The 71,838-nt window shown below is 45.8% G+C and overlaps 1 protein-coding gene across 3 annotated transcripts; it reads left to right on the forward strand.

Moving 5' to 3' along the window:
* Window positions 1-20,283: 20,283 nt before the first annotated feature.
* Window positions 20,284-34,403, forward strand: Lmo2 (LIM domain only 2). Of its 3 annotated transcripts, XM_036186237.1 has the most exons (5): window positions 20,451-20,466; window positions 20,824-21,084; window positions 21,210-21,429; window positions 26,592-26,807; window positions 31,841-34,402. In XM_036186237.1, exons 2-5 carry the CDS (start codon window positions 21,078-21,080, stop codon window positions 32,058-32,060), a joined length of 663 nt encoding a protein of 220 aa, XP_036042130.1. In that variant the 5' UTR covers window positions 20,451-20,466; window positions 20,824-21,077; the 3' UTR covers window positions 32,061-34,402. The 3 variants fall into 3 exon arrangements, with proteins under 3 accessions (XP_036042131.1, XP_036042130.1, XP_036042129.1); XM_036186238.1 differs by lacking the exon at window positions 20,824-21,084 and having other exon boundaries at window positions 20,284-20,466; window positions 31,841-34,403; XM_036186236.1 differs by lacking the exon at window positions 20,451-20,466 and having other exon boundaries at window positions 20,711-21,084.
* Window positions 34,404-71,838: the final 37,435 nt, after the last annotated feature.

The raw sequence follows: 71,838 nt of genomic DNA on the forward strand, positions 1-71,838 counted from the left end.
AGATAGACAATCATGCCAACAGGCAGGTGAACCTTTCCACTGGATATGCAACCCTTAAAGAGCAGCAGTGTTCAGAAGGAAGGGGCCCCTCAGCCTGTGGGATGGGCTTTGCTGTCTGTCCACAAGGGCCTGTGGGTGTCCTGGCAGAGTGGGTTAGTGGCAGAGGCACCAGGTGCTAGGGTACCAGGGCCTCCTGAGAAGGAACAGGTGCAAAGCAGAGCAATTAGCCTCGAGGCGTCAGTGGGACAGACAGGCTGGATTTGATAGGGAGCCACCAGGATTACATCACCTGCTGGTGAGCAGGCTTCATTAAGTCTCTGGCGCACACGGGACAGCAAGGAAACTTGCTTCTTCTTCAAGGAGCCAGAGGACACACTAATTAAAATAGTTTTTTAAAATCAAAACATTCTGAGGGGGCCCAGAGCTGTCAAGCCTCTCCCATGGTGTTCTGGGCACTGGAGCTTCTCTCAAGAAGGGAGGGGGAGCGGGTGTTGCAGATGCTGAGACTTGGAGAAGCCTGGAGTGAGGCAGGTGTGCACTGTGTGAGCTGGCAGCTGCTAATGTCTCTGGGAACCGCTAATTTAGCCTTCTGCACCACCAGTCACAAAAGGGGGACCACTCAACTATCCCCAAAGAGGCTGATGTTTATCTCGACCTCAATCTCTGTCTCTGTGACTGCCTCTGACCCCTGCTCCCCACTCCCCGTGTTGTGTGTGTGTGTGTGTGTGTGTGTGAGAGAGAGAGAGAGAGAGAGAGAGAGAGACAGACACAGAGACTGAGAAAGACAGAGAGAGAGAGAAAGAGAGATTAGGTCACTGTCCTTACTCACATTTCCAAACACATTCCCACACTGAGTAGAAGGCAGAGGTTTTAAAGATGTAACTGTAAGTACCCTTGCTCCTGTGATGGTCTGAGGACTTGAAGGGGGTCCTTACAAAACCAAGGCAGATGGGAAAATGTTCCTACTACCACACGTGGGTCAGTGAAGTAAATACATTTGGAAGTCTACCTTTTGCCAGACAAGGTGAGTTTGGCTTTTACACAGCCTGTGTTGCCCACATGTCTCAGCTCCCCCATGGAACAAATCCTTTGTTTTGATCATTCCAAATTCTTGCTTCAGTATTTCTGCTTAGATAAACTCCACCTCCCTCAGACATCATCTGAAAAATCAAATCTTAACGAGAAGGCTTCCTGACTTTTTCTGGAAAGTGATTGAAATTCATCACTGTCCTTCCAGGCAATCAGCTTAGACTTCATGAGGCCTGTCTCCTCACCTGTAATACAGTGGGAACTCACAAGCTAGTATGAGCATTGGTGAGAGGAACCATAGAAGCATCTGGACACATGATAGCACTTACTCCTCATTCGTCATTAATGTTAATAATCCTTGTGATAATAACATCACTTAATATTACAAATTACTCCACACTAGGCAGTGCATTCGTCATGGTCCTCTAGAGGAAGAGAATCAGTAGAGGGAATACAGAATGAAAGGGGATTTATTAGTTTGGCTCACATGATGTTGTCTGGGTAGCCCAGCAATGGCTGTCTCACACTGGAGCAGCCAAGAACCTGGTAGTTGCTGGATGCATCAGCAGTGCCAATCAGGTGCTGAAGACCTGGAGGATTATTGTGAAGCATTGTTCTTCACTTCAAGATGGAAGCCCTAATTAGGTAGGTCCCCATATCAGTGAAGGAAGGCAGGACATGAACCTCCCAGCGAGAATGAAGGCAGGCAGGTAAAAGGCAAAACTATTTTCTTTTTTCTATTATCTGGGCTGCCACCAGAAGGTGCCACCCACATTTAAAGGGGCTCTTCCTGCTTCAAATAATCTGGTCAAGAAACTCCCTCATAGGTTCTGGAGAGATGACGTGGTAGTGAAGATTACAAACTACTCCTGCAGAGGACTTGAGCTCTGTTCCCAGCACCCACATCCAATGGCTTACAGCTGCCTATGACTCCAGCTCCAGGGGAATCCAATGCCTCTGGTCTCCAAAAGGCACCTGCACTGGTAGATTAAAAAACAAAACAAAACAAAAACAAACAAAAAACCACATTCACACACATATCCACATAATTAAAAACACAATACATCTTTTTAGAAATTAAAAAAGAAACTTCCAGACAGGAATGCCAGCAGCTTTTCTTTTAGTTGATTCCAGATCTAGTGAGGTTGACAACCAAGATTAGCCATTACAGGGAGTATGCGCCTTTGGACAGTGTCTATTTTGGTCATTGTCTTATATCCAGAGCTGAAGAGTGTTTGGTACATGACCAGCATTTGTTTTTGAGCTGATGGGTGAAGGGATGAAGGAAGGAAGAGCAGCCACACATCATTTGATAACAGATATATGTTCTGAGAAATGCAGTTAGGCAATTTTGTTCTCATGCAGACAGAATGTACCCACACAAACCCTGGGCAGCACTGTCTATTCTATACACCTAGGCCGTAGGTATCATCTCACTCCTAGGCTACAAACTTGTGTTTCATAGTACTAGCTGAAAACTGCAGGAGTTCCTGACACAGTGCTATCCCTGTGTCTAAGTATGGGAATGGCAAACCATGTAATAGTTGAAACAGTGTGCCTGTGTGTGTCTCCTGCTCTAAGTGGAGCTTGCAGAGTTGGAAGTTGTTCTAGGTGAGTTGTTGAGTGAGGGATGTGTGTACATTTGCTGCGTGCCCCTCTAGACTTCCTAAACCCTGTACCTTTCGGCTATGCTAAATGTATGTTAAAAATTCTCTCTTGGGGCTAGAGAGATGGATCAGCAGTTACAAGCACTTGCTGCTCTCGCAGAGGACCCTTTTCAGTTTCCAGCACCTGCCTGATAGCTCATGACCATCCTCCATAACTCCAGTTCCAAGGGATCTGATGCCCATTCTGATCTCCAAGGGTATCAGACATGTACCTGGCACATGGACATACACACAAGTAAAATGATTTACTTAATTACTTATTTATTCATTTATTATTTGTTTGTTTGTTTGTTTAATGTATGAGTGCTCTATCTGCATGGGTGCCTGCCTGCCAGAAGAGGGCATCAGATACGATTATAGATGGTTGTGAGCCACCATGTGGTTGCTGAGAACCGAACTCAGGACCTCGGAAGAGCGGCTGATGCTCTTAACTGCTGAGCCATCTCTCCAGTCCAAGCAAAACATTTATACACCTAAAGATAAAATAAAATTCTTTCCTGACAAAAAATTAGCTTTAGCTAATTATGACATCTAACTTTAAGTACTTCATATTTTAACCTTTTTGGCTTTTTTGTAATAGCACAACTTAACACACAAATTGTAGGCAATAAGAATTTTTCATCTTGCCAGGCATCATATCACATGCCTTTAATCCTGCCATGGAGAAGGCAGAGGCAGGTTGATCTCTGTGAGCTTGAGGCCAGCCTGTTCTACATTGTGAGTGAGTTCCAGGGCATCCAGGGCTATATAATAGTGAGACAGACACTCTCTTAAAAACAAAACAAGGGGCCTAGAGAGGTGGCTCAGAGGTTAAGAGCACTGTTTGCTCTTTCGAAGGTCCTGAGTTCAATTCCCAGCAACCACATGGTGGCTCACAGCCTTCTGTAATGAGCTCTGGTGCCCTCTCTGGCCTGCAGAGTTATGTGTAGACAGAACACCGTATACATAATAAATAAATAAATCTAAAAACAAAAACAAAAAAATCAAAACAAAACAAACAAGAAGATATTTTCATCTCCATATAATCTTAGGAGGTGGTTGCTGCTAAATGTGTTGGCTAACATAATGTAGCCTGGCCTGCTTCTTTCTCATGCTTTCTAGGGAGTCTTCCTTGCCTGACCTGTTTCTGTTGATCTGATACAATGTAACTGTTCACAGGCCGGTGATCTAATATATACACAGTTAGATGTGGCTGCCTGGCCAGTGTCTGGCCAAGGTAGTCACACTGGCCAGGATGGTCTGGTTGCTAGCACATCTCCAGGATCCAGAGCAGCTGTGATCTGGTGTCCATGATACTTGATTTGCAGATGAGATGAGCACTTTAGGGGTGGAAGCCATTTCTAATTCATTTTTTTTCCTTTTGCTTTTGTTTTGTGAGACAGGGTTTCTCTGTGTAGCCCTGGCTGTTCTGGAACTCACTTTTAAACCAGGCTGGCCTTGAATTCACAGAGATGCACCTGCCTCTGCCTCCCGAGTGCTGGGATTAAAGGTGTGTGCCACCACTGTACAGCCTTAACTCATTTGTAAGTCCTTAGTACCCAGTAGAGCAGCTGACAGAAATGGAATGTTTTAAGTGGCTACCCGGGACTTCAGAGTGAAGTAGAGTCTCAGGTAAATTTGTCATCTGTTGTCTGCATCACCCAAACCTGTCTTGTGTCTCTACTTCTGTTTATTACTGACTCCTTTCTCAGTGTCTAAAACCACTTGGTAGTATGGAATACTGTCTGGCTTTGTGGTCAGATTTTTTTAGACGTGAATTTGGCTTTGTCAACCACTCACTGTCCTGTCTGGGCAAGTTTTTTGTTTTTTTGTTTTTTTGTTTTTTGCCTTCTCCAGCCTCAGTTTCTCCTTCCAGCAAGTCAGGATCACACCACAAGCTTTACTGATTCATTTAGACAGCATTTACTGGGCATCTAGTCCATGCGGGGAGTGTTCCAGGCAGTGGAAACACACAGATTTCAATGCGGAAAAACAGTACTCTTGCCTGACGGAACTCACAAACCAGAACAGATGAGAGAGACCCCGAGAAAACAAGCAGCATGGGATAGGTACAACAGGTGGTCGGTCTGCGCTGTGGAGAAGACACAACGGAGTGATGGGGAGGGATGATACAGTGAGGGCTGCAAATGGCTGATCCAGGGCATGAGGGAAACCCTTTCTGATGAGGACTGGAAAAGGGGGAAAAGCAGAAGTCAGCAAGGTGACCATGTGACTTAAGCCATGAGAAGGAACCAAGAAGAGGGCACAGTGCTGGTTGAGTCGACCACATGGAAACTTGGAGAAGTGTGGCTTTTGCTCTGGCTGAGCCGAGAAAGCTTTGGAGAGCTTCAGACAGAAGTATGAGATTTTCTGACATGAGTTTAAAGGGTCTCCCTGGCAGCAGATTAGGGGGTGGAAAATGGGCAGTGTGAGTGCCACACACAAGTAAGAGGCCAGTCCCATGCACTCTCCAGGCTTAGTGTAGGGAACAAGCAGAATGACGCATGCCTGGGCTTGGCTAAGCCTAGCAGAAGGTAAGGCTCAAGTCAGGGTGCAGATCACAGCTCGTGGTCCAACCTGCCTCAGTTCCCATGCCACCTGTCATGCAGGGTGGCCCCTGTCCTTGCCCACTTACAAATCTCTAGCCTTATGTCTCTTCCCTCCACCCCTTCCCTGGGGATGCTCCCCATTGTGGCAGCTTCACCCCCACTTCTCCTACCCTGGTCCAACTGAAATGCAGCATCACCCACACTTCTTCCCCATTCAGAAGTCCCTAACGGGCTAATGGCTCCTTAAATCACAATCAGGAAGACTGGTCTTCAGAGCCTTGGGCAATGTGATGCTTTCCTACCCATTGCTACTGTTACCTTGGAGATGGACTGCCATAAAGAAACAGAACTGGACACAATGTATAACTACAGTCAGAATCATGGAGGAAAGTGCCCAGAGGATGGAAAACCAACCTTCACAAGCCCTTACTCCATACACCTTGCCCACAGTGGACACATGCTCTTACCCCATATACACTGCCCACAGTGGACACATGTCCTTACCCCATACACCCTGTCCACAGTGGACACATGTCTTTACCCCATACACCCTGTCCACAGTGGACACATGCCCTTACCCCATACACCCTGCCCACAGTGGACATGTGCCCTTACCCCATACACCCTGCCCACAGTGGACACGTGTCCTTACCCCATACACCCTGCCCACAGTGGACACGTGCCCTTACCCCATACACCCTGCCCACAGTGGACACAAGCCCTTACCCCATACACCCTGCCCACAGTGGACACGTGTCCTTACCCCATACACCCACCCTGCCCACAGCGGACATGTGCCCTTACCCCATACGCCCTGCCCACAGTGGACACGTGCCCTTACCCCATACACCCTGCCCACAGTGGACACATGTCCTTGGCCATCCCTGCCTCTCTTCTCCCATTGTGTTACCATAGGTACAACAACCATGAATCTTTTCTTAAAGCTCCAGAATGGTTTGGTTCCCCAAATTAGTTTCCTTTTATTGCTCTATTCTCCTTTAGTTCCTGCCCATGGGGGCCCCTCACCCATAACAAAACGCCCTCATTAGGCCTTCACTAGTTCTGATGAGAGACCCAGGCTCCAGGTCATGGTTTTCCTGCCTCAGGTGCCTCCGTTTTTCCATTCTGCTCTCTCCTTCCAGTGTGGCTCACTTCACAAAGCCCGACTGCCAAACTGAGGGCAGATAATAACAGACCTGCTGGCTACAGGGAGAAGAGCCAAATCCATGACAATATATTTCTACCAACCTGGAAGCCAGATCCTGCCTCCCCTAAAACAGCCATGGGTTATGAGGGATTTAAAGGCCGGCTGATTTCTCCCACAGGACAGACAGATTGGCTCCAGGAGAGACACCTACTACTGTGTGGATCTTGGAGAAGACAAAGAAAACCTGGTCCCCAACCCCAGTGGTCTAAAATAGAATGCCCGAGGCTAGCTATCCTTGACACACATGCCAAAAGCATAGACAGCCACATGAAGCAGTGGGACACAGATGTCCTCTGTTCTTGTGAATGGGCACCCACAAATGCTGTTCTGGAACATCAAAACGTGAAAATGTGATTGTAAACCTCTGAGTTATCACTACCCAGCTCTGCCTGATATGGACGACGGCTGTGTCTGGGACACTGTTTCCCTACCCAGTGCCAGGACACCTGGGAAGCCTTGGGTCCACAGTATCATTCCTGTCTGTTCAGAATATATAACCCTTCTGCTACGACACCATAGGCCAGAAGCATTCTATTATCCTGAGCAGCTATCGGGACAAACACAAGGCAATGTTTTTGAGCTTTTAGACCTGCTCTTGTCTTCCAGCTGTTTTCATCAGAATTATGGTACCCAGTTGGGAGCCCAGTATAGAACTGAATGTGCCCTCAAGTGCCCGTTCCACTCGGTGCATCTTTGTATGCCTCTGTGACCTGAGTCTAACTTAACAGTTGTGCTGGCCAGGGCTGTACCGCCACATTGCAGGTGTCCAACCATACCTGTGCACCTAGAGGAAGACCACCCAGTAATCCACACTATAGAATCAAGTATCCTGACCAGGGCACAAAGGTCTACTCCTAGGGGGCTGCTGCAAGTGTCATATGCCTGAACAGAGTTGGCACCAGAAGGACCTTCTAAGTTGGGACTCCCCCCTTTCCCCAGTCCACACTGGGCACAATGCACCTCACTCTACTCTCACCAAAACTTCCTTCCCCAGGCCTCCAAAGAAAGCCCACTGCTTAGGGCTATCCTAGACTAATAAGTGTGTACCCAGGGCTGGAACTATATCCGACTTCATGAAGTTCTGGACCTGTTGTCCTTTCCCCAAGACCCTTGCCCTACCAAGAAGCAAGCCTCTCCCATATTGTACCACAAACCATCAAAACCAGGCTCCGCCCTTCTCTATGCAGGACCAGACTGATAGGACTTTGACATAAAACCTGGCCCCTGGCCCTGAGTCCTGGTTGTGTATCTAATCCCAGCATACATGTCAGTGTTTGCGTCTTCCTTAGCTTGAAGAGCACAGCTAAGGGTACTGAGCCGCACATATTAAACAGACCTAAGAGGTTAGAGTCCCAGAGGAGCCTGGATCACCTGTGCCAGTCTGCCAGCTCCTCCTGAGGTCTCACCACTTCTCAAACTCAGACTGCACGTGGCTCACTTTGACAAGGGCTTTAACATTATTTTGACACTTTGGAATTGAATTGCGCTCTTGGAATACCCTAGTCTGAGGAAGTCGTGACCCCTTTCCTATCCATTGCTCGGTCAGAAGGGTGTCACTAAGGGCTTGCAATGTGGTCACACTTGGAAAGCAGCAGAAGCGGCAGAGAAAAATCCATGGTTCTCTCAGCCTGCACAACACAAACAGCAGTGGCACTTGATGCTTCTACCAAAGAGCCCACAGAAGCTGGCTGCTGCAGAAGACTTGAGAGCTGTCTGGGGAAGAGTACCAACCCTCAAGGGACAATAGAGCATCCTTCTGCATGTGGATAAAGTTTGCAAGCAAGGTCCATGTAGCCCATCAGATGTACTACCAAATCAAAGGCAAATTTTATATGCAGTAGATGGGACGCCCTAAGGCTTGGATGTCTTCAACAGCCTGGCATGACATTGCTTCAGGGGTCTTCCTGCCTACAGGTGGATTTCCTATACTAAGATGGCTACCTGATATCGGTACCACCTACATGTAAGTTGCACTAGCAAGAATCATGACATACAGAGCTGAAACGTTAGACAGTGAGTTGTGGAGAAATTGAGTTTGTTGCACCAAGATGCACACAGCAAAAGGACAACTCCAAACCGCTAATGTCCACTGAGGCAGAAAGCATCAGCTGCTCCAGCTCTTCCTAATTCTGACTTACCTAGGAAGTCTCGTGCAAGGTACTTGCACTTTCACTTTTTTTTTAACCTTTCTTAATTTTCATTTTATGCGCACTTGTGTTTACACACACACACACACACACACACACACACACACACACACACACACACACGTACATACCATGTGTGTGCTTGGTGCCTGCAGAGACTAGAAAACAATGCTGAGTCCCCTAGAATTAGAGTTACTCACAATTGTGAGCCACTATATGGATGCTGGAAACTAAACCTGGGTCCTCTGTAAGAGCAATAAATGCTCTAAGCTCTGAGCCAGGTCTCCAGCCCTATCCTTGCTCTTTGTGATAGACTCACTCCGGATCACCTGAAATAAATAGTTCTGGTCTCTCCTCTGATCTCAGGCTTGTTGAGCAGGTGCATTCCTATCTGTTATCCATACCCCTGGGGCCAGGCTCTCTTTCTCTTCTGCTGAGTCCTGCATGGCTTCATCCCGGAAACCTGACAGGGGTGGCAAGGGAGTGAAGGAAGGACAGACACACAGACACACATGCACAGAGCAGCTGGGATCAGGTGGGCTGTGCTCACGCTTGTAAAGAGAGCCTAGAACTTCAGAGCTCTTGTTATGTATAGCAGAGGGAGGAGGGTTAACTAACCTCAGTGGAGGTCTCTAGGCTAGCAGCTCCATGTCATAGTCTTCTGCGGAGGAAGCATGCAGTCCGTAGCTTTTGCACTCACAGCCTACATGCGCGTTGTTGGCCTTGACCAGGGGAAGACATTGCCGTCCCTCTGAGCTTCACATCCTCACACAGGCTGTGCCCATGTCATTCACGGAGGATTTCATCAGTTTTAACACATTCACTCAGGGCTTCTTCTACTCCCTATACTCTTCCAAATGTCAGGAGACCCTCTTGTCATGGGACCCCTCACCTGTAGACTCCCCTAGATGCCTATGCTTACATCAGAATAAACTTCCCACTTACAGTCACCGGCTCAGAAATGGTGTGTTTCGACCATGCATGCCTTTAAACAGGGGAGAGCACTGGAGCACAGCAGAGTCAAGAAACCTGGGTTTTGTGGTGGTATTGTATTCCCTGAAATATTGTGCACCCTAATAAACTTATCTGGGGCAGAGACAGAACAGCCACAATATTAAACACGAGGATAGGCAGTGGTAGCACACGCCTTTAATTCTAGCATTCCAGAGGCAGAAATCCATCTGTTCAAGGATACAGCCAAACATGGTGACTCACGCCTTTAATCCCAGAAAGCAAACCTTTAATCCCAGGGAGTGATGGCAGAAAGAGAAAGATTTATAAGGCGTGAAGACCAGAAACTAGGAGCATTTGGCTGGTTAAGCTTTCAGGCTTTGGAGCAGCACAGTTCAGCTGAGATCCATTCGGATATGAGGACTCAGAAGCTTCCAGTCTGAGGAAACAGGATCAGCTGAGGAACTGTCGAGGCGAGGAAGCTGTGGCTTGTTCTGCTTCTCTGATCTTCCAGAGTTCACCCCAATACCTGGACTTGGGTTTGATTTTATTAATAAGACCTTCTAAGGTTCCTGCTACAGGGTTTAAATTCCGTCTCATGTATGTCTGCAACTCTGGGCATCTGTTAATAACTTCTTTGACTCTCAGTTTTCCCAGCTACAAAACTGCATAAGTCTACCACTGATTTCAGAAGACAGTCAGGGGTTAAGTAAGACAAGCATTAAAACAAAACACAACAAAACAAAAACCCCTGGCACATAATAGGTTCTCAATAAAAATATAGCAATTGTTTGTCACAACAGGTAAATGTTTTTACAAATGTCGTCCTCTGTCTGAAGTACTCAAAGCCAAACCCAGCAAATGCCACTTCCCAGATAATATGGCCTTTTTGTTGAGTTTTATTTCCTTTTGAAAAGTAAAATTTTGGAAAGCTTCATTGTGGGATCAGGGAGATGGTTCAGTGAGGACCCAAATTTAGATACCCAGCATCCACCAGGGAAACCGTGTGGTAGCACATGCCTGTAATCCCAGAGCTGGGAAACAGAAGGCCAGCCAGTCTAGGCAACCAATAGAGCAATCGAGGAAGACACCCAGCTTCAACCTCTGGCCTCCACAGGCATCTGCAAACACTTTATGATGGTTAGTGTTGTCAACAAGACAGAATCTAGAATCACTTGGAAGGTGGGCTTCTGGGCATGCTGGTGGGGGATTATCTTGATTGCATTAATGGAAGTGGACAAGTGGATTAGTGGCTTAATCCACTGTGGGTGGGGACATTGCCTGGCTGGCTGGGATCCTGGACTATCCAAATGGATAAAGGGCATGGAGCTCCATGTGCGTGTTTGTTGCTTCTTTCTTATGTGGTATGTGTTGCAGCCAGCCGCTTCAAGCTCCTTGTCTTCCCCACCATGAAGGGCTGTATTCTAGAACTAGGAGCAAAATAAGCCCTTTCTCTCTTAAGTTGCTTTTCTAATGGTGTTTTATCACAGCAACAGGAAAAGAAATTAAGACACACACTTAAAAAACAAAAACAAAAACAAAAACAAAAACAAAGACTTGTGACCCAGAATACCAGAGTCTAGTGAGCAAGTGTCCTGTGACTGTAGTTGAGGCGCGCTTACGGTTTATGAAGGGGCTTTGTCCCAATTTCCTCTCTTGTCAGGTAGGAAGTTGTTTGACTTTTCAACCCCTGGAGGATTTCTGAGAACCAAAAGGTTGTAAGAGAGAGCACTGGCTTCCTCAGGCTGGCCGGAGCATCCAGCCCTGAGCGCCTGGGAGCTTGAAGAGGGACCTCGCCTTTAACAAGGTCGGCTGGTAGGAGGGGAAACTGGGCAGGAAGCAGCCTTTTAACAGCAAAGAAACCGTTAGAATCCATCTCTTCGCCCAAGCCCAAGCCTGGCCTGCCCCACCCAGCCCCTATCCACTATCAAGGACACTTGCCTGCTATCAGAAGCCCTGGGGGCAATTTTCCCTGCTTTATCAAGGACCTGAGGAAACATTTCTCCAACTGAAGATAAGGGATCCCCCCCAACCACCACCCACACAAACACACTCTTTTTTCTTTTCTCCTGGCTACTTAAGCCGAGTTTCTGTCATTTTCTGGAAAGAAGGCATTTTCTACCTGGATCTGCAGTGACTTGTGGAGAGGTAGGTAAGACATGCTTGACTAGTTCATTCATTCCTTCAGTAATACTCACTGGGTGTCACATACAACCAGATGTTCTTAGGTTCAATTCTGAACAGCTGGGAGGCAGCAGTCTATGGTCCTAACATGGGAGTTCACAAAGTGGGGTGGGGGTGTGTGTGTGGTGTGTGTGTGTGTGTGTGTGTGTGTGTGTGTCTGAGTTTAGAGTTTGATCCTGCAAAGTTATGTTCTGATGTAGTTGGTCCTGGAGGGGTGTGGTGCGGAAAGGACTTCCCTATGGAAGGAATATTTGAGTTGATGGAGTGTCTAAGTGTGTGTAGTAATCAGTCAGACTTCACTCTTGCTTTCCACGTAGCTGTTTTGGGGTTAAAAAGATGCCTTACATTTCCAAAGACCGGCCCTGTTTCCCATCCCAAGTCACCACGCGTGAAGGTTAGGAAGGAAATGGCTTTACTGGAATGATAGGGAGGCCAGCATAACCTGGAGGGGACTCTTTCAAAATTCAATCTACTTTGCAAAAGTTGCCAGATAAAAGATATTTCCAGATGGAGGGCCACAGAGGAAATACAAATGGAATATTTTTTGATGGTTCTTTCTTTGTGAGATCTGATTCAAGGTTCCTCCTGCAATAGCCTGAAAGTGTGGGGAGAGGAGTTGGCTCTCTTCAGCCCTGCTGCCTTTGGAAGATGCTATGGTCTACCAGGCTTTGAAAAGTATGGATGTGTAGGAGACCCCTTCTCCCATGTTCTCGGATGGAAACTTCGCCTGCTACATGGTCAGACATGTTGGGTTATGGAATGAATGGTTGTGCATAAAGACCAACGTACTGGTTCTCTGGTCTCCAAGCCAAGCAGGCTTCCACAAAGACAGCTGTCAGGAATTTGGGCATTGGCATAGTTTCAAAAAGCCTATGAGGCCAGGGGTGACCATTGAGGAGTATCTCACAGCTCATGGGTCTGGCTTCACTGTAGAACTGGGAATGTTAAAAAGGGACCATGGAGCCTGGGAAGGCTCTCTGACACTGCACAGAAAATTCTGCCTGTGGGACAGATATGCAGCCAGGGAATGGCCATTAACTTTCACCAGGCTTCTTTGTGTGTGTAGTAAAACATATATAAAATTTTATGGTAAATACACACAAAATCTACCGCCTAACCACTCCCAAGTGCGCAGTTCAGTGACATTGGACACATTCATATTACTGTGTGCAGCCAGCACCCACCATCTATCTCCAGGGCCTGTCTTTTTTAATCTCCCCCAAGTGAAATGCTGCATCTAGTAAACAATAACTCCCCACCTCAGCGCCATTCTACTCTCTGTCTTTATGAATGTGACTCCTCTAAGCACCTCTTAAGAGTGAAGTCATAGCTGATTGAGTGACAGCTTACTCCACTTAGCTTAATGTCTTCAGGGTTCATCCACATTTCATTGTGAGTCAGAGGTGCCTTTCTCTTTGAGATGGAACAGTGTGGCATTGTGTGTGCATGGCTCTACCTTCTAATTCATTCATCTATCAATGAACACACGGGTCACCTTTGTCTACTGTGACGAAGACCACTATGGATATGAGTATGCAAATAATCTGTCCAGGTCCTTGTTTTCAGAAATCATATGGAAATTTGATTTCTAAGATTTTGAGAAACTGCCATACTGTTTTTGTAATGGCTATACTGTTTCTTATTACCATCAGCAGTGTATAAGTATTCCAATTTCTTCAGAGCTTTGCCAACACTTGGTATTTGCAGCTGCTTTTATTTTTGTTTTGTTTTCAGTTTTGGTGCCAGAGATGAAAGCCAGGGTTTCACCCATCCTGAACAGCCATGACTGAGCACATATGCACTCTTGCATCTAAGCAGTATCCTCTACTCCACTCTCACGTCCCCTTTCTTGTAGTAGCCAATTCCGATAGAGATGGAGTAGTGTCTTCTGTGGGCTTGATTTTCAGGTGTCCAATGATGAGTGATGGTGAACATGTTTGTGTGTTTATTGGGTACTTGGATACTTTCTTTGGAGAAATCTGTACACAAGGTCTTTGCTCACTTTTAAATTGGATTGCTTGTCTGGTTTTTGTTTTCTTCCATGCTCTGGATCCTCAGCTCCAATCAGACAGATCATTAGTAAATACCTTATGCCATTACACTACTTTCCACTCTATTGATGATGCCCTGTGGTGTCCAAACTCACTTAGTTTGGATGTAGTCAAGTTTGCCTATTTTTAATGTTGCTACCTTTGCCCTTAGTGCGCTACCCAGGAATTCACTGCTAATTCCAATGTCATAAAGCATTTCCTCTAAGCTTTCTTCCAGGAGACTTACAGTAATCATTGGTATTTACTGAGCACTTACTTTATGCTGGGCACTGTGTTCCATCCATCACACCCAGTATCTCAGTTACTACACCTACCCCTGCCATTACCAATGCTTCTGTCTTATCAATGGGATTTGCTTAGATGACCCCGATGTGAGTTATGAAGTAGAGTCAAAGTCAGGTCTATTTATAGCAAAGCCTCTATGCTTAGTCATTCTACTTAAGCCCCAGAGCTTTGAAGCGGGGGCAAAGAAGATACTCCAGACAGTGATAAAAGTGTAGACAGTGCATAGACCATGCCTACCAGGAGGGTATTTGAGACCACCACAGGATGGATGGGAGGGGTCAGAGGCTCGGTTTGTGGGACAGAAGTGGGCAAGGATGGGGCCCCTTCATGGGCGTAGAGAGGAACTTGGTCTTGATCTGTAAAAAGGACAGAATCATACCCAGAACTTCAGCTCTAACCTCCAGTTCACTTCTTTCCTCTAGAAAAAAAAAAAATGGGACAACTGAGGCCTCAAAAGATTGGTCAAACCATAGATGGCCATGGGCTGTTGTAAATTCTGGCATAAGATGATGAAAAACTAATAGCATTTCAGACAGGCTAGGTTAGCCATGTGGAAATGAGGGGGTGATCAAAGAGAAGCAGGGAGCTGGCGGAAAGAAACCCTTCTCCTGGTACTATGGCAGGGCTCCTCCCTCGGTAACAGGTCACCACCGATGTGAACCAAACTCTCTTCTCTCTATGGTTCCTAACTCAGAGAGACGCGAGGACAGGCTGTGGGGGTAGGTATCATCAAAGTCTCCTTCCTCTGCCAGGCCCAGTATACTTGGCTTCCCCATCAGCACCTTGGTCCCAACTCTCTCATCCCTTCCTCCAATGTAAGGTACATCTGTGATGCAGGCTCTCAAACCAGGGATCCCTGAGTCTGAAGAGCTGGTGACCATGGCAGAGTCCTGTTTCTACCTCTTTGAGTTGCTTTCCTGAGCCTGAGGCTGGGCCAGGCCTTTGTGATTCTATCCCATGAGTTCTCAAAGGGTCTCCATAGCAAGAAAGGGAAGGCATGTGCCCCCAGCAAGGCTACCAACTCCCCTGCTTGGGCTAAGCTCTCACGTGGCAGGATTGGTTATCCATCTATCTCCAGCCAGAAAGAGCTCTCTGATTGACTTTCCCTCTAAAGTTCTCTGCTTAATTAATTCTAATAATAGCTGCCGCCGCCGATGAGTTCTTACTCCATGATGATCACCATGCTGAGCATTTGGCATGCATGATCTCATTTTGTTCCTACAACCCCATGATGAAGATATTATTATCCCTATTTTGCACATGATGAAATTGAAGCTCAGCCCTGTTGCATAATTTGCCTAGAACCCTGTGAAGGAACCAGGACTCAAACACAACTCCAAAGCCTGGGACTCTGCATTCTCTGCCTGGATCTTGGTGAGAGAAGGGATCCTACAGTGGCAGGTCACATGTCAGAGTGCCTTGTTTGCTGATGCCACCTGGATCTCAGTGTTTCCGGAAGTCAAAAGATTTATGACTTTCAAAAATAAAGCTCCCATACAAAAATCCAAACTCTCATGCATAGCTATGGTCCTAGAAACTTGGGAGACTGACATTTGTGGGTTGCTTGAGTACATACATGAGTTCAAGGTTAGCCTGGTTCCCAATAGTGAGATCCCATCTCAAACACGAATGAATATGAAACTACCTCTAAACTATTGGCCCCAATATTAATGATATCTATGCCTGTAGTCTTCATTTAAGTATAATACTCGAGAAAGACAAGGGGGAGTGACCCTTTTTGAGAAGCCCACACCCATATGCTTGGGTGTCTCTAACTTTTTCTCTTCACCCTCATGCTTAAACACATCTTTTACTAACACAAAACCCTGTGTAAGAAACACACACACACACACACACACACACACACACACACACACACAAAGAGAGTGGGCAGGTAGAGAGGGAGGAAGAAGGGACATTAACAGCCAAGGAGAGAGTAATGTAAGAGCCCTCAGCTGGAGCCAACTTGCTTTGTTGCAGGGAATAAAAAGGCTGATGTGATTCAAGCAGAAAGCCTGAGGGGGGAGAGGTCATGGGTATAGTACATGTCAGGTGGCAAGGCCTTCTAGGCCCACCTCAGGAACCTGGTCTTCACATGTGGTGAACCTGGGTCCCATGCACTGTGGTATGTTGCTGAGACTGCCTCTACAGCTTACAAAGAAGAGTTCCTAGAAACAGAGCACAGTGGCAGCTCTGTGAGTCTCTTTACCCAGCTCTGGCTCACCTTGAACTTGGAGCAGCCAAGGAACTCAAGGGGTCAGTCACTGTAGGAGAAGGAGTCAAGTTGACTCTCACTTACCCAGCCTGTTAAAGGGTTTGAATCATCGGCAGACATTCAATCCTGCCTTGAAGCCTGAGTCTTCTTTATGCATTCTCCTGAAAGATGACTGTCAATGATCCGAAGTTCTACAGAAACATACTCTGCCCCAGTTTCCTCCCCAAGCCCCTCATCTGTTTCATTTCTCTGAGTCCTGTAAAGATGTAGGGGACAGTGCTCTGAAAGTCCCAGTGTACAGATGTGGAAGCAGAAGAACAGAGAGCCTGGGCCACAAGCCAAAGGTCAGCAAAGGCAGAGCTGCTGTGGGCGAAGCATGGGTAAGCTCACACCCTGCAAACTGCAGCTGCTGCAAGGAGGAGATCGACTTCTCCGCATTTCTCAGATCCCTTCATAGGGCTAGCTATGAGCTGTACTCGGTTAAGGTCTGTGTGGAACTGACATTTCAGGACACTCCCTTCTGTGTACAATTTGGCCTCCCCCCTCATCTCTTCCTCCCTCACCTCTACCATACACCACGTATACACATTTGATCTTGTGAAGGACAGAGGTCAACATCAGTGTTTTTTTCTATCAGTGCCCACTCCTTTTTTTTTTTTTGAGACAGGGTCTCTCACTGAACTTAGAAATCAATGATGGGTTACTTTGGCTGGTTACGAGCTACAGAGACCCCCTGTTTCTGCAGCCCTGAGGTTGTAGAAGCTGCTGAGCTTTTTCAATGGTGCTTGGGATAAGAACTCAGGCTCTCAGGCTTGTGTGGCAAGCACTTTACTGACTGATCCTAACCCCTAGCCACTGGCCTCTTAGTTCTCAAAGGTGACTCTGTAAGTGACTGGGGGGGCAGGAAGTCACTGAAAAATTAGAATGTGGCTGGAGCATACAACAGAGCAGGGAAACAGTGACATTGTCAGCAGCTCTCCCACACCTGATGTGCACAGTCCTAGGTTATTATCTGAAATATGGGGAGCCCTAGCCTGAAGTTTTGCAAATGCTGGAGTCTCACTTCAGCTCCTCCCAAGGCACCCCAGTCTCAGCTGTTTTTGGCAGATGTCTTGATTGGCTGGAAGATTGATGCTTCTTGATGTGGTGATGATTGCGCTGAAGGATGGGGTAATAGCAACCGCTATCATTGCTGAGCATTTTCTAGGCATCATCATCATGCAAAGCATTTTTGCACATATTACCCCACCGAAAATCCCTATAAGATGAACAGGCAACCCACCAGTGACACTGACCCTGCTCTATCCCCTATTGGACTTTTTTAATGGAACTTCCATGTGACAGATATAGAAACTGAAGTTCAGAGAGGTAAGGTAACTTCCCCCAAATCACACATCAGAGTTCTGTCTATGTAACTCCTGTGTCCATTCTCCTGAGACTCAATTGATAGGGATTTAAAAGAAAAAAAAAATGATTTGAGACTCTTTCTTACAAAACCTGACTTGTTTATCTCTAAGGTTACCAACATAACTAACTGGCCCTGAAAGGTTCCCAAATGAGTCAGCAAATGCCGATGAGATTCATTTTAGCTTCTCCCACAGTACCCCACGGTCCCCGTGTTCCCCGAATCTCATCCTTCTCTGGAGGATGTCTTGATTGGCTGGAAGTCAGATGCCTGTGGCAACTGAATGTTTTAAGAATTTTGCCTGTGAGCTGAAACCATATCAAAAGAGATCTTTATTTTTGTGACTGTCACAGCTAACAAGATGAATGTCGTAATTCAGCTTCTAATGGTTGAAAGGGAAAAAAAAGTAAATTGTCATGGTTGGTATTTTCCTAGTAGAAGTTCACTTGAGCAAAGAAATGTAATCATAGTCACTTGACACTCTTCTTCCCTGGAAAAATAATTGTAAATGTACTAAGAAGGAAAAAAAAAAAAGAAAAAGGAAAATCCCAGTGAGAAAAAAAATAATTCATCTGGGGTCACATTTATCATGCAGACTGATTCAGACTTCTGACATTCTTATCTCAGAAGGAAAACTTGGAAAATTTTCTGAACTTCAGGATATTTATTATTTTTGAGGGTGGAATTACAGTTTAGCCCTGTTGGGTAGGGATCAAGAGAGAACATCTTTAGCTCTCAAGAACCATTTTACACATTCAATCGCCTCTAAGTGGCTGAATCTCTCCTGATCACGGCAGTTTTGGGTTGCGACAGGAAGATAGGATAAGGTCATGATTGCTTTAAAATCAGTCATAATAAAAACACATTTTGAGACTTGATTCTAAATGTTATACTTAAATTTGGGTGACTTAATTGCCCATAGAATAGGAATGAAGTCTCACCAGTAGGCAGTAATTTCTTACAGCCACTGTGTGTGAAATTGAAATCTTAAGATATCATATCATATATGCACCTTCTCGAAGAAGGCTCTCCCCAGAGAGTTGTGAAAGATAAGAAATTGACCCAAAGTCGAGTGCACATCTCTCTTTTTTCCCTTTAACACACTCAGGTCAAAACAAAGGCATCTTACTAAAAAGAATCTTTATGCACTGGAGTTGGCCATTCCAAAGTTACCTCTTGGAGCCCAAGGCAATATTTATTTTAATAACTGACTTTCCCCATGAAAAATTGGAGCAAGGAAAGTGGTAACGTGTGTGTGTGTGTGTGTGTGTGTGTGTGTGTGTGTGTGTGTGTTACACCAAACCCTCCAGTAAGTAAGTTCCATCATTCCCATTTTACTAACAAGGGTGCTGAGAATGTAAACTCATGCTCTTCAGCCCGGTTCACAGGGTGGTAAAAGGCAGATTACAATATAGGCTAAATCCTCAGCCACTCTCTCCAGTCTGTGTCTGGAGGGCAGTTTTCCTAGTCACATGAGCTGATAGAGTCTAAATCAACCCCCAGCAATCTGGTTCCAGAGCCTTGGTGTTAAATCATCACTAGTAAGTAGATAAACTGCAAATCACAACCCATGTATTGTTATTGTTTCTCATTCTTCTTTTGGTTTTATTTGTGAGACAATGTCTCATGTAACCCAGACTGACCTTTAACTAGCTTTGTAGGGGAGGATGACTTAGAATTCCTAATCCCCCTGCCTCCACCTGGGATTCCTGGCCTACACCATCACGACCAGTGTTTATTTTCACTTCAGATAGAAATGAAAGTAGAAGAACAGGTTACATATTTATCATACTGTTTAGGCAAGCCTAAACATTGTAAAGATTTTTAATGGAAAAAAAAAAAAAAACAAGGACCTGAATAGGAAACTGTCTTTTTATACACTGAAGGTGGGTTCTGGACCAGCACGAGGGCATGTACACCACAAACTTCAGGACATGGAGACAAGTAATGACAGGAATCTGTAGATGGTGAGTCAGGTTACTAGTGAGAAGTCAATGCGGATTTGGCTCTGTACAGGGGCATTAAGCATCCAGGGTGAGTCGATCTAGGCTGCAAAAAGAATCTTTAAAATGGGGATGAATTACCTATGGCCTTGATGGAACAATGGATTCTGAAAGCACTTGGGAGTTTTCCTCTTTACAAGACTCAGGACTGGCATCATCATAAGCTAACGAGCCTTGAACGATCATTTCTGAACCCAGTTTCAAGGAAGTCAAGGCCCAAGGGAACCCAAGTTTTTCTCCCTGGAAAAGGAGCTAGCTAGAGACCTCTTCTTCCTTTCTGTATTTCTTTCTCCTTCTAGAACTTGCCTTCAAGCTTGAAGGAGAAACCTGAGAACCCAGATCAAGCCTGCCTTTTTCTTTGCTTTCTATAGCGTAAGATAATAGTTAAGTAATAACTGTAAGATCCTAGATTATTGGCAAGGTACTTCCTCTGGTCCGAGTATTGCGGGCACTTTACAGAGAGCGCAAGCCGAACCGCTGGATCTGCTCTTTGAAAGATGCTGAGGGAGGGATTTCTGTGGCCAGCAGATGGAGAGGAGACCCGGACAGTGTGGTCCCTCCCAGCCACTCTCCCCGCGGGATTAGCTGCCCCTAGCACTGCTCAGGCGCACCCGACGCGTGAGGTGCCTGATCACACAGCTCGCATCCCCTCTCTAGAGCTCAGTCGCAGCCACAAGCTCGCCGCCGGCAGAGCCGCGCTGTCCCGGGCATCCCAGAGCACCCGTGGATCTGGGACCTCGAACCCAAGACGAGCGCGCTCGGGCCAGCCACTAGGAACGCTTGCATTTCCGCAGGTGCTTATTTCACATTCTTGTCTTTTCTTTCCCGCTCGAGCGGCCGGGTTCAGCCTGAAACCAAAAGGGAAAGGCAGAAGAAGGGGACCCTGAAAAGGACGAGTTAGTGGCAGCACAGCTTCTTGCCCCTGGAGAGGTGCTCAGGGGAGATTCTCCGACGCGGGCCCCTTTAAGAAGCCAAGTCGGTGCTGCTGCTGCTGCTGCTGCTGCTGCTGCTGCTGCTGCTGCTGCTGCTGCTATTTGGATTGCTAATCCCCAGGAGCCCCGTTAAAAAAAAAAAATGGAAAAAAAGGGGAGGGGGCGGGCAGCTGTCTCTTTAAATGTGATTTCCTTCTATTGTATTTGAATCGTGATCAGGAAAAAGGAAATGAAACCAGAGACAGAGGGAAGCTGAGCGAAAATAGACCTTTGCGAGAGAGGAGGGAGCCCGGGGAGAGTCGCGCGGTCCGCTCCCCGCCCCCAGGCCGCCGCCCCCTCTCTGCCCTCGGCGCCCGGACCCCGGCGAAGGTGCGAGGGGTTCGGGGCGACCGGGCGGAGCCTGCGACTGCGCGCGATCGGGACCGGGCGGCGGCGGCGGCGGCGGCGGCGGTGGTGACGGCAGCGGGACCGGGATGGAAGGTTAAGTCCTGAGCAGCGGCAGCTGCCGCAGCCGCTGGAGGGAGGCCGGGCTGCTCCCCGGCCCCGTGCCTCGGCCGCCGCGCCGGGCAGCCGGCTGATCCGCTCTCTCTCTTTGGCGTTTGAAGGGAGCGCGGTGACTGTCCTTGAGCGTGGAGGGGCGAGCTCGCCGGCGGAGCGACCCAGCAAGAGGAGGCGCAGGAGCGGCGGCGCCCGAGCACCCGAGGGGGTCCGAGTCCAGGCAGCCGGCCAGACACGCGCCACAAAGGGAGCGCCCCCGCCACCCGGCACGCCGCCTCCCTCCCCAATGTCCTCGGCCATCGAAAGGAAGAGCCTGGACCCGTCTGAGTAAGTGGGACGCTTCTGTGCCCGCGCCCTCCCCACACCGGGTCCTAGGCTAGGAGCGAGGGGCTGGCTTCAGGTACGCGCCCGCAGCGTGCCCTTGGTCCCTCGGTGTCGCAGGGACTCCCCGTGCCTCTCGGGTGACTCTGGAGACACCGAGAGGGACTGGGCGGCGGAAGCAGTAACAGGGGTCGGTCCGGCGACCCTGCGGGCCGCTCTGGGCTATCTGGAAAGCTCCCCAAACCTTCACCCGGGCCAGAAAGTTTGCCCAGCAGCAGGCACCTGGAGCTCCGAGGCGCAGGTGCAGTGCAGGGAGAGTGGATGGAGGGATTCTGCCTCCCCCCTCTTCACTCCTTTGGGTTCCCTTTCTCTTTGTCCATTTGTCCCTCTGGAAGAGGGAGACACTCCAACAGACCGTTTCGAGGGTCCCAGACGGCCTCCTACTCAGCCCCGAGTAGAGCGGCTGCTGGCATAGATGGGGTCCGTCTGTCCACCTGGGAACTGGTTTAGGCCTCTGGAGACTTTTAAAATAGCTAATTCAGAGTTCCTCCGGGTGCATATTCGCCCCTCCCCGGAGTCTTCTTGTGTGGGCATGAGAACCTCGAAAGTTAATGCACCATTTTTTTTTTTGTTGGTTTTATTTTATTTTAATTTTTTTAATTTTTGGTGTGTGTGTGTGTGTGTGTGTGTGTGTGTGTGTGTGTGTGTGTGTGTGTGTGTGTGTTGTTTTGTCTAGGTATATTTTCTGGGGAGCAGAATTCCATTGAACTCTCAGAAGGGCTTGGGGTCAGCAAACCGGAGCTGTAATGAGCTTGTACTGTCTGTTCTCTGAGCTTTGCGCTGGTTTGCAAAGAACATCCCCCATTCTCAGCCCATTTTCTAGCCTTAACAAGGGGAGCCAGGAATGCTTAAGGTATCATTTTTCTCGTCCACGCAAATGCCCTTTTAAGAGTCATTAGCTGCCTGGTTTTGAGTTTTTATTCCTTTGAAGTCTACATCTAATCCTTTGAAGGGATTTGTTAACACAAGACCAAAGGAGCTGGTTAATGACTTGTCCATTTGTGCTTTTAAGGAGCATTTGTTTTGGTGGCTTTTTTTTCCCTTTTCCTGCCTTAAAAGAATTGTGCTTTCCTGCTGAAGTTCCCCTACTCACCTCCCCCCTTCAATTTCAGCCTTCTGTGGTGTTTATTTACCTGGGTTTTACCCTCAGTCAGCAGCATAAAAACCCAGCATGTTCTCATAAAACCCAGGAAGTCCCACGATCCAGCGAGAATATAAACATTACTCTTCAGTCTTGAAGGTTAAGACACCAGCTCAGAAAGGACTTAGGTTTGTTGACATAAAGACCAGCTTCCTAAAAATCTCAGGAGAAAAATAACAACCCTTTAAAAAACAAGTCGGTGTCTACAGTTTGTTCCCTTTAAAAAATAAACTTAGCATTACATCTGAGCTCTGAGTTTGCAGAGATCGGACAAGACATAATGCTCCAGGTAAGGGAGCCAGTCAGACAAACTGGTGTTTACTGCTTTCCTATCAGCACAACCTACCACTATCCTTTATTAGAAGTTGAATCTACAGAGTTCAGCTCCTTTAAAAAAAAAAGAAAAAGAAAAGAAAAAGGATTTTATTGTTAATTATGTGTATGTGTGTGCACTCAAGGGCAGGTGCCCCCGGAGGCCAGAGGTGTTGGATCCCCTAGAGCTGGAGTTACAGGTGGTTGTGAGCCACCCATTTTGGGTGCAGAGACTCTCGCTTGGGTCCTCTGAAAGAGCAGAAAACACCTATAATGGCTGACACATCTCTCCAGCCTGAGGGTTGAGTTCTGTAAAGGAAGTTTTCTCTTTCCAGAGTTTGTGCCTGAGAGTTTTGTTGTTGTTGTTGTTGTTGTTGTTGTTGTTTTGTTTGTTTGTTTTTTGAGACAGGATTTCTCTGTGTAGTTTTGCGCCTTTCCTAGAACTTGCTTTGTAGACCAGGCTGGCCTCGAACTCACAGAGATCTGCCTGGCTCTGCCTTGTGAGTGCTGGGATTAAAGGCATGTGCCACCACTGCCCGGCCAGAGTTTGTGCCTTTTGTGCCTTTTTAACCCCTGAGACTAGAACACAGAAAGGTTTCCCAAGGCTGTAATAGTGAGCACCTAGTCCAAGAGGTCACAATGTGTGCTCAGTGAAGGAAGGCTGTAACTGAATATGGACAAGCCTGTTGGGAAATGTCTACAGAACATTTCCCCCTCTTTTTGGGAAATTGTTGAGAAATTTTGCCGGAAATCAAAGCTACTAGGGTACTCCGATGTCATATTCAGGATAGGCTGGTGGCAGAAAGTCAAATATTAACTTAAGGTGAATCTCATTCAGTCTTTGGCTAGAATTGTTCACCAGAGATAATGTCACACCATCATTAATTATAGAGAGATAGATGGAGTCAGTGTCTTGCCCAGCCCTTATCTGCTCTCAGATAACCATGTCTTTTTCTAGAGTAACTCCCTCACCTTGCAGCTGCCTCATGTGTGCTTGCTCAAAGCCAGCTTGGGTCTTTACCATCCCCTCTCCAAATACAGCTCGGTCCTTGCCTAGGCACATGCAAAGGCAGCATGTACACAGGGAGCCAGAATCCAGGAGCATAGATGTCTGTCCCTTGGGGATCCCACCTGCCTTCCTGCAGGTCATTTTAATTCTGGGGAGTTTTCTTCCAGATAAGTGTAACTTCTTCTCTTTTGAAGTTCACTGGTAATAACATTAGCATCAAGCATGATGAGGTTCTGTGTGTGTTTTTGAAAGCCTGAAGTAAGACCATGAGCTGTGCGCAAGAAGAGAGTTGATTCTGAATCAGTGTGCTTGAATAGGCCAAGGATCTTAGTTAACTTTCAGATAGGATGCAAACGCTTACATATACCCTATAGAAACAAAGACTCTAACATATTATTAAAACTATTTAAGGTCTTAGCCCATCTCACCCATAATTCTATACACACAAGAGTCTGAGGCAGAAGAATGGAGATCTTGTCTTAGAATTTAAAAGGAAGGAAAAGATTGTAAGCTGCCCCAGCTGCTTAAGGTGATTGCTACTAAGCCTGATGACCAGAGTTTGATCCCCAGGCCTCACTTGTTAGAAAGAGAGAGCCGACTCCTGAAAGTTGTCCTGTGACCTGTGTGTGCACATGCACACTCGTGTACACACATGCAGCTTTCTGGGGCACCTGCCCTTATGTGTGTGTACCGATACACAGACATACAATTAAAATTAAAATTTAAAAACAATACAAACACAAAGAGCCAAGAAATAAATCTCAGTGGTGGAGCACTTGCTTAACCTGAGTAGGGGCCTGGTTTGATCTTAAGCCCCGAAAAAACAAACAAACAAAAAAAAACTCGATTTAGGTTTTTTTTTTTTTTTTCTTAAGGAAACTGGCCTGAGCTTCAAACTTCCTGGTTAAGAAGGTAATCTTATGTTTTATGCAAAAATGGTGGATTTGGCGTTAGCATTTAGCTAAATATTTACAGTGGATGCTTAATGGTCAGAAGGTGTTGGAGTGCCCAATAAACATTCCCCAAGTCTCACTGTCCCTAATTATAATGGGGCCCAATTTCATGGATATAGGCCAATTAGGCCACAAGGTCACTTGGTAAAAGTGCCAAATAAAAAGAAAAGGCACAGACTTATCACCCCAGGGTATCCAAGAGAACCCCATTGGGCATTTCACAGTAGGAATGAAATCTAATTTTTAAAATTAAAACAACAACAACAACTAGATTTTTTAAAAAGTAGGTTTTATTTGAATAAGGTTTCAGAGAGCACTGGTTAATTATTACAAATCAGCAAGCATTAAGCTATGCCCAGTCTCCTATTTGGTGTTGCAATCATTTCTTCCACACCCATTTTCTCTCAGAAAAGTTATTTCTTCTTATCTGTAAAACAGAAGTATTTGGTTCTAGGAAGGTAAAGCAAGAAGGCCCTATGTATGACTTTAAAACAATTTAGTACATGTGTGTGTGTGTGTGTGTGTGTGTGTGTGTGTGTGTGTGTGTGTCCTGGGGATCCACATCAGATCATCAGACTTGACAGCAAGCAGCCTTACCTCCGAAGCCATCTTCACATCCCTCAGCTCACTGTGAACAAACTGCCTTGATTGAGATTTTGGTATTAATCTAATCGCCTTTCAATCTCGTCGAGACCATTGTTTGTCTCTTTCTCTACTTTCTTTACTAATTTAACTTTATTCAAAAACACTTTTTCTATTGTAAAAAAAAAAGTATGTGAAGAAAGAAAAAATCTGATTGATGTCCTCATCTGTTTAACAGCAGCTTATATTCTAGATTTCCTTGCAAAGATTCATTCAGATCTAATATTCTTTTGTTGTTTTGAGACAGAGTTTAATGTAGCCCTGGGCCTCTTGCTGATGGCAAGCTTGAGATCCTGATCCTCCAGCTTCCACCTCTGGGTTGGCTGGGATTAAATCCCCACTTTAGGTAGTACTGGAGACTTGAACCTAGGACTTCTGATGTGTCAAGCTGCCTCTCTATCCACGGAGCTAAATCTCTAGCCAAATATTCATGCGGAATTTCAATTGAAATAATTAGATATTGATGGAATTTTTTAGTTTGGGAAGAGAAGGCAACCTAATATGATTTTGATTGCTCTCTCCTTCCATCTCTCCCTTTGAGTCTGTGCACTGGGAAGCAATGCAGTAGGGTGAATTCAACAGATTATCTGTAGATTCTTAGCACATTGGGTCATCAGATGCTTTGACTGTGAGCAGCTGCTTTGGTCCCAAGTATGTTCTCTGGGATTTGGCAGTGCATATGTCCTGGGTACCAAAGAAGAAAAGGAGGGGAATCTGGGAAGACAGAAGAGAGCAGAGAGGAAAGGTAGAAGAGATCTGAGGTGCCCACGATAGTGATGGAATATAGTCAAGGGTACAGCGCCACCTGCAGGTGCCTTGGACACCTTCAGGTTTCCTGTCTTCGAATTTTCAAATCTTAGGGTCTCTCTCTAGCTTGCTCCCTCCCATCTTCATGGCTGTGTCTCTGCAGTCTGAGGTAGGGAGTCCTTTCTCCTTGTATTGCTGGAAGGCAGTGGAGTGAGATTCCACATTTGGCATAGACCTATTCCTGGGACCTTGCCTTTCTCCTGTGAGTTTATTTATCCCTAATGCTTGGCCTCCTTCTCCTCAGGGAACCAGTGGATGAGGTGCTGCAGATACCCCCATCTCTGCTGACATGTGGTGGCTGCCAGCAGAACATAGGGGACCGCTACTTCCTGAAAGCCATCGATCAGTACTGGCATGAGGATTGCCTCAGCTGTGACCTCTGTGGGTGCCGGCTGGGAGAGGTGGGGCGGCGTCTTTACTACAAGCTGGGACGGAAGTTGTGCAGGAGAGACTATCTCAGGTACCTTCCTCACACTCCTGGGGCACATCTGGGTTTGAACACATGGTCTGTAGCTCCTGCTCTGGCTCTGAGGTGCTTGCCCAAGGAGGCTAGGCCATAGAGGCTGAGCCTCAGCTGCCTCAGCACAGAAGCTGTGAGCTCTTCCTCCGCTGTGGCCAGGTTTGCAGAGATACATCCCTGTGTGGTAAATCACTAGTGTCTTTAAAGGTAAGAGAAGAATAAACACAGAATTCAGAATAAGGACAAAATTCTGGGGACCATACCAAAGGATCGGGTATGGAGAAGTACACATGGGGAAACAGAATATCATGGGAACTGGGGGTAGGGAGAGAGTTCATTTAAAGTTTTGGGGTGGGTTCTTAAGACCTCATTTCAATACTCAATAAACATATGCACATATTTAGATATTCGTGCTGGAAAGATGGCTCAGAGGTTAAGAGGACTGGCTGCTCTTCCAGAGGTCCTGAGTTCAATTCCCAGCATTCACATGGTGGCTCACAGCCATCTATAATGAGATCTGGTGCCCTCTTCTGGCCTGCAGGCATGCATGCAGACAGAACACTACATACATATTTAGATATTCTTTTGCATGACTCCAATATTATTGGTAAGAACTTTTTTTGTCTGTTTGTTCGTTTGTTTTTTGAGACAGGGTTTCCCTGTGTAGCTTGGCGCCTTTCCTGGAACTCACTTGGTAGCCCAGGCTGGCCTTGAACTCACAGAGATCCTCCTGGCTCTGCCTCCTGAGTGCTGGGATCAAAGGCGTGCACCACAAACATCCGGCAATAAGAACTTTTAAAATAACCATCTTTTCTTGCTAATGAGCTCCAAGCACTGAGTCTCACAGCAGGAAGATGGCATTCCATAGCTATAAAGGATGAAGGCCCTGGAGTCAGGAAGTTTGAGTCATAGCCTCCTTGCTTCCTAGTGCTATGACCTTGGCAAGGGACACAAGCCTCCATTTCCTGGCTGTAAAATGGGGGTAGTGATTGTAGTTACTTCCAAGGTTAAAATAATACAAATGAAGTACCTGACTTGGTACATGGCTGAAGAAATAGATGCTAGCTGATTTTATAACTGTCACAGTGGTTCACAAGTTATTTCCCAATATAGTGGACAAGGAGATGGGAGCGTGGAAGGGTGAGATAGGAAGTGTCCAAGGCCAAGTGAGGCAGGGACATCTCTCCTGACCTGGGGCATCCTCTTCTCCATGTGAGTGTGCTGGCACCCAGTGCATGTCTGCCTGGCATGCTTTAGCGTCTCTGGCTTCTCCATTAGCAGCACTGGAGGTAACTCTGTGCCCTGTCCTGTCGGATCCACCTAGCTGTTGAGCTGCCAGTTCTTGTCGCTGACCGTGGCAGAGGGTCCACCGAGCATGCAGCCCCAAGGTATTAGGACCATCTAGGCCATGGAAGAAGCTCTTTCAGACTCCAGTGCCCCTGACTGCTGGGGTGGCCCTTCCATCCTGTACTTGTTCTCAGGGCATCGCACATGAGAAATAAAAACAAAGCCGCTGGTAATTCTGCAGTCGGAGGAAGCTTACCTGGTCACCCCAAGACTGAATCCGCATTTACACGCCTGCATCCCTCAATGAAAATCATTGTAAATTCAGTGGCTTTTTGGCAAAAAGAGGAGAGCGAGTAGGTCTGACTACAATTTTGTTGAATTTCTTTCTTTTTTGAAGTCATAAGAAAATAGAATGGAGATAAATACAGACCTGGTTTTACTCACCCCGGGCCTGCCAAATCAGTCAGAACGCAGCTGGGTAAAGGATTCCCACTGGGCCCTGCCTCCATCCCTGTCCAATCATTTGAATCTTATTAAATGAAGTCAGATACAGTAAGGTCAAAAGAGCCGATTCCTCCCTATCTCCACGGTTTTATAGAACATTCAGGAAGAAAGGCAGCGCTGCCTGGGCGTGTTAATCTTTTCCATTTTCAAAAAGGAGAGGAAAAAAATAGTCTGGGAGAGCCCAGTGTTAATTAACTTGTGTCTTGGTGACACGAAATAATTCTTCTCCCTGCTACATTCCCAGGCAACATGTTAATTAACTCTGCATTAGTGCAGGCGTCCCAGCCACCCTTTAATATTTATATTATTGTTATTAAAATGGGAGGCAGAAAGCTTAAGGCGCTGACACCTCTTGACAGAGGAGGGATTTTTTTTTTTTCTTCTTCTTTATCTTCAGGAATGGTCCATTAACTGTGGGCTTGTTTACTTCAGTTCTTTGGCATATCTGGTGCTGATTTCACAGGGTAAGTTCACAATGACTCAGTGGTCCTCCAGTGAGGTCCAGTCACTCTCCCGAGAACACCTTCTCCCCATGATGGTCTCGAATGGTTAGCTATCTTCTAGTCCTTTTGAGACATTCAGCCTCAAATATCCAGGCCCTCAGCTCGAACCTGCGGCTGTTACATTGTGTTGTCTGCAGCTGTTTATGTAGGTGCCCAGCCCAGATCCCCACTGATACAGTCTTCACGACTTTTATATAGGGCAATCCCCTCTAGCCTATAATGTTTCAACAACTGGCTCTACATCTTGCCAGCACCTGTTGTAGCCAGAAATATGCAGCCTTACCAGACCCTGGTGCCAATGACACATACTTCAGGGGAGTCCCAAATCCCTGCAGCTTAGAGGGATTGCAAGGCCCCGTGGAGATAGGCCTTATACTTCAGGGGTCCCCAGACATGGGGCCAAAGCTCCCTCTGAGTCTGTGCCCCTGAGACTGCTACTCCACTCCCTTCCCTCTTTCCCACCTCCCCCGAAGACATCATAAATCACTTGACCATAAATCCTCGCCTGAGGTCTGCTTCTGGTCTATCCAGCCAAGACATGGATTCTCTGAGCTAGGGATTAGTACACACGATAAGTGTCACGTCCTAGCTTATCTTCATTACTGTTAGAATTTTGGAGTTCCTGATTTAGAACAGACTGCCAAGACCTTTGCCTCTACTTCCGGGCTTACCATGTAAGACACAGAAGCTTGGAGAGGACATGTCATTTGCTCAGGTCACTGAGTTAGAGGTGACTCTGGGACCTGAGCTTATCTCCAAACCGTTGGTCCTTTGTCCTTTCATTAGCTGCCTGATGTGCAGTAATTTGCTTCCTGACTTCCCCTTAATAAGCTCCCTCCTTCCTTATGGACCTCACACCTCAGGCAGTTGAATTCATTCAGGGCATACTGTTTTCTCGGTTATGTGTCTCTGCTCAGCTCCAAACTTAACTTACTGAAAGGTCAGGGCACCAGAACGTACTTTCTGCTATATGACCTCCAATGTGGCTGTTACCTACAGCTCCGCCATTGCTCCAGTGGGATAGTGTTCTCTGCCATTGATGAGTCTGCTTCCTGCACAGGAAGTGGGGTTCAGAAGAGAGATGAACTTCGACCCTGCTGCTGCTGAGCTTGTTCACTGGTCACAGACCCCTCTTATAGGCCTTTCGTTCCGGCCAAATGTTGCAAACTTTGGTAACTGCCTTTCCCTCCCTTATAACCTCTTAGGGCGCACCAGTCAATCCTCTTATTTTGTCAGCTGCTAAGAACTTCTAACGAGAACAAGCATTTACCGGAAATGGTCACAAAGGCTCTATGTGGAAGCTACAAGCTGACGTGCTGTGTTCCGAGCCTCACATGAACATGACCCTGCAGCAGCAGTTGGGAGCACACTTGGGATGTGTTGACATAGCCAGTGTTGGCTCGGTCGTTGGTCTCTGATGCTCTGACACACCCTAGGTGTTGCACTAACACCCAAGCAAGGTAGCCACTGGATGGCTCAGAGAAATCCAAGGCCAAACCACCTTCTGGCCTTTGTCCTGGTGTTCTTCTCTTCTCACAGGCTGGCTCCTTTTTAAACCTTAGCCATCGTTAGATTCATTAGCACACAGTCTGCTGAGCGATCTCTTGTGTGTCTCCATCAGATATAGGGATAGCTGAGAATTTGTGTTTCTTTTTTTTTTTTTTTTTGTGGAGCTGAGGATTGAACCCAGGGCCTTGTGCTTGCTAGGTAAGCGCTCTACCACTGAGCTCCCCAACCCCAGAATTTGTGTTTCTAACAAGTTCCTGGATGCCACTGAGATGCTGCTAGTCCCTGGGCCAGCTCACTGGGAACCACTGCACTGGCTCCTACCGAGTCCCCTCTCCCAACGCCAACACAAAATGTAGCTTCAGTGGCTGATGCACTGAGGCTAAGGAGAAACTTGATTTAGGTGTGAGCAGAGTGATCTCTCCAGAGAGTCATGCTGGGAGACAGGAGGACCAGAATGAAGAGCTTCTGTGCATCATGGAGAGATGCTGTTTGTCCTCTGGGTCTCTGAGGCATGATTAGTGGTACAACATGTCTCCTGGGATACTCCTGTCTCCTGGCAGCTGGGGCTCCAATGCATTCATGGTCATGTGGACATGGACTTTGCAACTTGAGAGCAGGGGAGATGGCTCAAGGCACACTTCCCAGTGGGTGAAAGTAGTGTCTGTTGCTGTTTTTGGATTGGGAGCTCATAATGATACCCACTTTACTGCATTCCTGACGAGTGCCCCTCCAAGGGCTGGCTCCAGCTCCTTTCTACTGAGAAAGTTCCTCTGGGGAAGGACATGTACTGTATGCCTAACTTCTTCTCACAAGTCACTTCCATAGCTGGTCCACGAAGCCCAGAGGCATGGCTAAAAGCAGGAAAGACTCAGGGAAGGGAGGAATACCAGAAAATGAAATGCCACACTCTTTACCCAGCCTACCCTCTCTGCTTTCCAGGAAAGATTTGTGGGCTGTCATCTGGGTTCAGCTTTTTGTTTGTTTTTGAGTTTGAGATAGCGTATCACTGTGTACTCCAGTCCTGCTTGGAACTTGCCATCCTCCTGCCTCAGCCTCCCAAGTACTGGGATTACAGATGTATGCCACTGTATCTGCCTAGGTCTAGCTTTTCCTAGCTTTGTGGATAGATAGATCCAATCACCAATCCCTTCTGTCTGTTTTCTTGGCCCCTGTCTCTTAGCTGCTTCTTCTTCTTCTTCTTCTTTTTTTTTTTTTTCTGTTTTGCCCCAGGCTTTTTGGTCAAGATGGTCTCTGTGCTTCCTGTGACAAGAGGATCCGTGCCTATGAGATGACAATGCGGGTGAAGGACAAAGTGTACCACCTAGAGTGTTTCAAGTGTGCTGCCTGTCAGAAACATTTCTGTGTCGGTGACAGATACCTGCTTATCAACTCCGACATAGTGTGTGAACAAGACATCTACGAGTGGACTAAGATCAATGGGATGATCTAAGCCAGAGTCCCCGGCACCTCTGGGGAGGCATTCAGTGAAAACACTGTCTCAGTGGGGTCTTCATGCTTAGGCACTTTGGGAACATGAGGGTGGGTAAGGCATTTCTTAGGAGATTGTGGACTCTCCTTGGGCACTAAGACATAGCATCCACATGACATACTTCAAAGGCCAAGACTTCGGTGACAAAGGGAGCAGCCCTTAGAGAGAATTTATGGTCACAGACTCTCCATAGGAACTGACAAGATTAATGGAGGAAATATTTGGGGACCAGCATGTACTGTGCCATCATGACAGGACTTCCCAGATAGGCAGTGCTGGGTAAAGATTAGGTGTGACCGTGGTGTTTATGGACTAGAGGTGTACTATTAATTTCTGCCTGGCTTTGGAACTACCCTGTTCTAGCCACTGTCCTTCACACTAGGGAAGGACAAGAGAGAAGAGTAGTCTCCTTTTTTTTTTCTTGGTCACCTTCCCATGGCCTAAAGCTTTGGAGCCAGGGGAAACTGCATGGAAATACATTTCAGTTGGGAATGAAATACACATCTTTCAATCAAACAAATATTTAAAGCAATGTTGATGAATCACTGTTTTTAGACACCTTCATTTTGAGGTGAGGCACCCCCACAGATTGTTTCTATATAAATGTAAATCTTAAGAAGTCAAAGTTGTTCAACTATTTTATTATCTTAGATTATATCAAAGTATTTGTTGTGTGTCATTAAAAAGAAAAAAAAAAGACCTTGATTCTGAAGACAATAAAAATGACAAGCTAAAATGCAATGTTATTGATGTGAAATGATTTACAATTTGGACTAGTGGGGAAATGGTTTGCTTTTTTCCTCTCAGAAAGGTGAAGCAAATAAGCAATTTATTTCTAGGTCAAATAAAAGCTTCCATTTATTGCAAGGGTTTATATGAGGTTTATATAGGTTTCTGTATTACGGGCAATTATATAACAGGCCATCACATAGCTCAGAGGGATGTAGAATAATTAAGTTGTTATTGTAAATGTGCATTTCACTCTGGCATTGTGTGGAGTGAGTGGAAGGCAGCAAGATCATTGCCTTTGGGAGACTTGTAACCTAGAAAGCACACAAATACATAAAATAGATCCCCTTTGGGAGAGAAGGTAATTACCTGGCTTGAAATGTGGCGAAGATGCTGAGCTTGACATTTCTATTTTCCAAGATGTGTGTCTCAGGGTGTTTTATGACAAGTGGTTAAGAGGACCTTACTTAGAGGATTTAAGGCTGGTACCTTAGCTTGTATGTTTGCCTGCGTCCCCCCAATCTAGGGTGTGATCTGACTTCAAGCGCCACCTGCTGGTCATCTCTCAACCTACTCATCCAAGGGTGTCCCAGGGAATGACAGATCTCTGATATACTTTCAATTATTTCATAAAACCATTGGCAAACACCAGTGAGTCTAGATGTGTTTAATTATCAAGATGTCAGAAACATGCAGCTAAAGCTATGTTTAATTAACTTGAAAGTGCTCTAACGTCTCTGCCATTGAAGCTTTTGTCTTTAATTCTAGAGGAGGAATCATGAAGCGATGTCTCTCTTGGCCTGTACAATGCTCCAAGTGCTTGGGAGACCTGACTGCTCGAGGTGGCCTATTTAAGACGAGTCCAATTATGTGGGATCATGGCCTAGATGGCCAGCAGGTGCTCCTGGGGAGGGGACGTTTGCTCTAACTCTTCAGTTCCCAGGCTACAGTCTCTGAGCTGGGTTATCCGCATCACAGTGAACTTGCTGGAAATAGGGGACCCATCCCCAAACACACAGAAGCAGACACTCAGCAGGGGGCTGCCGGTCCTAGAACAGGCTCTGAGGGGCGATTCTGACTCATGCTCTGAAGTCTAAAAATGGCTGTTTTACATTGTCTCCCAGCTAGCAGGATCATTGCCCTCCAAATTGTTAGTGTTCAGTATGTGACATGAAGGTTAACCACTGAGGAATTCACACATGTAGACAAACATTGCTTAGCCAAGGTCCTGAAACTGAGAATGCTCACTCTTCTCGTTCAGCTAACAGCTGCCTTGCTCTTCATCTAACACCAATCAAATTCAGTCTAACATTTTTGTAAATCTGTGTTGTTCTGTTTAATTATATCTAGTTGAATATGGCAGTGAGACTGTAAGAATGGAGGATTCGTATCCAAAGACTAAAACATAAGACATTCCCACTTTATACTCAAAGTGCTAAACACCGTATCCGTGCCTGTAAAGTAAGGTGCATCAAGATGAGCTGAACCTCTAGTTATAACCCAGGCTGGTTCTGAACTTGCAATGTTTCTCCTTCTTACTCCTGAGTGCTAGTATTGTAGACATCCCACCACACCTGGCTACACCTGCAATAAATAAAAATAAAATGATCTTTGTCTGGATACTGTAAACTTCATTGCTAACCCCAACTATAGTACAACTCATGTTAAGGCTTCAGAGGTAATCAGCCTAGACCTTCACCATCCCACAACGTGATCATGGGGGCCCCCTCTGTTTTCTTTTTCTTTCTTTCTTTTTTTTAAAACTATATTTATTTATTCTTTTGTGTACTCTCTGGTGCCAAGGTGTACATGTGGAGGTAAGAGGAACTCAGGGGAATGAGTTTGCTCCTGCCACCTTATAGGATCTGGAAAATGAACTCCGCTCATTGGACCTGGGCATTCACCTCCATGCACTGAGCCATCTCGCCAGCCCTTATGGGTCCATAAGCAGAGTGTTGCAGAAAGCCACCCTAGGGGTTCCAATATCTAACCCCTAATGGACTGCAGAGAAAGAGGCGACAGGCCAGCACCCAGAGCCTCCCCCGGTAGTCCTGGCCTGAATGTGTCACTGTTTTGTCCAGACCCAGGGTAAGGGAGCTGGGCAGCGTCCCTTCCCTGGCCTACACCTTGACCCATCAGGTTCCTGGAAGTGTTTTTCCTCTCCCCTCAGGCGTTTCCTCTGTTGGGAAGTAGCTTCTTCCTTTGCTCCAGTAACTCAACCAGTGTTTCTCAGGAAAGCTTGGGCTCCCGGAGAGCTGGACTGGAACACCAGCTGGGAGGTTTAGCAGCTGAAGTCTTGGGCTTTAATTATAATGACAGGACTACTTACTAATCCTCCACATGGCACTTCCTGGGCCAGACTCATAACAACGAACTCCTCAAATTCTCTGAGCCCTCCCAGGAAGCTTTGGCTGTTACCTGTGTGGTGCTGTGAAGGACCTGGAGCCCAGGCAGACTAAGCCACTTGTCTGAGGCCCTCCAGCCTAGCTGGGGCACCCTGTGTCCCGCTGCCTAGTCAGGCTCATCTCACTACACAGAAAGATGCACCAGGGTGTAAATGAGCGTTTCCAGAGAGTGGTCACTTTTGTTTTATGATCTTATGAAGGAAAATTTGTGACACTCCTCCACACACATATCCTTGTTCTGGTGGAAGCCCCACCTCAGATCCTGGCACCCTGGCACCCATATACCCAATGAATCTGGAATGTTCTGGTGGAGGCCCCACCTCTCTGCCCAGACCCTCTCCCTCAGAAGGCCCCACCAAACACAGCTCAAGACCTTCCTTCCCCAGAGATGCTCAAGGCCACTCCTACCGGGTATTTAAACTGCACCCCAGAAAACAGATATGTGGTTTTTCAGTCTCTCTTCCCCATGTCCTCTCTGGAGGGCCCTAGAATCACCCAGAAATGCTTTACCTATTAAACCGGGGCTTTTTCTAATTCGGTCTGATTTGGATTGCAGCATTGGCGGAGAGGCTTATTGAGGTGTAGAGACTTTTCAATCCTGAGCCAGCAACATGGTAACCCTACTTGTGCATGCACACACCACACACACACACACACACACACACACACACACACACACACACACAGCAATGGGGCTTTGTTTATACTGTAACCTCCCCCCACCCACCCACAGACAGCAACGGGACTTTGTTTATATGATAAATCCCCCCCCCCACACACACAAACAGCAACGGGACTTTGTTTATATTGTAATCCTACACACACACACACACACACACACACACACTGAACCAGCAACAGGACTGAATTTATATTGCAAATAAAATTTTTTTCTTAACAAAAAAGCCTTTTATCACCAAACAGAAAAAAAATCAATACCTTTCTCCCCCAATTACAGGATGCTTAGACTTCGTCTATTGGGAAATGTCAACAAAGCACAAATATAAAAAATAAGCACATAATAAGGATATGTGAAAGGTACAAAGGCAACAAATTAGCCCAGGGAAGGCTGTCTAGGAGGCAGAGGAGGTAACGTTTGCAATGGGCCTGCACCTGGAAAGAGCTTGTGTGGGAAGAGTACGGAGTCAGGCACTTGGAAGGATGAGATCTGTAAGTGATCTCAGAATGCATGAGTGGAGGCTTGGGAATTGGCTAGCAAGGGGCTAAGGAGCATGGGGTGGTGGTTCTGGTTCCAGTTCCAGGCCTTGACTACCTTGTAGCTCAGTGGTAGAACGGGTTTCTAGGATCTTTAATTCTGCTTTCTCACGGGATGCTCTTACATTACTGTGCCAGGCACAAGATGTGGGCTCAAGCGAACTTCATCCGGCTCTGACTTGACCTTACGCTCTTAGCTCGAGCCCCTTCTTCAGGCAGCGTTCTTATTGTTTCTGCTTGCAGAGGTCAGTCGCCCAGGCTGGAGTGCTGAGGACTCTCTTGGTGAACAGGAAAAGCTGGTACCATGCAGGCTCCTGGGCTGACTCTACAGGATCAGGATCTTTTTTATGGGACTCATCAATCTATGCATCCTTTGCTGTGGGATGTTTTCGGACTTCAGTCAGAAATTGCTGCTGAGGCGGGGATGATGACTCGCTGGGTAAGAGTACGTACTGTACAAGCATGAGGATCACGTTCATATCTTCAGCACTCATGTAAAAAAGGCTGTGTATGGCTGTGCATGCCTGTAACCTCGGTGCTCAGCTATTGGGAGAGCAGGGCGGGTCTACCAAAAAATGGTGATCTCCGGGTGCAGTGAGAGACCCTGTCTCAGAGAAGAAGATAGGACAGCCATTGTCCTCCTCTAGCCTCTTGACATACTTGTGTGTACACGCTCACGCACGCACATACAAAAATTGCTACTAAGCTGATGTGGTGGTGACCAGCTTACCTAGGAGGCTGAAGTGGAGAGATCTCTTATGCTTAGGAGTTCGAGGCCAGCTTGGACAACATGGTGAGATCCTTTTTCGAGGAATTCTAGCCACGCCCCCATGATGGCGCATGCTCTCTCGAGACACAGCATTTCCAGGTTGTATGTCCTATGTGATCCATATACTGTGTGGTCACGTAATTTGCATGCAGCGTGATCACTGTAATCTATGCGCATGCGTGTAGCTACGTGGGCCCATGTGTGCATGCGCAGGGTAGTCCCTAAAAGGTGGGTCCCATGTACCCTCTGCCTCCTCAGCCCACGTCTTTTCAGCGGGCCTGACTGCACATTCTGTCCTGTCTTCTCTCTCCTAATAGAACTCTGACAGTGGGTTTGGTTGTGTTTCGTGACTTTTCCTCCAAGGATAAGAGTGCCACATAAAACCAACACCTGTTCTGAGGGATGGAGAGAGGAAGGGACTGATGGAGGTGGGGGGGGGCGGAGGGTGGATTGCTCCTAATCCCAAACCCTGTGAAGGTGACAGTACTGCCTCCTGTTAACCTGGTGTTTCCGGACCCAGTCACCCACCTGACAAGCTACGTTTTTGACGTGACTTTTGACTCTCCTCTGAGCTTCCACAGCGTTTATTGCCTAGCATATTTCCTTTGTTTTCCACTTTGTACCCTGCTTTGGGAGGAAGGCCCTGTCTCCAACCGGCAGAGCACAGGGTTAAAAGCCCCCTGGCTATAGCCTGCTTCTGTCTCTCACTGGCTGTCTACCTCAGGCAAGCAACTTCACCCGTCTGGGCTTCAGTTTCTTCAGGAAGTGAGAATTAGTAGAAAAGCCACAGAGGGCTCTTATGCGTATTTGAATTCATATTCATAAAGCCCCTCGCTCTTCACTGACACCACACAGGCCAGAGTTACACACATAGAAAAGGAGTAAACGTTTATGGGGTGCATAGGGGAGGGAAGCAGCTGGTGAGTCAATTTATAGGGGAGGTGGACTTTTCTGTAGTTAGATAATTGCATTTGTTTATGTATTGTGTGTGTGTGTGCTTATGCACATGTCACCCAAGTGTGCCACACTGTGCACTTGGAAGTCAGAACTTGACTTGTTTGAGTTGGTTCTCTCCTTTGTGGGAGACTAACCCCCACATTTTACCCCAGGGTACTCTTGAGGAGTGAGGGGAGAGAAACAGATAAAAACACAGGGTAGCCTCAGGAGGGCCTGGATCCTTATCCAGCAGTCCCTTCTGTCTCTTCTAAAGGGCTTTTAAAGGAATGCCAAGAGGTGAAGCAAAAGACCTCCCCCTAGCACAGCCAAGAGTAGATCCTTCCAATCACCAAGAAACCATGCACATGGTCAAGCAATTCTCTAGTGCAGCCCTGCTGGGTAAAGCAAGTTCAGATCTCACTAGGAAACCCTTGTGGGCCTCCACACCCCATCTACCATGTAAGTCCTGGGTCAGGCTTGGCAACAAGTGCCTTTACCCACTAAGCTGTCTCAATGTTCTGTTTTCAAAAGGGATGTGGAGAATCCTACTCTCTGAAAATGTTAATGCTATGAAAGACAGTGAAAGTCTGTGAAATGCTCCAGAGACAACTAAATGGAATATGTGGTTCTATTCTGAACCCAGTAGTCTTGGGTAAACAGTGCTACAAACAAACAAAAACCATCATTGGGGGTTGGGGAAATATCTCTGTTAGTAAAGCACTTGCACATAGTTCTGAGACCTGGTCTTGGATCTTAAGAACCTGTGTAAAACCTGGGAGGGTGTGATGACTTCCCTGTAATCCCAATACAGGAGAGGCAGAGACAGGGGATTCCCCAGGGTAAGCTGGCTAGCTAGACTAACAGTAACAGTGAGCTCCAAGTTTAAGAGAGACCCTGACTCAACATATCAAGTAGAGAGTGACCAAGGAAGACACCTGGTGTGCGGGCCAGTTTTATGTCAACTTGACATGGGCTAGAGCCATTTGAGAGTTGGAATCCTCAACTGAGAAATCCTTCTGTGAGATCAGGCTGTAGGCAAGCCGGTAGAGCATTTTCTTAGTGAATGATGCGGGAGGGCCCAGCCTATTGTGGGTACCACCCTGGGCTGATGGTTTTGGGTTCTGTAAGAGAGTAGGCTGAGAAAGCATCAATGAGCAAGCCAGTAAGCACTACTCCTCCATGGCTTCTGCATCATTTCCTGTCTCCAGGTTCCTGACTTAAGTTCCTGCCTTGGCTTCCCTCAGTGGACTGTGATTCAGGATCTGTATGCCAAATAAACCCTTTCCTCCCAAGCTCCCCAAGTCGTGGTGTTTTGTTATATCAATAACAACTCTCAGAAATCTGGCTTCCGTCTTGGGCCTCTACATGCATGACCTTCCTACACACATGTGTCCCCCTTAGACATCATTGGGTTAGTTGAGAAGGTTGGGACATAAAGGGGAATATTATTGAAAAGTGTCCCATAAATTTACTTGCTGAAGTTGATAGCTATATTGATGTATGTAAGAGCAAAAACATACACTGAAAAATCTATAAGTGAAGGGCTATAAGTGAATCTATAAGTGAATATGGCGTTTGTTACCTTTCGAGAAAGGTCACGAGGCATGACAAAACCCAGTATCAGAACTTTATTAGGAGGAAGGAGGGGGCAGAAGAGAGTGACCAGGCCTGGGAAGAGACACATGCAGAGAGAGAGAGAGTGAGGGGTGGGGGTGAGGGGAGGGTGTGGGGGGGGTGGAGTGGAGAGCAGAAGAGAGAGGTGGAGTCTGTGACTGGCTTTTTAAGGATTTCCCCACACATGCACATGTGGGCTTACAGATGGCGTGACCATGTTGCGCACATTTGCACAATCATGCAGCGCACTGGTGTCTGTAAGACATAAGACCCCCTTGCTTAGCTACTGAACTGCACATGTATGGTCATGTACCTACAGTCTCTGTGGGAGGATTGATTTAGTGCCAACTTCTGAAGCAGGTTATCTCTCAACCCTGTAAAATGAACTTGCTAAAATTTTCATATTTCCTTTGTAATTAGGATTGAAATTTCATCATTTGACTCTGGAAATGTGGATATTAGGCAAGATCGTAAGCCGTCACCTTTGCCTGCACGTCTTAGAACTGACTTAAAAGAAGTTTCAAAGCACTAGCTGGGGCTGCTCTCTACCAGTGGCTATGAATTAATTCTCCTGGAAAAGAAATAATTGCTACAAGTTAATAGTCTCTTTGAAGCTCAATCAGGCCAATCTTCATTGTCGAGCTGTGATGCCTTTGAACTTGGCTCACTGAATTAGCCTGTTGGGTGACCACCTTGAAGATGGTTTTGCGGGTGACTCAGCAGCCTCTCTGTGGCTCGGTGTCCCACCCAATCCCATTGATCTTAGATGCTTAATGAGCAGCTTCAGGCAAACATTCCTGTTTCACTATATAGTAGGTAAAAGAGACTTGTAACCTACGTGATAGACATAAACTGAAATCAAGAATCCCGATGTTGCCACTAATGAGGACACCAGACCTGTTTCCTCATTCACAAAATGAGGAATTTAGGGCATTTCTAGCAATCCGGTATTTGGGTTTTTTAAAGTATTATTTTATTTTATAAGAACGGGTGTTTTGCTTTCGTGTATGTATGTCAGTGCTCTGTGTTGGCGCCTGAGAGGCCAAAAGGGCAATAGATCTCCTTGAACTGGAGTTCCAGAAGGTTGTGGCCACCATGTGGATACTGAGATCAAGCCTTTGGAAGATCAACAAGTGCTCTTAACCACTGAGACATCCGTCCAGCCCCTAGTGCTCAGAACTGGTTTGCACACAGGTAAGTATTCAGATGAGGACCAAGCATTTGCTGGCAGCTGGTCTGCAAGAAGCCCTAAAGATTTTTATTTCCGCCAGGAAGCAGTGGTGCACACCTTTAATCCCAGCACTCAGGAGGCAGAAGCAGGTGGATCTGTGAGTTCAATGCCAGCCTGTTCTATAGAGTAAGTTCCAGGACAGCCAAGGCTACAACGAGAAACCCTGTCTCAAAAAAAAAAAAAAAAAAAAAAAAAATCCCCCCCCCCCCCCCCCCGCTGGGTTTGAGCTGAATGAAGTCTCTGCCCACATGAAATAAGGATGCTATGTCAAAGATATCACAAAGTTGATGAACTATGACTTCTAAGACCAGGTCATAAAAGACTGGAGGACTTGAACATTGCTGTCTGCTGAATCAATTATTCTGGAGCTGTCAGGCCGTGGAGACCTAAAGTTCCACAGGGAAATCCACGTGGGTGAAGAAAAGTTACAGCCCCTTGTTCAACCAGCACTCATTCACCAATCATGGAAATGAGCTACCTGGAAATTGAATCCTCTCTGCCCAAACTTTCAGATGATTTAGCCCCAGTTTGTATCTTGGGCAAACCTCCCAGAATTTCCCATGATCTAAGCTTCTCCTGCAATTATGGAAAATACAGCGTTATCACAAGCCAGCCACTGAGTTTTGCAGTGATTTGATGCATAGCAAGCTGTGATGCTTAAATCCAACTGTCAACTTGACCTCTGGGTGTGCCTGTGAGACTGAATTTAAAAAGGGAAAACTCACCCCAGATGTGGGGAGGTAGCAAAGTAAGTAGCAAGCAGGATTTTTCCTCTTTCTGCTTCCTGTCTGTGGGCACAATGTCCCAGCTGCCTCATGCTCCTAACACCATGTTTTCCCCAACATGATGGACTGCATCGTCAAGCTGTGAGCCAGAAGAAATCCTTCCTTTCATCAGGTATTTACCATCACAATGAGAAAAGCAACTAATGTACAAGCTATAATTAAAACACATTTAGTAACTTTCACGGCAAATTTGATGGAGCAATTTTACATCTAATGACTCCAGCGATAAAATACGGGCCTTTTATTTCGTATGCCTTTTTAAAATGGTGTGTTCCTTGTCATCCAGCTTTTATGGCATTATACAAAAGCATCAGTTAAATGGTAGATTGAAGAATTAAAAAATAATTGGCCCCACTCCACAGCAAGTTTAAAAACATTGATCAGAACGTTACAATCTTTGTGGAAAGTTGAAAGGGTTTTTAAATTATCTGGTCTAACCTCCCACTCAGTGATAAATTGTCTTTTACCGTTTCTCAGCAATAAAGTTCTGATTCTTGGCAGGGTTGTTACAATCAATGTTCCTAAATGTGCCTTTCTCTGAGTACTTGCCATGTAAGTACCTATCCGGGGGTATTTATGGTCTGTACAGCAACACTGCTCAGCAGGTACTTCTAGCCCAGTCCCTTAGAAGAGGAAAGTGAGGCTTGGGGTAAAGCAGATATTTTTAACTAACCCAGGCCATCTGATTCCAGACTCACTGTATGGCCTCTGTCTTCTTCATTGTATTTGTACCCAATACACTTCATTTTGTATAAAAAAAATGTTATTTTGCCTCTGACTGCTTGAAATTACACGTATTTTAAGAAGAAAAGGACAGAATTGAAATTGTAACAGAAACCATGAAAACAGAGTGTTTGGGGGCTGGAGGGATGGTTCAGTGGTTAGGAGAACCCTAGAATCCCTAGAGCCTTTGGGGCTTTGGTGCTCAGGTGGAGGAAGAGACTGGAGAGCAGCCTAGAAGCTAGCTTTGGTAGCCTCAAAAACAAGATAGAAAGAAAGAATAACACTCATAATAAGTCATGTGTGGTGTGTGCACACACACACACATACCCCATTTTACAAAATGTATAAAAATAGAATCCCCATTTCTACAAATCCACATACCACAGAGATTGTTTGAAAATAATAAAGTCTTAGAACATATCTGCTACATGCCAGTTGCTGGGTAGTCAGTCTTCCGTATTCAGGGGCTCCATATGCAAAGACTTGACCAACCCCAGACCCAGAACATCTTTTTAAAAACCTACATGGATGCAGACTGGAGAGATGTCCCAGTAGTTAAGAGCACTTGCTGTTCTTGCAGAGGACCTGGGTTCCAGTTCCCAGCACCCACATGGTGGCTCTCAACCATGTCAACACCTTCTTCTGGCCTCCAAAGGCACTACATACACATGGTGCACATACATACATGTAGGCAGAACACCAATATACATAAAGAGAAACAAAACTTTAAAAACATGTATCTATAGCAAGCATGCACAGACCCTTCTTGTCATAGTCTCTAATAGAGTATAATAATTATTCATATAGAATTCACATTGGAATATTCTAAGTAGTCTAGAGATGATTTTTATAGGAAAATGTGTAGAAGTTATATGCAAACACTACACCATTTACATAAAATGCTTGAACATCCACAGATTTAATCCTGAGGGATAACTTATTATATACATGTTCACATCTTAAAAATTATTAGGTTAAAGAAAAGCCAAATGCTAAATTTACTCATTATTTTAAAGTGACTTTTGTAGCAAAGATGGGCTAGAGACCCCTGGGACTTTGGCTAAAGCTATGGTCAGTGCCAAGTTGTTACCCGAAATAATAGAAGCGAAGAACTGGGGGCCTGGAAGGGGACCTGGAATCCTGTTTCTTTTTCCAGATGGAGAGCAGGAGATCCAGAAAAAGTCAAGACGGCAAGCCTGAAACGGCAGGGAATAACTAAGGCCCGGTACCTGTCCGAGGTTCTCCAGCTCACACACAGCCCTGGATACAAAGGCTTCAAATACTCAAGTGCTTCAGAACCGCTCAACACTCCTGCGAGCAAGAGCACTCTATTTGGGCATACAATAAACCCGGAATCTGCTTATCAGCTCTCCTAATGGAAATGACAACCAGCAAGGCAAAATGCCTCTCGATTCTCAGGATAACACAACCAGCTCTCGGGATCTCCAGTTATTACTGATGGAATCCTCCCAGCTACTACGCCTCAGAAGAATATTAATGCGTGCAGCCAGCAAAGACAGATCTAAAGGACAGGGAGGTAAGGGCTGTGGCCCCGCACAGTGCCGCTGGTATTCAAATTGTGCTCTCCTGAGCTGTCTGTGTCCAATATCAGCACCATTTTTTAAAGAAGAGACGTATCAGTTGCAGCCAAGGTTTTTATTTTACCTTCCCCATTCTTCACTGCCTGGATGAGGGGAAAGGGGGAAAAGAGAAAAAGAAGAAGAAAAGAATCACCCGTTACATTACTTTTTAATTTAATGCCCTTCAGTAAGGGCAATCGCAGCGAGGCATGATGGAGACTTCGGGAAGAGCGGTGGCATCATTTTCTCCAGGTAAAGCCTCGCTCCCCATTGTCCTGGCATCTCTGCATCGAATTATTTGAATTCCAGACACATCGACAGCACACTGAAGGGCCCCTGCCAATTTTTGCAGCTTGCTTGGAAAAGAGCATCAGGAAGCCTGCATTAGTCATTTATACGACTCCCTGGTCCCCGTTGTAAATTCAGCTTGCGGGCGGGCCTGCCTCCAGGTGAGGCCCTGTGGCTTTGCTCTCTAATCCTGTAACCCTTTGCGGCCAGTTTCTTCCCATAAACATGAGCTTCAAATCCCGGCTCATTGCCGACCTCTCCGAAGGCTTTTGGTTTTTTGTGCGGCCGGAGCTGTCAGCAGAGCCACCCCTCCTGTACGTTCACACAGATGAAATCTAGTTAAATTTGACAATGGCGCTCTCATGAAGTGGCTGAGGGTAGCCCATTTCGTGTAAATAAGAGATTTAAGCGGAATCCCTCTGCCCCCAGTTCTTCCTCCTCCCTTTGCTTCTTGTCTCTCTCCCATCCCTTCTTTCCTTCCTTTCTTCTTTCCTCCTTTTATTTTTATTTTTGCTTTGTTTTGTTAGGGGCAGAGGCACAACCAACCCAGAATGAGGTTGACCTTGAACTCCTGATCTTCCTGTATCCAACTCCGAAGGGCTGGAAAAAATTTTGAGAAATCATTTCTATGGTTTAGGAAAAGTTTCACAACATAAACGGGAAAATTGCACATGCTGTAAATCCCAAATTTTCATCTATTTTATATATGCACATAGACATGCACACATGCGTGTCTAATTAGAAGACAATGGAGCAAAGCCAGTGATGATTGTTCTGTTCCTTCTTTACCTTTTGCTTTATTTTCTAAAACAAGCAAGTGTTGCATTTGCAGTCAGGAAAATTAAATGCTGCTTATGAAGATAAACCTTTCTGAGGCCAGCCTGATCTACAGAGTGAGTGCCAGGGCAGCCAGAGCTACACAGAGAAACCCTGTCTTGGAAAACAAAACAAAGATAACTTCTACCAGGTATGTTTTTAGACAAAAAGGGTTGTTTTTAAGAGTTTTATTATCTGGTCAGGGCTCCCACTCACAGGCCCTGGGCATCAGAGCTGCCCAAGAGACATCTGTTAAGCTGGGGTTGCAGTTTAGAGATTTCAGTCCTGAAGGAGCAGAAATGGCTTCCTCCACCCGGTGGGGTTCTCTCCTATGAACTTGGCTGTCCAGAGTGCAGTCACAGGCATGGGAAAGAAGGACAGGAAGAAAGGGAGGAAAGAATGACTCCCGCGGTTGGCCAAGTGAGAAGGAGACACACTTCATAGCTGAACTGTCACAGACGGCGGGCAAACTTCCACCCAGTAATTCCAGACCATGCAGAGCCAGCTTCTTTTTCCCATAAGGCATTGCTGGCTGCTCCTTCTGCATCTGAATAGCCTCCCTTGTTACTCTCCAGGGTTCACTAAAATCTCCTCCTGACTCAGACCAGATCGAGATTCTTTTAACTGCAAGAGACAGGGATTTCAACATACCAAGAGCCCAAGACCAAGCAAATAGGTGCCAGGGTAATTTTATCTCGGCTTAAGTATATTACCTAACTCAGGCCTACCAACAGCCCCATGGTGTTCTTTACAAATTTGATAAAAGTTACCCATATTATTTTATTTTTTAAATACACAGGCACAGTTACTAAACACATCACTCTCAGTGATTGGAGAGATGGCTCAGTTGTCAAGAGCCTACACTGTTTTTACAGAGGATAGGAGTTAGGTTTCCTGCAGCCAAGTAGGACAGTTAATAAGCACCTGTGATTCTGGCTGCAGGAGGTCCTCTGACCACCCCAGGCACCTGCACTCATATGCACTAATCCACACGCATATACATAATTTTGTCTGCATGCATGTCCATGCCTGGTGCTCACCATGGCCAAAAGAGGGTGTCAGATTCACCTGGAACTGGAGTAATAAATAGATGACTGTGAGCTGCCATGTAGGTTCTAGGAATTGAACTCAGGTCTAGAAGAGCAGTCAGTGTTCTTAACTATTGAGCCATCTCTCCAGGCCCACATATTACATTTTTAAAGAGCAGCTTCAGGGTTTTAGTGTATTGTTGATGATGAATGCTGTATAAAAGTCTTTCATATGCTCATCGGCCAATTTCCATTGTAATTTTTTTTTATAGTGATTGGATCAGACCAGAACCTCGAGCGTGCTAGGCAAACACTCTACCACTGAACTACAACCCGGTCCCCTGAGTTGTGTGTTTTCAACTGCCACTGACAGGTAACCAGAGTAATTCTTTGGGCTCCGTGACATATCTAGAACTCTACTACTCTGGGTGTTCAGCAGCGGGGCCACCAGACCCAGAATTACCGAGTCAGGCTTCACCTTTAATAGCTCCTCAGTGCTCTTTATGCAGTGGACATTTTGAGAAATACTGATCAGAGATATCAAAAAGGGTATGTTCTTTTTTTTTTCTTTTAAAATTTATTTATTTATTATGTACACAGAAGAGGACGCCAGATCTCATCACAGATGGTTGTGAGCCACCATATGGTTGCTGGGAATTGAACTCAGGACCTCTGGAAGAGCAGTCAGTGCTCTTAACCTCTGAGACATCTCTCTGGCCCCAAGGATATGTTCTTTCAGCAACAAAAATGTTTTCTTTTCAAGCCAGCAAAGGAGTACTCAACTGTCATCTTACCTCCTTGGGAGGCTGAGGCTAAAAGGCCACTTGAGAGCATGGATTCTAGATCAACATGGGCAAAGCAGGATCTATCTCAATAAGTAAGTAAATAAATATTTGCTTTAAAAATAAGATTGTGCAGGGGAAAAATATCTAGAACCAGACCTGCCGCCTAGACTTAGATGAGCTGAGTGTGAAGTAATACTTGAAATACATCTCCCTGCTCTCTCTGGAGTTTCTAGGCTGGAGAAGTTGGCCATTGGTGTTAAAAATCTGTGTTCTTTAGTTCTTAAAAAGATTTATTTTAATTAAAAAATTATGTGTACATGTGTGTGTGTGTCTAAGTGGGTATATGTGCATGTGACTGCAGGTGCCTGTGAGGTGAGACACACCATGGGTCCTCCTGGAGCCAGAGTTACAGGCAGCTTTGAGCTGCCTGATGTGGGTGCTGGGAACCAAACTCTGGTTCCCTGAAAGAGCGGCCAGCTCACCGAACTACAGAACCATCTCTCTAGTACCCAGTGGTTTAGAATCTTAGCAATCTGTTTAGCAACTAATCTTTTTGTAGATACCATCAGCTAATTTTTCTCGAGTCTCTAAACCATTACGTTCTCAAGGGAATATTATACATTCACTTTGTGTTTCCAATTTTGCTCAAAACATTAATTTTATAATCACTCTTCATCAGTACCGAACAACACATTTTAGAGAGAACATTTTTCAGAAGTATGCTACTGACTTTCCATTTTGGAGGCTGTATTTTCCTATCATCAGCATGCATCGCCTACTCCCACTAATTAAGTTTTATCAGAAAGATGGCATCCACTCAATTCTCCCATCCTATGCTTAACAGTGACTTAAAATTTTATGTTCCATAATGCCTTTCCAATACATTCCAACATTTGGTTGCAGCAGAAAGGAGTCATTGTATAATTTCTTAGATGGCATAAAAATACCAACACGATCAAAACAGCCTTGTGCTACATCATCCAATACCAAACTTAAAGATCTAAACAAGAAGCATAGACTAGCCTGGAATCTTAAAGGCTTGTCTGCCACAGTCTCTTACTTTGTTTGCCAAATGTGTGGCGTTGCTGTAGATAACTCTGGTTTTAGGTTTATTTGCTGCGAAGTAGTCTTCTAAAAAAATCTATCTACACTTTCTTTTGTTATGTGCCAGGCAGTCTCCTTTTCCCAAACACCCACAAATGAACTAGCATTTGCCCAGCATGCTCGAGGTTCTGGTCTGATCCAATCACTATTAAAAAAAAAATTATAATGGAAATTGGCCGATGAGCATATGAAAGACTTTTATACAGCATTCATTGTCGACAATACACTAAAACCCTGAAGCTGCTCTTTAAAAATGTAATATGTGGGCCTGGAGAGATGGCTCAATAGTTAAGAACACTGTCTGCTCTTCAAGTTTTCTTCTTGGAGGTTCACAATTCTCCTAATGCTTTGTTTGTTTGTTTATCTTGGGTGTTTTGTTTATGTGTATATGCATTTGCTGTGTGTGTGTGAATAAGGGCATACATATACCATGGTGGTGTGTGTGGAGGTCAGAGGACGACCTCAAGTGTCAGTCCATGCCTTCCATCTTATTTAAGACAGGGTCAGGCTATCTGGTCCTTAAGCCTCCAGGGAGTATCTTTCCTATACCTTAATTTTGTCATAGGAGTTCGAGGATTGCAGGTGTGCCCCATGGCACCCAGTTTAACATGGGTGCTGGAGACCAAACTCATGACCTCTCACTTATGCAGCAAGCACTTCACCCTCTGTTCAGTCGCTTTCTCTTGTCGTAATAAAACACCATGACCAAGGCAATCTATGAAAGAAACCATTTAATTTGGGCCTTATGGTTTCATAGGGTTAGAGCCTGTGACCATCATGGTGGGGAGCATGGCAGCAGACAGGAGCAGTCCCTGAGAGCTCACACCTCGATCCACAAACGTGAGGCCAAGAGAGAGCTGACTGGGATGATGTGGGCTTTTGAAACCTCAAAGCCTGTCCCCAGTGACAACCCTCCTCCAGCAAGGCCACATCTCCTAATCCTTTCCAAACAGTTCTACCAAATGGGACCCGGTATAGTGGTATTTGCTCCACCCATGACCTTGGGCTATAGGGCCCGAAGGAGGCCTTGAATATGACCTCTTAGAAGGAAAGGGAGGTGAGTCAGGAGCCCCTTCGCCCTGCTGCCTGCTTCCTGGTCTGATCCAACCAATAGGTGGATTCACTCTAGTCAGAACTGAGGACGACTTCAGCTGTTTCCTCGGTTCTGTATTCGTGAGTGTATTTCCTCAATTTATATCTTAATAAATCCCTATTACTCATTAAATAGACTCACATGAATTGATCTTAACAAGTGGTGCCCAAGGAAAGGGGAAAGAGAGATGGCTCAGGGTTAAGAGCACTGACTAATGTTCCAGAGGACCTGGGTTCAATTCCCAGCCCCCCTCCCTTTCCTCTTAAGAGGTCACCCATAATGGCAAAAAGCACTGCCTCATTCAGGCTCTATAGACCAAGTCATGGGTGGAGCAAATACCACTACAACCAAGTTCTCAAACATATGAGCCTAGGGGCCATCTCATTCAAGCCTCCATACTCACTGAGCCATCTCCCTAGGCCTAGTTTTGCTTTGTTTTTGTTTTTGTTTTGAGACAGAGTCTTATTATGTAGCCTAAACTGGACTCAAACTCTATCCTCCTACCTCAGCTTCCGAAGTGCTGGTATTGTGTCTGGCTCACAATTCTCATAGCTTTATCTGTTTTATATGGCTTCCCTCATAGGATGTAGGCTTAATGCAATCAAGAATAATATGCAGCATTTCTTTTCTTTTCTCCTCTCCTCTCCTCTCCTCCCTCCCTCCCCTCTCCTCCCTCCCTCCCCTCCTCTCCCCTCCCCTCCCCTTCTCTCTCTCTCTCTCTCTCTCTCTCTCTCTCTCTCTCTCTCTCTCTCTCTTTCTCAGACAGGATTTCTCTGTGTAATGTCCTGGCTGTCCTGGAACTCACTCTGTAGGCTGGCCTCTAGCTCTCAGAGATCCAACTGCTTCTGCCTCTTGAGTGCTGGGATTAAAGGTGTGTGCCACCACCGTCTAGCTGCATTTCTTGCCTCTGCCATAATTTGGTTTTGTATTTCATTCCTTTAAAATGTGTAGTAGTGGGTCTGTGGAGATGGCTCAGTGGTTAACAGCATTGACTACTCCTTCAATGGAACCAAGTTTGATTCCCAGCACCCATATGGCAGCCTGAAAAGTCTGTAATTGCAGTTCCCAAGGATAGGTGCCCTCTTCTGACTTCTGTGGGCACCACGCACCTATGTGATACACAGACATACAAACAGGCAAAACCTCCATACACATAGAATAAAATAATAAAAAAAAATTAATGTAGTATTCATTGGTGTCAATGTGACATTATGTTATCAAATGTTGGATGGGTGTCATAAAGGAAGAGACAATGTGCATTCTGGGTTATCTCTCTAGACATTGCTTTGTCAAAGCTGAATCATGTCTCATGTGCACATGATGCCATTTCTCACTTCCACATCCATTTTGTTTGTCTCTATCTATCATATTTCAACCTTGATTTCCTAACATGCCATTGAAATGCTCTTTGCCTTCTGTTTATCTACTGCGTGAAAAAGACTGCCAAGCCTTGCTCTTGTTTCTAGTCTTTAGTTGATACATATTTTCCATCCTTAAAGAATTTAGAATATGGAGAACATGGCAATTAGTAAGGTAAGATGGTGGTAGTGGGGGCAGGGTTCCACATTGGTAAGAATTTATGAATAAATTGTTTCTGAAAACCTCCTACCTGTACTGATGGTAAATTTGAACAATGTGAATTTGATGAAAAGTTAAATTTCTTTTCTCTCTTCCTTTTTCCTTTCCTTTCTTTCTTTCTTTCTTTCTTTCTTTCTTTGTTTCTTTCTTTGTTTCTTTGTTTGTTTCTTTCTTTCTTTCTTTCTTTCTTTCTTTCTTTCTTTCTTTCTTTCTTTCTTTCTTTCTTTCTTTCTCTCCTTTCTTTCTCCTTCCCTGACAAGCTCTTATATAGCCTAGAATGGCCTTGAACTCCATCTATAGTTGAGAATGACCTTCAACATTCAATCCTCCTGCCTCCACCTTCTGTGTACTGGAAAAACAGCCCTATAGTTTTCTATTATTAGGCCACTCCATCTGATTTATTTGGTGCTGAGGATCAAGCCTTGGGCTTTATGCATTCCAGGCAAATATTTTACCAACTGAACTACACCCCCAGGCTCAAAGGGCTAAATTTCAGAGATAATGTTTTATAGATAAACTTCAGCTACTCTTTCATGTTAAGTACTTGGATAGAGAGAAATTCAGTTTGCTGTTTGCTTTTCTGATTTTTCTCAAGTTATGCTTGACATGAACACTAGCAGCCAATCCATATCTTAACCCAGAATTCTTTGCTCCCCATCCTATCCATTTTCTGCAAAAATGTAGCCAACTGTTGAGTTCACTCTCTTTTATTTATTCTCCTATTATCTGACCTAAATTGATTTCAAAAGACTGGAGTCTCTAAATAAAAAAATCCAGTGGATAGTATCTTATCTGAGAACTTACATGTATATAATATATAATTAATAACATGTTAAATATTATATTATTAATGAGCAGTTAGCATTGTTAATAACAGCATAGCCATAATAATGAGCAATTTCTATTATATAATGAGATCATTAGGTGCTAATTTCTAATTATGTGTACATAATTTATTCTGTGAATTGCTTGATGATGATTCACATAATAAAATTCTTGTGGATTTCAATTGAGAATTCAGCAATACCTTTTGGATACAGCTCACAGAGCATGCTATAAAAGGTGTAGGAGATACTAAATTATTCAGTGCATGACTAACAATAGGGCTTTGATTTTTCTTTTAATTATATATTTACCAGCTAATAAGATGGGTCAGCAGGTAAGGAAGCTTGCCATGCAAGCCTGACAACATGAGATTTAATCCCCAGAATCCATGCCTAGGCAGAAAAACAGAATAGACTCCAAAAAGTTGTCCTCTGACCTCTGCATAGCATCATGACACACTATGCCCCCCCCCACACACACACTGAGGTTTTGAATTACATACTTGTTAGTATAAGTAAGGATTAGAAAAGCAGTTTCTTAGCTGAGCATGACAGCCCATGCCTTTAATCCTAGAACTCAGGAGGCAGAAGCAAGTGGATCTCTGTGAGTTTGAGGTCAGCCTGGTCTACATATTAAATTCTAGGTCAGCCATAGGTACATATCAAGACCCTGCTTTAAAAAAGAAAAAAGAAAGAAAAAATAACTTTTTGTTTTTGTTTTTGTTTTTGTTTTTTTTTGCTTTTGGTTTTTTAAGACAGGGTTTCTTCATGTAGTTTTGGTACCTGTCCTGGATCTTGCTCTGTAGACCAGGCAACTCAGAGACCACCTGGCTCTGCCTCCCAAGTTCTGGTATTAAAGGTGTGCACCACCACCACCTGGGTAGAACTCATTTTTAAGTGATGTTATATCTTCTGTTGGTTTTGACTGTTGACAATTTTCCTTTGTGTAGAAGCACAACAAAATACACAAAACTGCACATCTTTAATCCTATCACTCAGAAGTCAGGGGCAGGTATATCCCTGTGAGTTCAAGACCGCTTGCTCCACATAGCAAGTTCAAACCATCCAGGGGTACATAGTGAGATCCTGTCTCAAAAAAGCAAAAACAAAGGAAAACAAAAATTGCAAACTTAAAACAGGACACTTCACCGCCTTCTGCCAGGAAGTTATAAAAAAAAAATACACAGCAGTTATTTTTCCAGTAAGCAAAATTCTCAGAATGTTAAGGGTGAATTATGTCCTATTAGGTGAGAAGCACTAAGGCATTACCCAGCTAGACAGCATGCCTGGCTCCCCAGTCCCAGATGCACCCAGATTTAACTCTATTTTAAATTTATTTATTTATTTATTTATTTATTTATTTATTTATTTATTTATTATTTTGTGTGTGTGTGTGTGTGTGTGTGTGTGTGTGTGGTCTACTTGTGCATCACGTGCATGAAGTGCCCTCGGGGGGCCAGAAGAGGCCATCAGATTCCCTTGGCCCTAGGGTTTCAGATGATGTGAGCCACCATGTGGATGCTGAGACTCGAACTCTGGTCCTCTGAAAGAACAGTGCACGCTCCTAACCACTGAGCCATCCTCCAGCCCCACGGATTTAACTTTAATTGCGCCCTATCTTCCCTCACAGGAGGAAATTTCTAACTGTCATCAACTTTGTGGGACCGAGTCTGGTGTGATTCACTCGTACTGTGGGTAGAAAAACAGGAGGGGATATGACAGGCAACTCCATTTCTGTAGAAAGGCGCCCACATTCACACCTAAGACAGGCGCTTGCGATTTTCTCACTTGCCCCAGGTAGGAGGAAAGAGGTGTTCTTGACATCTCTTCAATACTAAAATGAATGGGGAAGGGAGTTGAGCCCAGGCAAAATCCTAAAAGACAAAAAACAAAAAGCAAACCCTCCCTAAAATGAGTAAGATTGTGGATGAGCCATCCGGGTTCCTAATTAGAAGTAGGGGAGGGGGGGAGAGGGATCTTTATACATTATTGTGTGATAGTATACTTGGGAAAACATGGACAAATATCCATTCACCCAAATAGGGAATCAATGACAAAGCGAAGTAAGGATATCATCCAAGTCCAACGAGAAGCAATAAGTTTCATAGGGGTTACTCATAGGAGTGTGGGTGAGAGGTACCTGTGGGGACGAAAATGACCCAAAGGCCACTCCGGCGTGGGCGACAGCCCAAGGAGCTCATTGCACAAGTTGCAGGTAGCTCGAGAGGTTGGAGAGAGCCTCCCATTTGCAGCAGCTCGCCTTGTCCTAGCCTCTTCTTGGCAGCTAGTCTGGCCTGCGAGTGTCTTTCAGCAGTCCCCACTGCTTATATAAGCTTTGGGGGGGGAGAGGCCTAGAGAATCTGGTCTGTTTCAGGGACTTCCTGAAGCTATTGATTTGTTTGTTTCCTGAGTCTTAAGGTGCTTCTCTGAAGGATTGAATGCTTTACATTTTCTTAGAATGTAAAATATTCATGTCTTAATGACATTTAAAATTTTTATGTATGTTTTTCCTTTGTGTCTGTATGTGTAATACATGAGTGGAATGCTTCCAGAGTCCAGAAGAGGGTATCAGAAACCCTGGAGCTGGAGTTAGAGACCATGTGGGTACTGGGAATTGAATCCAGGTCTTCTGAAGGGACACCAGTGCTCTCAAGTGCTGAGCCATCTCTCCAGACCCAAGAGGGAATATTTTATCTCATAGAAAATTGTCACACACACACACACACACACACACACACACACACACACACACACACGTAAACCCACAATCTCTTTCAAAAATGGGCAGCACCACCCTGGCATGCTTGCTTAGAAACAATGGTCAAAGGGGACCTGGTAAAGGCACTTTCCAAGCAAGCCTGATAATCTGAGTTTGATCCCCAGATCCCATGTAAGGGTGGAAGTTGTCTTATGACCTTCACACATGCACCATGGCACACACTCTCGCACCCCTACTATACACACACACAAGCAATTTTAAAAAAAGGAAACAATGGCCAGAGATCTACTCATGTTTTCTGTTTCTAGAATTAGGCAAACCATTCAATGATAAGGTGATTAGAAGTTCCTATTACACAATCCCAAGTACTGGAAGTAACTCCTGAGTGATTCTGTTTCTCACAATACAAATAGCAAAGTTTAAGATTAGCTGTAACTATCACAGAGCCTCACAGGGCCCCAGACCCTGAGACTAGCACATGAGACATTGTCCCCAAGTACTTTGTGAGCATGGAGGGTAGAGTGAAGGGCCTGCAGCGGGAGGAGATAATAGAGCTCGGTCATGTCAAGGAGTCAGGCAGAGACCAGAGATGGAGGAGAAAAGTACCCTGGGCAGAAAGAACTGTCTGAAAAAGATGCATGGAGATAGAGGCCACTGAGGGCATCTAGAGGTGCTGGAGAAGGAGGGAGCGTCAGTGAGGCCACGCTTGGACAGCAACCACTAGATCTGTGACCTCTGAGGGTGGGTGTGGAAGCTTAGTTGCAAGGGAGGGGCATGGCTGAGCTGGAGACAAGGAAGGGAAGGCTGTGGAGGCCCCAGTTAGCCAATTCTCCTTTGACTTTATTGATATTTAATATATATAAGTATATGGCTTGAATAATTGCTTTCTTGACTTCTAACACAGTCCTAAGAAGGACTCAAAAAAAAAAAAAAACCCCAAACAACAACAACAACAAAAAACAAAACAAGAAGTTGGTAGGAGAAATGTGGGATGTAACTTTAGTGGTTAGGTCAATGGAGATGGCCTTTAGGGTAAGGGAGGTGTCTTAGGGTTTCTATTGCTGCAATGAAACATCATGACCAAAAAGCAAGCTGGAGAAGAAAATGTTTATTCAGCTTACACTTCCAAATCAGTATTCATCATCAAAGGAAGTCAGGACAAGAACTCAAACAGAGCAGGAACCTGGAGGCAGGAGCCGATGCAGAGGCCGTAGAGGAGTGTTGCTTACTGCTTGCTCCCCATGGCTTGCTCAGTCTACTTTCTTATAGAATCCACCAGTCCAGGGATGGCACCATGCACAATGGTTGGGCCCTACCCCATCAATCACTAGCTATGGAGGCATTCTCTCAATTGAGGCTCCCTCCTTTCAGATAACTCTAGCTTGTGTCGAGTTGACATAAGACTAGTCAGCACAGAAGGTGTGGTGGTTTGAATGAGAAAACTCTTCTTAGGCTCACATATTTGCATGCTTAGTCCCCTATTGACAAATGGTTTGGAAGGATTAGGAGGCGTGGCCCTGTTCAGTGGGTGTGGCCTTGTTAGAGGAAGGGTACCACTGGGAGTAGGGCTCAAAGCTTCAAAAGCCTTTGCCAGGTGCAGTGTCTCTCTCTTCCAGCTGCCTGCGGTAGCTCTCAGCTACTCCTCAGCACCACGCCTCTCTGCTTCCTGCCATGATGATAATGGACTCATCCTCTGTAAGTAAACCCCCAATTAAATGCTTTCTTTTATGAGTTGCCTTGGTCATAGTGTCTCTTTACAGCAATAGAACACTAAGACAGGATTTTATTTGTTTTTGGCAAGAGGAGCTAGCTAAGAGGAAGAGAGAGCACATTTAAGAGGAAGGGGGTACTTGGAGAAATAGCTCAGCATTAAAGAGCACATACTGCTCTTCCAGAGAACCCATGTTTGGTTCCCAGCCACACACATGAGGCAGCTTATGGCCACCTGTAACTTCAGCTCTAAGTGACTCAACTACCTTTTCTGCCCTCCACAGACATCTGCACTCACACGCACATGCCCCAATCCAGATATACATACATACATATAATTTAAAGAATAAAATAAATCTTAAAAAAAATAAGAGAAAAGGGGGAAATTGATGGAGCATAAGGATGTACGTGAATGAGGCAGGCCCACAATACAGTTGATTTTAAAACAGAGATGATGGCTGGGGTGGAACTTGGTGGTGTAGCACTTGCCTAAACATACCTGAGGCTCTGGATTTGATCCCCAGCACTGTAAAACAATAAGGATGATGTCAGTGCCTACTGCCTAGGACTGCTATGGGTATCGGGTGTGTCCATTCATATGACACAGAACAGTTAATACACAGCGTGGCACACAGCTCACGGCAGATGCTAAGTAAGAAATAATGGTGCTGATGTTGGTACTGATGGTGGTAGAAATGATGAAAGCCTTGAGGGGACAGGAAAGATGAGACCCACAGGTAGACACAGGGGCACTTGTGTGAGAATTCTTTCCTCACGAGAGGTAAATAAAGTCTACCCTCTCCTTTTAAAGTCCCAAGTGACAAACCAAAGTATCCCACCAAAATCCAACCTGGGGAACCAGCGGGTTTACCAGGCACAGGTGTGGGGGTAGTTACAGGCTTGTAGGGGAACCCAAAGCAGCCACCCTGGAAAGTCTTCAACAGGAGTGATGGTTTCCCCATAGGCACATAGATGGGGTCCCCCTCAGTTAGCCTTCCCCAGCCTATGCCCCTCCAAGAGCCCCAGGCTACTATGTGCAATTAAGGAAGAATTATATTCAAATGGTTGGAAGGTACTGGAGGGAGCCTCTGAAATCTCAGGTGAGGGACCGATGTCTTTTCCCACCTACTCCTTCTCTAAGGGATGGTCAACAGTCCAACAGAGGACAGATCTCAGGGGTCATTTGCAAATAGGCACAGCTGCTCTGATGATGTTTTACATGGAGGGTAGTGCTCCACAACAGGCGGGAATGAGAGATAAAGAGATAGGAACACCCTGGAAACAGGGAGATGGAGAAAGAAAATCGCAGCGTGGGGTGGGGTGGGGTATAGAAAGTGTTCAAATGAAAGAGACAAGGAAAGGTGGTGCTGCCCTTAGCCTCCAGCCAGAGACCACCCTTTAGCCTCTGCCTGAGGTTGGACTCACCCTTCCCACTGGTTAAGAAATCCTGGGGGTCACAGAGTGCGCATTCTCAGTCCCTGTGCCTCCTACCGACTCATTTAACTGGAATGTCTTGTCCCCGTGGTAGGATCCACAGCCAGGAGCAGTCCTGTTCGGGTCCTATTGTTCCTCACGTCATCCCGAAAGCAGGCGGCAGCTCAGATGTGCACACCCTAGTCTCAGAGTTCGACCAGACCAACCGGACTTCAGCGTGTGTGCTTTAGAGTTTCCTCATGACAATGTCTGGAGTTAGGCTGGCGGGAATTAGGTGGGCAGGTGTTCTGAGAAAGGCACAGGGTGCCTAGGTGGCACAAGGATATTCCTCCCCTACCATTGGGGTCCTGTATGGTAACCACTGCCATGGTGTGTTCCCTCCCTATCAGTGTCTCTCTTGGACCCCAGAACTCTAAGTTCCTCGCTTAACCCAGTTGCACTGATACAAAAAAAGGGGAGGGGAGGCAATCCTTCAATCCTAACTGTGGTAGAACTCAAAGACATGAATGAAATGGTTGAGAAACCAGTACCCACGTCACCTGATTCCCAAGGAGCACTCTCTGAGCTTGGTTTCAGCCCAACAGCAGACACCTCCAGGAGTGGGTGCCACCAGAAGCTCTGGGACCTGCTTCGGATCTACTTAGCCCCAAAGGCGAGTCCGCCCCACCTGCACATCTTCCAGCCTCCTGAGAGTTCCTTTCCGAGGGACTGCTAGGGTGACCTCGCCCAAAATGTACAAACCGGATGCCAGGAATCCCAAGAAGCTTCGGAGGTGGTCCACGCTGGTGCTACTGCTGCTGCGCTGCACGAGTCTCCAAGCGCCTAGCGCCACCTTCCGGACATCGCTGGTCACTTTGCCCCTGCAAATGTGAGGGACCAGAGGAACAAACAGCTTGGCTTGATGCGAGAGGGGTGGGGATATTAGATGGTGACCTGGAGTGAAGAGCCAAGGCCCAGCGAGGACTCCAGGCGTAATGCTGAGGCTCTTCTCTAGGACCTCCCCTGGCTACAGTGCCCGGGTTTTCCCTGGAGGCCACCCGGAGCCTCCAAGCACAGTGTTCTCTTACATCCAGTCAGCCTGCCTCGAAATGTACTTCTGGCTGGGTCCCATAAACTGGTTCTCTGCAGAGAGACCATAGCCTTGGTACCTTGAAACAAATGTATTACTTGCTAACACAGAGAGCAGTTTCATGCGTCTACATTTGCCCACGTGAGAACAGTGTGGGTGCCAACAGTGATACATAGGGGTACAGTGCATGCCAGAGACTCTAGAGTCAATTCCAGCACCAGACAGGAAAATACTCAACAGGAATCCTAGTGTGGTTTAGTGGAAAGAAGACAGATGATACAGCTTGTAGCCCAGCGTTCAGGCTGTGACACCCTTTTTTAGAAAGGATAAAAATAATGCGTTACTAATATTATTTCCGCCAAGCTCGGCTCGTGCATGCCTATCCCAGCTCCTGGGAGGGCGGGGCTAGTCTCTGAAAATCTAGAGTGGCTTGCAAGTAAGGTTGGGGCTTGGGCAGAGGGAGGGGGGAGGAGCAGCTAGTAGAGGTGAGGAAAGAGAAGACAGACTCAGGGAAACCTAGAGAGAGACCGGGCGGTGACTGTTGGTCTTGAACCCTGCTGCTCCTTAGTGGCAAAAGACAGGCTGGTGTTTCCTTATTTTGTTTTGTTTTGTTTTGTTTTTGAGATGGCCTCACCCTACGGTCCAGGCTGACTTGGAACTCTATAGTTTAGGCTGATCTATAATCTGTGGTGATCCTCCTGCCTCAGCCTCCCAAATGCTGTGGCTTCAGTCATGAGACACTTCACTGAGCAATCGTTTTTTTTTTACTGTTCTGTCCACAGGGTTAAGCTTCGTTACAGGGGAAGAACTTACAGGAAGTGGAGATTTAGCAGGCCATGTCCAAAGGAAAGGCCGTGACTTCTTCCCTACAATTTTATGGAGTGGACAGATGCAGGCCTGCAGGAAGGGTGGGATACCTTTGTGTCCTAGGCAGAATCTAGCCAGAATTGTCCTGGGAAGCTTAAGGAGGAGCCCTGGAATGTGTCCTGAGGGGCTCTAAGCCCAGCCTCCGCTGACTTCTGACTAAAGAAGCAGAAAAGCACCGGCCTGGGTGTCTGGTAGTAGCCTGCGCCTCCCACAAGCTCAGCCAGAAAGGATTTGCCTGTAAGAAAACCCAAGGTACTCATGAGCCCCGTAGGTAAGGGGGTGACTCCAAGTGGCTTTGTGGGAACACAAGTATAGTGACTGCAAGTACTCAGCCTTTAGCTTGGTGTGGCCTGTGGATACTCTGGTCAACAGTGATGCACAAGAACTATGTGTGCGTTAGTGTTAATTATCAATTTGATAAGGTCTAGACTTAGCTGGGGGATGGACCTCTGAGCATGCCTGCATGGGTATTCATGCTAACCACAGTAGTTAGGTTTTTCCACCACAGTCCATCTACTTTGGCTAGCACGGTTTTGTGGCAGGGAATCCTGGACTGTATAAAGTGGACAAAGGCTACTGAGCACTACCAAACCTGAATTCACCACTCTCTGCTTCTGAGCTACCAATGCAGTGTGACCAGCTCCCTCAGGCTTGGCCACCGTGACCTCCCCACCATGATGGACTGTGGACCTGGAACTATGAGCTAAATCAACTCTTTCTCCCTTACGTTGCTTCTGTCAGAGTGTTTTATCACATCAAGACAAAGCACCTTTAACACAATGTGCACACCTGAGCACTCACTTCCCATTCGGTCATTAACTTGGTCATTACTCACAGGGGAGAGTTCTCCAGCCACATCCAGCCATGCTTCTGCAAGTGGAAGTAGTGAGCAGAGAGCCAGTCTTGGCTGGCACTGTAATTTTCTGGATACATTCAAGGACCAAAGTTGCGGGTGTATGGGCTACTGATTACAACCAAGAACCCTGGAACCCAAGCAGTGCGTGACAGAAAAGTGCTTAGGACGCGTTAGGAAAACTATACCATGTACCACACAGCCAACATGGACAGCGCGTGCGCGCACGCACGCACGCACGCACACGGTGTTACTGTGGCCAGGCATTTCTAGTCTATAAGCAGCTCTTGGGGCAGGGGCTAGGGAAACCTTCCCATACTCATAATCAGTTTCACAGCCTTTAACCTCTAGTAGGTGCAGGGGGGCATGGTGTTGTGTGGCCCATTCCCCTTCTGTCTAGGGTGGCTCTCTCATCCCCACCTCCTCTATCTTTACACATCTGACCATTGGAGAAGGATACTGAGACCTAGGTATGGGTCCTAATCACCCCTGCCCAGGTTGTAGGGATCCATCAAAGAAGTGTGTTCCCTAGGTCTGGCATGGCTGATGCTAATTCACATGTTGAATATGCTGTTTGGGAGCTATGGAACATTGAGCGCATTCATGCCACACTTTCCGTATGTGCAGGGATATGGATTTTTGTTTTGTTTTGCTTTTGAGATTGGGTTTCTCTATATAACCACTCTGGCTCTCCTGGAACTCGCTCCGTAGACCAGGCTGGCCTTGAACTCCGAGATCTGCCTATCTCGGCCTCCTGAGTGCTGGGATTAAGGGGGTGCCCCACCACTGCCTAGCTGTGCAGGGTTATGGAAACTAACCATGGACACTGTCCTTTCCTGTCCTGTCTTTCCATCTGCCTCAGGGGAAAGATTCAGAATCACACACGCTCTGAAGGTGTAAGTCAGGCGCTTCTTCCCAGGAGGGCTGAGAGACTCCAATGATACGTGAAGCCACTCACTGCAGCTCCAGCTTCCAGAAGACCTCAGAACTGCTGTCAGTACCGTCAAGGTGTCAAACAGCTCCTCTCCTCTCCATAAGAAGCACCTGGCATAGAAACCGTGAAAGAGGGATGGCCTTTGAGCCAGATAGCAAACTCCTTCCAACCTCAGTGCTCCCTGTTGGGGCCGTGGAGCAGAGGGGTCTCTGTACTCCAGAGCCAGGGTCCTGTGGTTCAAAAGCCTCAACTCAACTGATTTAGTGAGCTTTATATGAATGAAATGAAAGGTTGTTTAGAAGCATCAGCTTTCCAGCGGCACTCTAGGCTGGTCACTGTGTGAACGGCTACTGGAAACTGGTAGGTGTGTCTTTAGCAGACATGATGGCTAACACTGACTGTGGACTTGACAGACTCTGGACTCACAAGACAAACCTCTGGGTACATCTATGAGGGTGTTTTCTCAATTGAAGTGGGAAGACATACACTAAATGTGAGTGGTCCTAGATGGTATAAAGAGAGAAAGCCAGTGACTGTACCAGGCTTTTTCTTTGGGGCCACCATCCAACTTCCAAATTATGACACAGAGACTTATTAGTTATGAATGCTCAGCCTTATCTTAGCTCTTATAAAACCTGGTTCTCTTTTATTTACATTTTGCCTCAGGGGTTTTCCTTCTTTCTTTCCTTCCTTTACTGTGGATATCGCTCTGTGTAAATAAAATGCTGTTTGGCCAGTGGCCAGGCAGGAAGTATAGGTGGGACAAGAGAGAAGAGAATTCGGGGAGGTGGGAGGCTGGGGCAGAGAGATGCAGCCAGCCACTACCAGGACAAGGAAGATGTAAGGTACAGGTAAGCCACGAAACAAGTGGCAAAGTATAGATTAATAGAAATGGGGTAATTTAAGACAGAAGAAGTAGATAACAAGAAGTCTGCCATGGCCATACAGTTTATAAGTAATATAAGTGTCTGAGTGGTTATTTTATATGTAGGTTGTGAGACCGTGGGGCCTTGGTGGCACCTGGAAAGAAGATCTCCAACTACCTTCCTTCCTTCCTTCCTTCCTTCCTTCCTTCCTTCCTTCCTTCCTTCCTTCCTTCCGTTCTTCCTTCCGTTCTTCCGTTCTTCCTTTCTTCCTTTCTTCCTTTCTTCCTTTCTTCCTTCCTTCCTTCCTTCCTTCCTTCCCTTTTTTTTTTTTTTTAAGGTAAGTTCTCACTATGTAGCCAGGATGCCCCTTACTTCCCTGCTGTCTCTATGTCTGTCTGTACGGCAGCTGCCTGGTTTCTGACCCGGGCATGTCCCCCTCTTTCTCCTTGTTTTCTTTTCCTTTCTTCTCTCTTCTCTCCTTTGCCTGGCTTTCTCCTCTATTTACTCTCTCTGCCCGCCAGCCCCACCTATCCCTCTCCTGCCTAGTTATTGGCCGTTCAACCTTTTAATAGACCAATCAGGTGCCTTAGGCAGACAAGGTGAAACAAATGCAACACACCTTTACATAATTGAAGGAATGTAACACATCTTTACATCATTAACAAAGGCAGCAGAAACAAATGTAACACAACTTCACATAGTTAAAGAAATATTCCACAACATAAACACCTGTACACATCTTTGTCTAGTTAAAATATCCCACAAGTCACAACTTTCATCTCTCTTCTTCCTGCTTCCTCACTGCAGACATAATGTGACCAGCCTTTCCTTCTCCATGGTGCTGGCTTTTTTGTTTGTTTGTTTTTTAGGGGTTATTGTTTTGTTTTTTGGTCAACTTGACATAAGCTGGAGTCATTTGGGAAGAGGAAGCCTCTGCTGAGGAATTGCCTTCATCAGATAAGGCTGTGGAAAAAGTCTGTGGAATGTTTTCTTGATTGATGATTGGTGTGGGAGGGCTCAGTGGGCAGGCAGTTCTGGGCAGGTGGTTCTGGGCAGGCAGTTCTGGGCAGGTGGTTCTGGGCAGGCAGTTCTGGGCAGGTGGTTCCTCCATGGTCTCTGCTTCAGTTCCTGGTTCAGCTTCCCTCAATGGTAAATTGTAGCATGAAAGCCAAATTAGACTCTTCCCCAAAATGCTTTTGGTCATGATGTGTATCACAGCAACAGAGAGACTAACTAGAACACAGGCTATGATAGACTGTCTCTCCTTGAACTGTAAGCCAAACCAAACCCTTTATTTCTTGGGTCTATTCTTGTCAAATATTTGGACACAGTAACATGAAAAGCAATGAATACAGTATTGAACACCTTTTTAAAACTGTAAGTTTCAGAGTTGGCTTTGATGCGTCAAATGTCCATAAAGACAGATACCTGGGTGTTGGAACATAGTCCAAGAATGGGGTCGTGTGAGGAGAATCCAGAGCAATTGTGAGAAAACCCCAAGAAAACAAGACAATAGTTTTGTGACCTCAGTGTCTTCAAAAACACAAAATTGTTCTTGGAATGTGTTTTTGGGTTCCTTCTAGGTATAGTGGATAGCAGTGAGTTTACTTCAGATTATTCGCTACAACTGGCTATTATTATTTATTTGCCTTTATGGAAAAACGTCTTTTTGTCATATGTGGCTTCCACGTGTGGCTTGACCACCATGTCTGGGTGGTCTGTGACATGCTGCTTATCCACCACATGCCGCTTGTCCTTGTGGTTGGACTCTTTGCTCATGTGACTCTACTTAACTCTCAGAGTGTAAATTACTTGATGCCCTGAATAAAGTTAGCTATTGCGTGAGACTTTAGTCCGCCTCATTTATCAGCTCCGTTCTCCCGGGTCCTATTTCCTCTAGAGCAGAAAACTCCTGAGAGTGCAAATGTTTTGTTTCTTAGACCTGGGAAGACCCAAATAAGAATGCATTCTGTGTAAAATCCACAAGACATCAAAGCTGGAGGAGTGGCAGACATTCATGAAATACCCCCAGGGAAGGTGGTAGTCCCTAGGATGAGTTTGGAGTTGACATTCTTTTTAGTAGGGAGATCAGGCTGGGCATCTTGCAGGAAGCCAGCCTGGTGCATTCCCCAGTCCCCCAACACTTGGTAGTCCAAGAGAAACTCAAGTTTATAGCTGTCCTAATGGAAGGTTCCGGCATGAGAGGTGTTGGGACTGAGGTGAATGGAAGCTGTAGAGACAGGTCCAGAGCATAGGAGACCAAAACTCGGAAGCGCAGTGCTAGGTGAAACCCAGAGTCACCGGGGAGGGGACCTGCAAAGTCCAGAGGGAAACAGAGAGGGACTGTGTCACATGACCAAGACTCCTCTCTGTGAGATCTCAGGAGAAGTTACTGATGGGGTTCAATAAAGAAGCCCATTGGCAGGGTGCAGAAGTCATCTCTGCAGAATCAGGAAGAGTTGCAAAGTTGAACCAGGCCTTAGGATTGAATCAAAAGGTAGACATTATGTCAGGACCCTGGAGGCCATAGAGGCAAGATACAGGACTGCAGAACCAAGGGGGTGAGGTGGGGGAAGTCCAGATGGGTGAATAGATGTCCAGTGGGGAATTCAAGTATGCTGTATCCACAGTTGTGGCTGAAGCCCTAGGGACACTTGAAAGTTCCTGTGTGCCCCTCCCTGGGTCAGATGACAGGCTGGTTGTCGCCTTGCCATTGCAGTGCCAGGGGTTCTCTTTATGGGGTCTGGCAAAGGCACTGCATTCCTCTTTGGTTTGGTGTATTCAATATGTTTGCTGGCCTGGTTTTTCTAATTTGGTTTTAATATGCCCGTGGGTTAATATTTTCCCTCCACAGCACACATGTAAAGGTCAGAAGGCAACTTGTAGGAACCAGCTCTCCCCTTCTACTATATGGACTCTAGGGATTAAACTCAAGTCACCAGGCTTGTTGACCAAAACCTACTTAGTCATCTATTGGAGAATTTTTGCCCTTTGGGAGGATTAGGCAATGTCTAGCCTGGATAAGATCACAAGGACAAACCAAAGTTCAGTTCCACCAAAGTTCATCCTGGGGAACTTTGAGTTTATTAGGTTTGTTACAGAGCAATGGGTGAGGGATTCTGGGCAGGATAGGCAACCTTAAGCAATCACCCTGGAAGGTCTGCACCTAGCAGGTTCAATGGCTTCCCTGTGGCTGCATAGATGGAGCCCCCTCCTCAAGCCCTTTCCTACGTAGCCCTTCCCTGAGACTCCAAAGCAGAGATAGCTAAATATTCAGGTGAAGGTCTCCTGATCCTCCCATCCCCTCCTCCTCTGAGGGAACATCGGCAGTCAACAAGCCCAGCTACAGTGATCTTTTGGAAAGCAGGCCAGCTGAACTCCTGAAGAGGGTGACATTTGGGCTTAGAAATTAGTTCTGTGCAGCACCATCTCCCCGGCTGGATCTCTAGGAAGTGATTCCTTTGTTTTCTTGGGTTGCCAGCTCTTTGAATAAAGCACAGCTATAAGGTCAATTTCTTGTCTCTGCTCAATAGTGTTTGCGGTGGCAGCCATCATGGCCCTGGATATTCAGCATCAATAGATGTACTTGCTCAAAACATGCAAAGACAAGCCAATAAGCAACACTGCTTTCCCCCCTGAACCTCTTTATATGTGGACCAATCATTGGAAGGCACCATCCACTCTGAGGGAAGGTCTTCTATTCTCAGTTAATCTTTTCTGGAAATGCTCCTACAGACACACCCTGTCTTAGATTCAGTCCCCCCCCCTCTCTTTCTGTCTTGGGCTTGTTCCACTGCCTGTTAGCACCTTTCCTTGGCAGGTATCTCATCTCTAACATCTTGGGGTCTTCAAGGTAACCTAGGCTTCTCCTTCACAGCTTCACACAATGATCTCTCTAGACCTCCATTCAGGGACACCCCTGACATGCCTGGCCTTAATGGCTTTCCTTAGTCTCAGAGGAATATTCCATACCCCCTTTTTCTATCCTTAAAGCCAGAACCATGTGGCTGAAGCTGCCAAGCTCTGCTGCTTGCTGGGGCTGGAACATGGTCCCTCATTCAATTACATCTTCAGCAGCTTTCTGTTTTCCATGGTTTCCTTCACTTCCTAAGCTTGGCTGGCCTTGAACTTGCTCTGTAGACCAAGCTGGTCTCAAACTTGAGAGATCCAGCAGCCTCTGCCTTCCAAGTGCTGGGATGAAAGGCATACATAGCCACACCTGGCTCTAACCTTTTCTTTAATTCCTTTTTACATGTTGGAAATTTAGCTGGGTGGGATCTTGCCCTGAGGTCACCACTCCCTTTATTTCATTTCTTAATCTGTTTACCTCCTTGAACACAGGACTTAGCTCCACTCTACTTCCTGGTGCCCTCTTTCTCCTTAGCTTGTTCCTTTTCATTATACATCTTCATAAGCATAAATACTAGTAACCACACAACAGAGTCTATACTAAGCTGTTTTGAGATTTCCTTTGCCAATGGAATTAATTCAAACTCCTCACTTTAGCCTCAGGCAGAGTCTTTGGACAAGGGCAAAAAGCACCTATGTTCTTCACCAAAATAGCCTAAGAATGATCTCTAGGCAACATACTAAAATTCTTCTCCCCTGAAACATCTTGAGTGAGCCCCCCACAGTTCAAATCACTCTTAGCACCACTGTCTTCCATGCTTCTACTGGTACAGCCCATTAAGCAGCACTTAAAGTATCCCACTGCTTTACTAACCCAAACTCCCAAAATCCAAATTCCTCCAACAAAAACATTGTCAAGCCTTTCACAAGAATACCCTAGTCCCTGGAACTAACTTCTATCTTAGTTAAGGTTTCTATTGCTATGAAGAGACACCACAACCATGGCAACTCTTATAAAGGAAAACATTTAATTGAGATGCAGCTTACAGTTTCAGGGGTTTAGTCCATCATTACAATGGCAGGGAGTATGGCGGCATGCAGGCAGACATGGTACTGGCCACATCTTGATCAGAAGGCAATAGGAAGTGAACTGAGACATTGGGTGTGGCTTGAGCATACAATGAGACCTCAGAGCCCACCTCCACAGTGACACACTTCCTCCAGCAAAGCTATACCTCCTAATAGTACCACTCCCTTTGGGGGCCATTTTCTTTCAAACCACCATGCATGCCATACTCAATGTTGACTTCTACTTTTCCTCAACCCTCTGTTAGAGACTGAATGAGAAACAGGGCACTGTGGGAACCATCCAAAGCAAATACAGTGTCTGCATTCATTGGGTGCCCCAGGCATGAGAACTCTCCCAGAGAGGTCAAAGCAAAGAGCATAGCAGAGTAATACCACCTTGTCTCTTAACCTGGTCCCACTTTGATATCATCTGCTCAGTTGTGGGGGCTCATGAAAACTACATTCCCATGATGCTTTTGTAAGCTGAGTTCTCTTACATATTGCCAACATACTCAAACAACAGCTGTTTTTCAGGCCTGGGTTTTTTGTTTTTTTTTTTTAAGAAAAAAATTTAATAGGGTCTTCTGAAGACCTGGCTGGCCTGGAACTTGCAAAAATCCTCCTGATTCTGACCTCTGAGTGCTGGAATTACAGGCCTTCACCTCATCTCTGGGTTTTTATAAGCCTTTCAAGGTTTTAGAAAGTCCTAAGTAAAAAATTCAGGTATTGACCTGGATGGAGGTACCCCTAACATTAGCTGCCTGGGGCTTAATAATAACTCAGTGATAGAGGTCCTCACTATTCAGGACTTTCTATGGATTCTGTTGGAGTACCCTAAATGCTTTGCATTCAGCTCTTTCTTTGATCAATTTCTAAGCTATTGGCAACTAGAGCTATTTTTTTCTACCCTAATAGTTGAAGCTTAAGCTACTTAAATTATCTCCACAGACACAAGTATGAACACTCTCATGTGGTCTCTCCTGCAGGTTTGGCTGAGGTGTGAGCTCCAAAGGAAGAACTGATTATTAACAACACTGAAGAAAGGAAAGATGTTATGTGACCAAAGGCTTAAGTTAGAAAAAACCAATAATTAGGAATAACACACTCTGAAATCAGCCAGTTTATGAAAAGCCTCCCTGCCACAGGCCATCATGGTTGGTCTTGAGACTTTGAAATCCAGCCTATCATTGACAGCCAGCACTTAGCACAGCAGCTCCTAATGCTATTATTGGATGTGTTTTCTTGTGAATGAATATTCAATAGACAAAAGAAAATGAATTGGATGCTATCACTATATTATTATAAATCATTACAATGTCCATGAATCTAGACTTTGTATACAAGCCATTAGCAGGCAAATTCAGCAAACAAGAAATCACAAAGGAGAACCAAATCATCAGGGAAATAGAATTAGAGAAGAAGGCAGATAGTTTATATGCCTAATGTATTAGATAAAGAATTAATACTTTTTAAGTATATGTCTTGTGTGATATTTTTATCCCAGTGTACAAAATGTGGGTGATTAGGGAGAATTCAGTTTTAACTGGGCTTCCTAGTGGTTGTTGTTGCTTTTTCTAGTTCAGTGTAGTTTTGTTTCTTGGTATGCATGGGTCTTTCACACCTGGCGATCCCACATGCAGAGCTCTGAGCACCTGTTGTGAGTTACCTGCTGTAATATCCAAACCCAGAGATCACACCACCAAGTTCAGGGTCTGCACCTCAGACATCAGAAGATGAACCCTGTGTTAGCTACTGTAGTCAGACTTTCTTTGGACTACCAGCCTGCAAATAATGACATGGAGACTTACTATTAATTATGAATGTTTGGCCTTTAGCTTAGGCTTTTCCTCAACTAGCTCTTATAAATCAAATTAAGCTGCTTCTACTAATCTACATTCTCTCATGTAGCTTTTACCTTTCCTCGGTACATATGACTTGCTATAAGTCTGCTGGCAAAATCCCCATGCCTAGATTCCTCCTCCTTTCCCCTCTCTCCCTAGAAACCCCACCTCTCCTCTCCTGCTTAGTTATTGGCAGCTCTTATAAAGCTTGTTATTAAACCAGTCAGAAAACACCTTAGGCAGAGACACATCTTCATAGTGTACACAAATATTCTGTAACAATCTACCGTCAGCTACTGGTGGCCCCTCTTCACAACATTGAGGTTCCACAGCCTTCTCTTTTCCCATCTGTTTCCAGGACCCTAGTGTGGTAGCTGTGGTGCCAAGCCATAATCCTCAAACACACACTCCCACACACAATAATCCCCAAAGCTGAAATATGAAAAGATCCAAATCCACAAAGTCTAGAATTCTCAAAATTGCTTTCTCAAAAGATTAAAGTTCTGAATGCTGAAATCATGAAAGCTGAAGTCTCCAAACTATAATTCTTATTAAAATAAAATGCTCTGTAAATAGGTGGTTGCATTGTATGAGGTGGAACAAATACCTGAAAATCCGTAAAGAATTAGCCTGGATGTCTGTGAGGAAATTTAACAGGTGCTTTAAGGAGGAAATATTGTCCCTCTGATCTATCAGAGATTGGGAGCTAAAGACAGGAAAAGGCACCAACAGGAGATGTTTTCAACAGAAAATGCTGCCAGACCCCCCCAGATGGAGAGTAAATATTATCTTTTCTCATCCCTTCCTCAGGCTCCCCAGAACATCCCATTGGCTGAGTTCAAGCAGGCCAAATAAGAAGAGCGGCACACTGAAGGAGCTCAGAGGTCAGCCTTCTGGGGCACAGAGAAAAGCAGAGACTAGTTTTTCCCTTTTTTCTGAAGAGCATTGGTATTGATACTAAAATAAAAACAAACCACCACTTCACCCAAGTTTGCATAGCAAGTGTTGATGACGCAGATACAGCTTAGCCACTCTCATGACACAGGCCATTGGTCACCACAGGATTAACTATGGCCATCTACCTGTTTAGGTCTCAGTAGGACACAGGAGGATTCCAGCACCCTAACGCTACATGACTTGAACAGGTGAGCGCCAGTGTTCAGCATCCTAGACAGTGTCACATTTTTGCATGGGAATACTGCATTTCCCCCTCATCTATCTAGTAGGAGACACCATTTCAGGGATACAAAGTTGCAGGCTTTGAGATTACAGATCATTCTTGGGCACACTCTTAATCTACCATGTTAAAAACAGCCAATAGGGAACACTTAAAAAGTAGCCAACTGGCAAACTCACTCATCACCACCCCCAACCCAGCACCTGGCCTAGAAGGTTATATCCTTGGGTTGCAAGAAAGAGGCTTGCAGCAGGAAAAAGCAAAATAATCCACTTGTTTAGTGAATTCAGAAATACTTAAGTCTCTACAGAGCAACCAAGTTCCAGGATTCAGTCTGAGTCGCTGCCACCACTCTGCCTATAATCCGCTTATGTCCCTCCTCCACGCTTCTCATTAGTCATGGACTGGCTGCGTTCCACAAGAGCAACTAAATCCATGCCACGGTTTGGCAGGACCCATCCACCTGGCTGCCTTTTGAGCATCAGTGGCAGCCCCCCATCGTCATCCACCCCTGTACTTGTATCATTATTTCTGCTGTCAGCCACTCCTGGATTTTCCTGGGCACCGCTGAGGAGGACCTCTTCCTTGCTAATCACCTGGCAGCCTTTCAGCCCAGGTTGTTCTCTTGATGATTCCCTAATTGTGCTCCTCCCTTCTGTTCCTGGCCTCCCGCATGTGTGGGCTGCCTCATTACAATCAAGAGGGGTGCCCAAGTCCCTCAGCACTGAGACAAGGTTGCAGTTGGTACACAACCTCCAAATAACGGCAGTTCAAGGGCCAGTGGTATACATACAGCTCCAGTACTGTTTGGTGGAAATACAAACTGGGGCTGGAGACTACAAACAGACTAGTGCACCTGAAACCTGAAGCCACTGCTCTACTTCCTACCCTCTCCCAATCAACCCTAGCTCCCGCTGTCTTCCACTGAGAGGTGCCCCTAGGTTGGAAAGAGTAAGATATAATACATTCCAGAAAGTGCTCATGGCCCCTAAAAGATGGTGTTTTACATGTAGAGAGAGGACACCAGCAGGCTATCCTTTTAGAAGGAGCCACTCCTAGTTAAGTGGTTCTCAACCTGTGGGTTGCGACCTCTTGGACTGAACAACCCTTTCACAGGGGTCACATGTCAGATATTTAAATTATGATTTGTCAGTAGCAAAGTTACAGTTACAAGGTAGCAATTGCATAATTTTATGGTTGGGGGTCACCAAAACATGAGGAACTGTATTAAAGGATCACAGTATTAGAAAGGTTGAGAACCGCTGTTCTAGAGTCTAGAGCCTGGGATCTGGTCATTGCCTGCCCCACCTTCAAGCAAGTCCTTCTAAGCCTCTTAGGGAGGGGAAATCAATCATTTCAAAATAAATAAAAGCATGTATTTAGAGGTGCACTTCCCTCTTTTTGCCTCAAACTTTAGTGTGGAACTGTGTGATCTTGTTTTTATTTAAAATTTATTATTTTGTTCAGTGTTCTTAGTTGGCTGTCATGGTCAACTTGACACCGCCTACAGTGCTCTCCAGGGCAATTTGATTTGTCTGTCCCTCACCAAATGTCACAGAGTAACCCTTCCCATTCTAAAGAGCAGACAAGTAATGTGTTCACATCAGTCCTTCCTAGTCTTCAGGGCCAAGATACGTGTCCACAGCAAGACAGGAATTACGGATTGTTGCTTGAGGGACTTACTGGAACAGTCAATACGAACCTTGAAGCCAGTGAGGCTATGGGGGAGCAATACCAAGTGGGATCTTATCTCTATGGCCTAGTTGTCATATACAAGGTAGCAGTGGAGTCCTAAAGGGAACATATATTATTCCAAAAGCATTGGAGACTATTCCAGAGAAAAGGAGAA

Source organism: Onychomys torridus, chromosome 4 (genome assembly GCF_903995425.1).
Source record: "Onychomys torridus chromosome 4, mOncTor1.1, whole genome shotgun sequence".
Classification (NCBI taxonomy): Eukaryota; Metazoa; Chordata; class Mammalia; order Rodentia; family Cricetidae; genus Onychomys; species Onychomys torridus.

Bases quoted from the DNA above. Each gene is read 5' to 3' on its own strand.
- Lmo2 (XM_036186237.1), top strand. The intron at 21,430-26,591 runs GTAAGTGGGACG...CCTTCTCCTCAG, and splicing joins AAGAGCCTGGACCCGTCTGA to GGAACCAGTGGATGAGGTGC. The intron at 26,808-31,840 runs GTACCTTCCTCA...GTTTTGCCCCAG, and splicing joins TGCAGGAGAGACTATCTCAG to GCTTTTTGGTCAAGATGGTC.